Source organism: Zalophus californianus, chromosome 6, assembly GCF_009762305.2.
Source record: "Zalophus californianus isolate mZalCal1 chromosome 6, mZalCal1.pri.v2, whole genome shotgun sequence".
In the NCBI taxonomy this organism is placed as follows: Eukaryota; Metazoa; Chordata; class Mammalia; order Carnivora; family Otariidae; genus Zalophus; species Zalophus californianus.
Window position 1 is genome coordinate 131,008,589 of NC_045600.1, and position 72,089 is coordinate 131,080,677.

Below are 72,089 nucleotides of genomic sequence, written 5' to 3' on the forward strand. Positions count from 1 at the left end.
AACATCTCCAAAAAGCACATGAACAATACATACAGCATGATTCTGGTTAGTTAAAAAAAAAAAAAAACCTGGGAGGAAAAAAACAAGATGAAACCAGAGAGGGAGACAAACCATAAGAGACTTCTTAAGCATAGGAAAGAAACAGGCTTGCTGGAGGGGAGGTGGGGGGGGATGGGGTGACTGGGTGGTGGGCATGAAGGAGGGCACGTGATGGAATGAGCACGGGTGTTGTATGCAAGTGATGCATCACTGAACTCTAATAATACACTATATTATTAATTAATTGAACTTAAAAAAGGAAACCCCCCAAAAAAAGAAAACACAAGAAAAATATTAAAGTTTTGAAATAAAATTAACTGAGGATATTCTAAATAATGAAAAATCTTAGAGACCAATAACTTAACATGTGACTTTTTTATTTCACATGATGCTTAGGTCTTAGTATTATACATAATAAAAATGTATACTTTGGTATGGTTTTACTAAATAATGAAAGAACACCTTAAAATACATAAATGATCATCTTTTATTTTTTATTTTTTTAAGATTTTATTATTCATTTGACAAAGAGAGCACAAGCAGAGGGAGAGAGAGGGAGAAGCAGGCTCCCTGCTGAGCAAGGAGCCCGATGTGGGACTTGATCCCAGGACCCCGGGGATCATGACCCAAGCAGAAGGCAGATGCTTAACTGACTGAGCCACCCAGGCGTCCCAAATGATTATCTTTTAAAAGAAACAAAATAGAGATGCTGTATAAGCGTAAACAGAAAAAAAAAGGTCTGGTTTAGATAAAACCTTTAAATTCTGCTTTCTGAGGGAAATATTATGCATAATTATATCTCATCATGAGATTTCATTTGTTTTCAAAGGACCATTTCTAAAATTTGAATTTGCATACCAGCAAGCTAAATTTTACAAACCTTACACTGAAATTCAAGTCCCTTGTTCTACCAGAGAAGCAATTAAGGACCAATCATTTTTAATGCATCATAAATAATCTTCACACTTGCTGTTAAGTTAATTAATATAATCAGTAAAGCCAAATGCATCAAAATGAAGCTTATTTTGCAAACATGCAAAACGTTCTGCCTCATTGCCCCACCAAGATTAAATGACATTTTACTAACAACTTTTTCCAAGTTGAGTCCAAATTTCATCTTTTGAAAAAGATCACCTGAAACAACACAATGTATGTTCCAAATGATTAGCCATTGGAAGCAGTGCTTTGTGTCTAGCTACCTATCAAATGCACTGATACTAACCCAAAGTTAGAGGATTTGATTCCTAAAAATATATTCTAAACAATAACATCATTAAGACATTATAATGCATGTTCATTTATACCTCACTTCTGCCAGTGAGGATTTGAGGCTGTTTACAAACACTCATCTAGCAAATATATATATGTATATATAAATATATATGTGTATATATATGTGTGTGTGTATATATTATATATACATATAAAGTTAGAAAATATATATATTAAAACTTTATATATAGAAAGAATATTTTTATGGATATAGTTTTTTATAGAACTTTATTTATAGAAAATATATATATAAAGTTAGAAAATCAGAAGTTGGAAAAAGTCCCACCACAGCCAGGCTTATTAAACATCTGCAGACCAACTGACACATTAGAATTTGGGGCTTCAATATGATGTCACCCAACCTGGAAGCATTTACACCAATCATCTTCCTAATAGTTGTGTTCTTAGGCCCATTCACTTTTTAGTGCTTGCCCAACTACTGGTGCTTACAGAGGGAGATAAACAACCTGAAACATTTTGGTTTCATAAGGCATCTATCCCATCCCATCCTTTAAAGTGCCTGTCCCCTCCCTCATCATACTAGGCTCTCCTTTCTGATGTCCCAGACCCACATCCTGGCCTCAATGCGTGTCATTCTCAGGACTATTTGTTGTAAATCATGATGAATTCTTGGGTAGTGAGTCTTTTCCCAGGGTATATCTTATTCACATAATTTGACCAGAGAAACCAATATATTACCCCAGAACTGTTGGGCTAGTCTATACTTCATTCTTCAGTTTTATCCATCCATTTGTGTGGTATCTGCAAATTAGTAACCAAGGAACCATTTTACAGTAATCACAGATGCTTCCATTGTCTCCAACTCTGAGACATGTTGAAACATGCCTTCCAACAAGATCAATTTCCTTTCCATTGAGTAAATGCAGAGAAAGAATTTCCAAGAACAGACAGCAACATGAAAAGGGCTGACTGCAGTTCTTTTCCTCTTAATACCTAAACAACAACAACAACAATAATAATAATAATAATAATATTTACCAAAAGCAACCAAACCAGGAAAGGAGCATATATTGATATCAAAATCTCAAGAGGTGAAGTGTTAAGAAGCAGGAGATTCTAGTGCAATCTGAGAAAGATGGGTGTGCTATCAACCTCCAACCTGTCTCTCAGAAGTGCTACCAAAATATAGTATTTTTGACTTCAGTAATTTTGGACTTAAATTAAAATCAAAGAGATTATGGACTGTGGACATGTCTTTCCCCACCCATTTTATTTGCCTGCAAAGAGGAAACAGATCCTTTGGAGAGATGAGTCAACAGCAAGTGAACAGCTAGGACTAACAAATCCACAGATGTGGGGCTCTACCCTGTCCTGGGGGAGGGACCTGGGTCCTGACTGTAGCTCAGCCCACCTTCCCTGACACAGGAAGAGCAAGAAAATTGAGAGGGGAGTGCAGAACATCTTTCCAAAAATAAAGCCAGGACTCAGCTTTAGTTAAGGGGTGTAGTTTCTCCATCTCCCTGAGCCCAACTTCTATTACTCTCTGGAAAAATTAACTGAGAGAAAATAACATGACTCAGAGAAGGTTAGGTATGAGTCAAGGAGAATTCACCCACACTATATCAGAGCAAGCAGAAGTCCAGACAGAGACTCATCCAAGGATGTGATAAAAGAAATCCCATGGAAAATGTGCAAGCTTTCTGTCTGAAAAAAAGAAAAGAAAATTATACTTAGCAAATAAGTGAAGAACTTAGTCTATAAAAAAAGTTGGCAGAAGGCACCATGGACAATTCTCCATTCCTGCTTCATGCAATAGGAAATGACAATAATAAAAATTCAATCAAATTAGAGCTCAAATTTTAAATAATAAAAAAACCTTAATAACAAAAAATAGTATATTTACCAAAAGTAACTAAGACTAAAGTCACACCATTAATGAACTAATAAGTATGTTTTAGAAATGAAGGTGGAGAACAGACAATGTTGAATGAGGGGCATAACGGAATGGTTGAGGAAACAAACAATAGTGAAGGCAGAAATGTACAAAGATACAAAGAAAGGGGTCACACGGGTGGCTCAGTCAGTTAAGAATCCGACTCTTGATTTTGGCTCAGGTTATGATCTCAGGGTTATGAGACTGAGCCCCAGGTCGGCTCTGCGCTGGGCGTGGAGCCTCCTCAAGATTCTTTCTCTCTCCCTCTCCCTCTGCCCCCCACCCCATTCGTGCACTCTCTCTTTCTCTCCCCCAAAATAAAATAAAATAAAATAAAATAAAATAATAATAACAATAATAATAATAATTAAAAATACATTTTTAAAAAGATACAAGGAGGGGCGCCTGGGTGGCTCAGTCGGTTAAGTGTCTGCCTTCAGTTCAGGTCATGATCCCAGGGTCCTGGGATCAAGCCCCATGTCAGGCTCCCTACTCAGTAGGGAGTCTGCTTCTCCCTCTCCCTCTGCCCTCCCTCTGACTTGTTCTCTCCCTCTCATTCTCTCTCTCGCTCTCAAATAAAGAAAAATTTTTAATTATAAAAATAGGTACAAAGAAAGAAGACAATCATTATGGAAGATGGGGAAAATGTGGTCTAACATAGGTTGATCATGGTCTTCAGGCTAGGAGAAGAAAAACAATAAAATGGAACATAAAAATTATACAGTCATAAGCCAAGAATCACAACTGGGAAGATGTGTTTTTTTTAGAAGATGTATTTTTTGACTTGTGCTTTCTTTTTAAAAATTATATCTAGATGTTTTAATACAGATCATCCATGATTTGGTTCCCCATGGACATCAGCACTCCCTCTTGAAGTAACCCTGCCCACTTTATGTATTCCTGCTATGCACCAGCTCTTTGTAAGCCTATAAGGGTATGACTCCTGACATAAAATAAGATTTCTGGGAACCTAAGGAAAAAATTAGTTGCATATTTGAATGGTACAAAATTGTTAGCTCAGAAACAGAGCCTGATTAAATATTGAACTTGAAGGATTAAGAAAGAAATATTCAAACACCCAGGTGAAGAAAGCAAATCACTTACAAAGGGAAAGAACAGAGCTCAGAATAGTTCCAAATATTTTATACACATACTTATGCCAATTATGTATCCATATATGTGAATTTATATATATACTTGATACATGTGCACATACATGTACACGTATATATATGCATATATATTCAATGACAGCTAGTAATGGCACAATGTCTACAAAGTCTTGAAAGAGGGAAAGTTTGGTGCCCAAATATTATACCCAAGAATGAATTTTATTTTAAAAAATATAAAATATAAATAAAATTTTCTTTCAAAAGTAAAAGTATCAAGTGAACTAGCTATAAAAAATTGCATCATAAATTCTTCTTTAAAAAATTACTCGACATTGAAAACCAAGGAATAAATGGAAAAGCACTGATAGCTGTGATCAAGGGACTGATGCCATTCTCAGGCCCAGAGATAGTGGAATAATGCCTAGAAGAATCCTGATGGAAGGAAAATTACCTTTAAAAAATATATCCAGCTAAATTGCCCTCTGAGCATAAGAACATGTGCAATTATGTAAAACCTCGAGTAAGCAGCCCCTATGAGACATCAGTAACACCAAAACCAAACCTACACAGTGATAAAACCCAGCTAAGCACGACATGAAATTGGTGATCCTAAGTGAGCTTGAATCCATACAATTATAGAATTAAGATTAAATAACTGTGAATAGTATGGCTATAATACAGAATCTACATGTTCTATATCCTGAAAATAGAAGAACAATACTTTCACTGATAAAAGTGAGAGATGAAAGATGAGAAATTATTTTAAGAATGTTGTGGTACATTTTTTCCTTCTTTCAAAGCAGGGAGTCAATTGCCTTCATCTAAAATTGAAACATGTTATCAAAAGATGGCTTCAACCTCTTTATGTTTCCTTCTCTGTTATGTTTTTCTTTTCATGTTTTATGTTTTCTTTTCTCTAAATGTTTCTTTTCTCTCCTTAAAGATTTCGTATAGGAAGTAATGAAGAAATGGAATATGTTTATACATATAAAGTCCAGCAATGTCTCTATTTTTTCTTATTCTGTTAAATTTAAGAAAAAAAATGAAGTCTATCATAATGTTATACAAGTAGTGTGAACTCATTTTTATAAAATGATTTCCATCTATATGTTATTGTATTTGAGTGTTGACATAAAAGTGTATATGAAATAATATTCATCAAATTATAGTAGTTTCTAAAAGATGGGATTCGGAGTAATTTTCTTTCTTTTTTAACTTCTTTGGTACTTTGAAATATTATTTAAATCATTAAAATGAGCTTGGGGTGCTTTTTTAAAAAAAGCTATGGAATGACTTTAAAAAAAAATCAAGGCAAAACCGTTTGGGGCTTTTGCATTATGCCTTTAGGCTGTTGGTATTTAGAGTTAAAAAAAAAAAAAAAAACACCTGAATTTCAGCTATAGCATATCCAAATATCCAAAGCTTCAGGATCTTTTTATACAGCCTCAAAGTAATAATATTTGGTAGAGAAAAGTTTCAGGCGGGGACCACTGTTTTCTCAGACATGATCACACACACACAAATAAAGGACAGACTCCAGCTGTCAAAATAAGCCACTGCAATTAGTTTCTCATGTTTTGATTCTTCCGTGTATTAAAATCCCCCACCTCTTTGTTTTCTGGCATCTTGATATTAGCTGGTAATCTCCATCTTCTCAACCATTATTCTGTCATCTAACCCCCCCCCCCCCCAACCCGCCCCGGTTCTCCCATGACTTCCTCACCCAGTGATTCCTTATCTTCCCCTCTTCTTGGCTAGGTGTCTCTTAACAGTTAACCTCACCAGCTAAGTCCTGCTTTTTGTTCCAAGCGTTGGTTCTTCCTAAATGCTTTTGCTGAGACTACGAAGGTATAAAGTATACCGACGCTGCAAAGCAATCCCACCCTTTATGGTGCTGGATAAGTTAACTCATTAGCAGCGAGTTCTGAGCCTCTGGAAAGAAGATATACACAAAGGGAACACACATTTCCCACATACATGCTTTTAACTTGGCGGTCATTGAAAATGTATATATTCTAAGCAGAATTGTTTCATGTATTACACACACACACACACACGCACACAATGGGGAGCCATTATGGTATTACAGAGAAATATTTATTTGACTTCTAATTCTCCAAGTGATCTTCATAGGACAATAGGATCAGTAATCCCCATGTCTAGGCAATAAAGGGATACATTGTCAATACGGAATTTAAAATTAATCATAAAACCAACCAAAAAATCAGCCTGCCTTTTTATCATCCCCATATATCAGCAGTTCAGTGGTACATCAGTAATATAATTCTCATCCCTCCTGAGACAGACCACTCATGTCTTCCCTTTTATACCATTAGTATGAAGGTGAGGGTAAAGTAAGAAAGCAAATCAGTATGTCAAGTTAGAGAACCCTGTCTGTAATCAAATAGACAAGAGCACTAAGTTTTGAGTTGTGCTGGTTGAGAACCAACAGGTCGGGGATAAAAGAACCTGTGACTGTTTGAGACAGTCCTCAGTCAAGAATTGAACGGTGAGGAACTCCACTTACAAAGGTTCTCAGTCCCCAAGAAGGACATATTTCCTAACACCCACTTTGGACGTGGCCGAAGGAAGTAATAGTCAAGGAAGAATCTTCCGGAGGGCAAAACATCTGCCAAATAAAGAGAAGTATGCTTACATTACCAAAAGGAGAAATATGAGGTCATAGAATGTGCCTGTACTGTTGAAAATGATAAGATTTTAGGTTTAATGTTCTATACAGCTATTGGATGCAATGGTTAGGCTTATATAGAATATATAATAGATATTGTATATGTTATATTAACACATAATAAATATGTAAATTGGCCACATTTGTTAATTGTACTATAGATATTCTATGGCTTTATTCATTTTTTGTCCACTTGTTCTATCAGATATTGAAGTGTGTTAAATTCTGTTATTACCATGGATATGTGTATTTCTCATAATTGTCAATTTTGCTTTATGTATTTTGAGGCTATGTTATTGTATGTACATATATTTTAAATTATTATTTTTTCTTTTCTTAGATTTTGTTTATTTATTTGAGAGAGAGAGCATGAGTGGGGGAAGAGGGAGAGAGAAGCAGACTCCCTGCTGAGCAGGGATAGAGCTATGTGGGGCTCTATCCCAGGACCCCAGGATCATGACCTGAACTGAAGGCAGACACTTAACCAAATGAGCCACCCAGGCTCCCCTAAAGTTATTATATTTTTTTGACTCTGTTTTCATTATAAAAACTTCCTCTTTGTTTCTAGTAATGCTTCCTGCCTTAGAATCTACTTGGTCTGGTAGTAGCATAACTATAACTTTCAATTAATGTGCGTATGGCCCATATTTTTCTATTCCTTTGCTTTCACTTTTTATGTGTCCTTATATTTAAGGTGCTTTTCTTAGAAGTTGCATCTATGTGGCCTTTGGTTTTTATGTCTTTCAGTAGGAGTATGTAGTCTATTTACATTTAATGTAATTGGTGTTATATTTGGATTTGTATCTATCAACTTACTACTTCTTTTCTATTTGACCTGCTTCTTTTCTTTTCTCTCTCTTTTTTTGGGGAATTAATCATATTATTATTATTAATTATTATTATTATTCCCTTCCTTCACCTCTCTTCGCTTACGAGTTATACATTATTTTATTCCTCTTCCGGTAATTATTCAAATCTTACCATATAAGTCTTTGACTCATTTGAATCAAATAGAAATTATTTATTGTATCACTTCTCTTGTGATTCTAGAACCTTAGAACACTTTAACTGGGAACCTACAAATAAACTGGTAGACTAGTGGGATTGGCTAAGGAGCTTTGCAGACAGAAACTGACCATTCCAATACAGCCAAGAAGGGATGACAAAGAAGAAACTGCTGTTTCCTTCTTCTACCAGGACATGCTAATTGTATCCTCCTGTACCAAAAGAAAAAATGACTTGTGAATGACCCCTCCCAGGCCACTGTTATGCCTCAATATCCACCGGGGCCTCCAAGCACCACTCTCTGTGTAGTGCATTGACACTTAGCCCACTGAAGAACACAACAGGCAGGAAAAGTAATTGGGACCTATTCGTGGGAGTTAAGAACTTTGGCAGTATAAGCCCATTGTCTTCATGCATTAGTGTCTGTGTGATAACTGCAGTATTAAGCTTTCTATATGAAGGATTATTGTTGCTTGAAAGTATCAACTACCACATAAGTTGCAAGTAGAAATAACAAATTAAAGTAAATGGTTTCAAATTGTGTTTTCAAAATTGTATTCTGAGTATGAAATCATCTTTGAGAAAAACTGCATCAAAATGGATAAAATTTTCAGTGTTTCCTACTTTGGTGCATCTCAAGCAAAAACTGTTTAAAATATTTTAAAGGTCCCAACTCAGTTTCAAATACACACCGAAGATATTTTTTAAAAATAGGGGGAATTCAATGTCTTACAATGCTTTATCCTAATATGATCAGTCATATTAGCCATTTTCCTATTCAGTCTAGAATAACAATACTGACTGGAGAAAATAGTTCCATCATCTGAACTATTTAACTTGTCACTAGTGAAAGCCTTTGAAAAACTGTAATATAGCATTTGTAAGTACAACCAGTAAAATTAGCACATGACTGTTTACTAAATTCTGAGAGCATAGCAGCAACTTTCTACCACAGAGCAATGTAATATCATGAAAGACCTTAATATTTATCTGTCTACAATTCTGCAAACTTTAGATGTAAAGGGCTACATAATAACCATCTTAGGCTTTGCAGTCTCTGTCACTATCCCTAAACTCTTATTGTTTTGGCACAAAAGCAATGACAGACATGTAAATGAATGGGCATGGCTATAATCCAATAAAACTTTATTAACAAAAACTTTATTATGGGCAACATATGGGATGTGTTTCCTTGTTTGCCAATCCCTGATCTAGTTCAGACTCCTCACTGAGTCACAAAGCCATCATGACTTATCTAAGAACACCCAAACACCAAGTTGCCCTATTATTCCCCCCTCATTAGAGAAACTTTCTCATCCTTAAAAAAAAATTAATTTCAGAAAATCTCTCTCTAATTTCTTCATTCAAAAATGAAAATAATGATAATAATAGAAACTACCTTGCCTTTCATAGGATATTTGACCCACTGGAAATTCTCAATGAATGTACATCAAGTGCTCTAGGCAGAGTACTGTTGTGGCATCTATGTAGGGACAAACCAAGCACAACCATGGTTGTGCTACAGAACCAGAGACATGAGTGTATACACGTCAGCATGGTTGTTCATGGAAACCTGGATCAGTGGTACTTGGACACACAGTGCCTTAGTGAAAAGGGCAGAGAGATCCTGGAGCTGTACTTTTGTTTTGTTGATAGCTACTAACTGCTTTACCTTTACATATTTTGACCAGAACATATCAAACTGAAGTTATATTAGAATAAAAAGAATAAAAACTCAAGGGACCATTCAATAGACAAATCTAAAATGTCAAACTTTCCTGCACAGGTTTGTTGACAAACCCAACAGCTCCCAGATGGAGACCCCTTGCATGATATCTTCATCCACGATGGCTGAGGTTTCTGGGTCCCTACTGTGGACCAAACACCACTGTAAGAACTTCATGTGCACGAGCTCACTTAATGCTCACACCACACCAGGAGGTCTTCATTCAGGTCTTAAACCCTTTCCTAGGCACCAGATTGCAGCAGGAACAAAGTGACAAGGTTCTCATTCTTGGGCATTACATTCTTACACGATTCATATATAATTCTGGGTGAGGTAAGTGTTACTAAGAAAAATAAAGTAAGGTAAGGAGACAGAGAGTGATAGGAGGATCTTTGGAAGGATGACCAGGGAAGTTGTCCCCTTCAAGCAGAAGTCTGAATGAAATGGGCGAGCAAGCTAGGGGCACTCCTGGAGAAGCACTTTCTAGGCTGTGGGAGGAACATGGACAGAGACCTTAGGTTGGGAGATGTTTGGCATATGTGAAGAACCACAGAAAGGGCAGGGATGCTTGAGACCTGGGAGAGCAAGCGAGGCTCAGATGGTGCCCACACTGGGAGGCCGGAGTGTCCTCTGTCTGAGCTGCACCTGGGGTGCCCTCTCCAACTCCTAAAGCAATTTTCCTTGCCAGAGTCTCTCCACATTGGTTGTTGTCTCTGCTGGTAACTTATCTGTTATGGTAAAGTTTCCCCTCAAGGAAAACAACATTCCTCGGTTGTCATAGAACACCACTCTCCCTTACCCTCAAGACTTCCTTCTCTGGAGATTTGTCCATAGGGATATCTCTCCTGTCTCAGGAAGGGGGTTCTCATGGTTTGCTGGGTTGCCATAGCAAGTACCACAGGCGGGGGTTAGAGTAAGACATTTATTCCCTCCCAGAACGGGAAATCCAAGACCATGGTGTCAGCAGGGTTGGTTTCTCCTGAGGCCTCTTTCCTCAGCAGTTCTCACTGTATCCTCACGTGGTCTTTCCACTGCGCGCGCATGCCCATTCTTGGCATCTCTCCATGTGTCCAAGTTTCTTTTTATAACACCAGTCAGGTTGAGTTGGGGCCCACCTTAACAGCCACATTTTAACTTCATCACCTCTGTAAAGGCCTTATCTCCGAATAAAAATCACATTCTGAGGCATGGGGGATTAGGACTTCACCATGTGAATTTTGAAGGGACTCAGGGGCTTCCTGGTTCATGACCCAGACTTTCCAGAGTAGAGCTTGGCTGCTCTTTTCTGATGATTGGATACACCTTTGTTGTGTGGAGGATGAACAAACCCCCTGATTTCCCACACATCTGGAACAGAGTCCCATCCTCAGCCTGTGTAACAAGGGACAGCCAGCCCCCTTCCAAGGAAAGTCAATCGAACTACACTTTTCCCAAAGGAAAGGACCAAGGAGATCTGATGAACAGAGCCATCTGCTGGACTCTGTACTTCAGGAGGGGTCCGTGTTCTCCGGGCTCTGTCCCCTGTACTGAGTTGTAACCGCTGACTTCTAGCAGGTCCTCGATGCATCATTATCAAATGAAAGGAAGCTCTCAACTCTGTTCGGAGAGGAAACTGGGCACGTCACTGCTCCTAATTTATTTCGGCACCCTAGAAGAACGTGTATTTTGTCCCATGTATATCAACTTGCATCCATGGTTAAGGTTGGATCAGAGAACCTGCTTAGACCTCTAATGCTACTTGACAAGTTATTTATGTTCTGAGATGCACTTGCCCCAGTTAGAAACGGGGTGATAGTGGTTTGTCAGATTGAAGGAGGAAGGTGGAACAGATTCTGTTCTGGGGTGTAGTCTTTTTGAGTGTCAATTCTGAGATGTATGGTTTGAACAGAAACTGTGGCGTGTCCTTTCGATTAAAAAAAAAAAATCAGACCCCCATTGACATTCTGATAGCACTCCTACTCCTCATGAGGAAAGCCACACAGTTATCTGAGCAGAAAATAGCAAATTATCACAAAGGAAAAAATTCATATTTTAGAGAGAGTTTTTTAATGAGAGCATGGCGTCCATTTTACAGAATTCAATTCAAACATCAGGCAATACATCTCCCAACTGGAACATTAGTTCTGTGTTCCAGCTGCCTTATCATTATGTGTTTATTATGCCTCATCCTAAAGTTGCTTCCACCACGTCGGAAATAATTTACCCCTAGCCAGGTTTTAAAACAAGGATATCCATCAACTCACACTGGTTTCCAGAGACGATGTTATTTTAAATACAGGGGACCAGAAATAAATGAGTTGAAAATGTTAAATGCAGTTCAACTTCTTGTCACACCACAAGGAGAACATATTCCAAACCAAATTAATTTAGGAAGTAAGACATTCCGAAGCATCCTCCAGTCAACGGTGGTTTGCCGTATAGTGATTGTCTTGATGAATAATGCAGCAGGCTGACAACTTCTCCAGTACATTCTCCAGTGAACAGGAGAAAGAGAAGATGATGTTCGAAGCCCGTATCTCTGCAGACTTTACCAAAAGGGACACTGCTTGCGACAAGTTACCAAAGGGACAGTGGGTCTGAGCCAAGCCATGGGGGGAGACTCTTGTGGGTCATTCCATGTGTAACGTAGGTTCGAGTCCACTGATGCGGGCAGCCAGAGCCCAGGCCCTGACTGGAACTCTTCTGTACCCCAGCTCTCCTTTTGTTCCGATGGCACTTCTCCCAACAGTGTTTGACAATGAATGATGCTCTAAAACCCTGCTCTTTCACACCCTGTGGGTGACCTATAACTTTTCATGGGTCACCTTTGACCTGCGAACTGACAGTTTGATTTATTGTCCGGTGTTATGATTTATGAGTATCTTCTCAGAATAATTAACAGACAACAGGTGGCGGCATAATAATTTTGATTACCCAGCGGTTCATGAAACCACCACAAAGGTGACTTCATTTTCTGAATAAGAGAGGGACAACAATTAGAAATTAAACAAAGAAATGCTTTTATGCCGCAGTTTTTCAGTCTTTTGTCCCACACAGAAGACTTATTTAAGGGGCCTGCATTCCTCTCAGACACCAGGAAAAAATAAGGAACTTGTACTCCGTGAATATAAGAAGACACTTTTCATCGCCGTATGGGTAGAATTATTTTTCTTTCTTCCGTGAAGTCTTGATTAATTGAGTTATGTCAAACCTGTCAACCAGATCATCTTTTAACATCCCGTTTTTGACAATGGTCGTAGCCCAGGGAAGAATTGGTGGTCAAAGAAAGTTTGGGAACGCATTTAACTTTTTGTAAGGCTTCCTAATCTAAGTCCACCAACTGTGCTTCTAAATATTTCTTCCCAAGTACGCAAGCAAAAACCAAGAATCCTCCCCGGCACAAAGCTGATTTGTTTTTTCCTCTCTCTTTTAAAGCATACGAATGGGAATCTATTTTTTTAAGTACTACTTTATTATAGTCTATATTAACTTTAACTTCCTTCCCCCTCTTTCAGATTTGTGTGCTATTTTTCTCCGGCAGACATCACATCACTTTTATTCAAGCCAAGGGTGGCATCCTCATTAGAGATTTTATATTATAGGCACCTCACTCTCCTAGGGATTGACATTTATTTCCAAATGAATCCGCAGTGCATTTAGGTAAACACCTACCTTTAAGAAGGCCTAATGCTGTTTTTTTGTAATACTAAATAAAAATCAAGTCAGGTAAGATTTATCCCTCATAGCTCTCCATTTAATCTCTGCCGAAAATGGACCTAAGTGTTACTAATGTAATTGAAGTACACAGGCTTCTGAATATGTAACAGTCCTGCCTCCCACCCAAATGCTAGGTGGTTGAGGACCTCCCGTGCATATGAAACGCAGTTTTGTACAGTGCCACAATGGCGATATTACGGGCTTATCATTTTAATTGACTTTTTGACATATAAAAATATTCCTACAATCCTGCTTTACATTATAGTTTAATAACAGCTTAACATACATCTATGAAATATTCATTCCCGTTACACTCAAATTTTAAAATATCTGATGGAGAGCCTGGTTAATAGATAAAGGAGAGTCCCTGGAATATTAAAGACACTTAGGTGCGCAGGTAGTGTCCTCCGCTGAAAAGGAAAACACGATTACCACGAGGATCGTAGATTTTTATTTATATTTTTAATTCAGAAAGATGCTCCTGAACCAAAATACGGCCAAGGTAAGGGCGATTTGGTGGCAGGTTTTTGGTTTTTTTGTTTTTTCCTTCTACTGTAGATACAAGTCTCCATGTTTCTGTTCCATGAGTCTCACTGAACACAGCCCTATTCTGAAGAAAAATATCAGAAATACCAGATTTGTATATTTATGTGTAAAGGAATGGTCGTGATGAAGCCTGCAGATTCGGCTCCCACCTCAGCAAATGAAGTGCCACAGAAATGCCCACTGTGGTTGATGTGTGTCTCCGATCTCCACCCACCCGTCTGCTTTGAAGAGCAAGTTGGGGAGAGAGTTTACTTTGAAAACCTGATACATGTGCGAATCATGAGGTAATTTTGTACTTTGTTCCCCATCAATTTTTAAATTAATTATCTGGAAGCAAGCAGCGGTTAATTTTGGCCATAGACATTTTGATTAGAAGCTTTGACCCCTTTTGCCTTTTGGCATCTCCTATACAATCCCGGTGACATGCAGGGTAACCCTTGACACCTGATTCAACACAAAGTCACACCCCGGCCAGTCCGATCTTCCATATTCAGCAATCCTTTTGTTACAATGGGACAATTTCACCCACTTGCATCCTCCGCTGAGAAACGCGGCCGTCCCCTTAAGCCAGCCTGCCTCTGCATAAAACTTATTTCCCAGGGAAAAGACTCCCCCCGCCACACACACACACTTGGTGCCATTACTTCTGTTTTACAAACTTTACACCACAGCATCGTCCCATATGTTTGTGCAGAGTACAAGAAGGTTTCTTTAGAAAGCGCTGATGCTAATTATAAATTTAATTTGCATTTTAATTAGAATGGTAGCAAATTAAAAGCGTGGCAGCTGGAGAATTTTGAACGCTTTGCAGAGATTTGGTGTCAGTATCTCCCCGTTTTTGACTTTGCAGCCTTTCTCTTTTTCTCCCTCACTATCTTTCATTCACACAAGCATATTGGCAATGTTTCTCCCCTCATTCCTCACATTTGTATATTTTCCTATTCCTCCATTCTCCCCACTTCGCACCGCCACCCGCCCCCCCCCACCCCCAGGGATCAAGTTGTGAATTATTTCCTCTTTGTGCTGATAAGCGGTGTGCACTTGTCCCGTGCACAAGAATGACAGAGTGGCTATTTAGAGGGCTTTTTGAAACCCCTCCTTGTATCAATCCGTGTTGCTCTCTGCGCCTGTCATACAGGTAAGAATCTAATTTTCCCTCTCCTTGAAGAAAGGGGGCTGTTTGGACTCTTGTTGGCCTCTGTTTACCACAAATTTGGGTCTGCACAATGGCATCTTTAAATTACTCAAAATCTTGGCCAAAGGTCTTTGGCAAGTTAATAAAATATTCAGCAGGCATTCCTCCTCGCTCCTGCACATCCAAGAAAAGGCATTGTTCTGGCTATACCTTTGGGCAAAAGCCCTGTGCTGTCAGCCCTTGAGCCTTTGGAGTAGCAGAGACGGTAGTCCTTGCGTTTCTCAGAGCTGTCTCTCACTTGGGATGTGAGCATGTCTGTTTCCAGCACTCACGTGAGCGCGTTTAGTCAGTTCTGTCGTTTTCCCTATGGTGTGTCTCCATGGTCATTTTCCTTCCTTCTGTTCACTTCCCCCACAGTGTCCTTGCTCAATAATTTTCATTAATTGATTGACAGCTCTGATAGACCCAACTAACCTCTATCTCACTCTCGTGTCTGTTTTTAAATAAGTACTTGTGCGTCCAATGACCTTGTCGCCTCATCAGCGATCAGAAAATGAGCATGCAGATATGGAAGGAGCTGATTAGCAAAATAAGCAATAGATCTCATTTCTGGCTGAAGTCCACAGTAAGCAGTGACAACGAAACTTTGCCATTTTACATTTATTTCTAAGAGCATCTCAAAATAAAGAAAAAGCAATAAATAGGCGATGCTGAATCTCCTGAGTATCCGTTCAAGTGTATTAGAAACGAGCCCCTGCCTATCATTTTGTCACCCCAACGGAAGAGGAATAAGAAGGTGTGGGGTGTGTCCCTCAACAACTTGGGAGATGAGGATGCCTTACCATCACCCACATCACTGGCCTCATTAAACCTCAAAAGCCAACAGTTAACTTTGGGGAAATTATTCGTCCTAATAGGAAGACATGGACAGCTTGTTTCTATCGCATTCTGCGTGTGTGTGTTTGTGTGTGTGTGTGTGTGTGTGTGTGTGTGTTTACCTTTTATTTCCCCTGCGTATTCTTCATTTAGAGGTATGCTGGATATATCAGCTTTTAAGACCTACTGTTACTATGTAACTGGCTCTATACTCATCCACATAATGAGCAGGAAAATGTACTTCAACATCATCTAAATCCAACATGTTAGTTGTTATAGTTAGTTAGTAATAACTAAAATAAGATAAAGGAAGGAAATCCATGTGTATTAGTAAAATACACATATTGGTCTGTTGTAAAGATGCTGATTACTACCTAAACCAATAATCATATCTTATGAATGAGAATGAATTGGAAAGTTACTAATTAACTAATAAGAAATCACATTTTACACACTGTAAAAAAAAGACACACACAAATAATTAAATTCATAGGTTAATTCCAAATAATATTCAGTTGATGTTACAACTCACTTTATGTAATTTAACAAACATTAATTTTACACCTTTCATTTGAAGGGCTTTGATGATGATTTAAAAGTGACATGTCAGGGATGTTGATAAAGGTGGAATTTCCTGAAGGAGAAAACATTATATAAATACCATCTATACTTTATGCCAAGTTTTGGAAGCTGGAGAGAGCTATATCACTGAATAAACTATTTTATTCATTATTATAAGCTCAATTAAGATAACTTCAGAGATAAGAAAAGGGTACCACGAAACTAAGTACTTTAAATTTGGATCCCAAGAGAGTTAGAAAAGGAGATAGAATTAATACAGTTTAAGCAGAAGGGGGAATTGATAAGGTATGCCAGAAGTAACATTTTAAGGATGGCAAAGGTGTCTGAGATTTTCACAGTTTGGTTTTCTGATAATTTAAACCTCATTGTAAAGAAGGTATTATATATCTAAGTTAAACAGCTTTGATTAAAAGTAAATTTGCTTCTTTAACTTGTAATTCTCATTTGTCTGAGAATTCAATCTCCAACTTTAAAAAAACAGGAGTATCTGTGTGATACTGGCATTTAAAAAATGTTAATAAGCATATTGCCATCAAAGAGTAATTGTCTAAAATAGTAGATAATGGTATGCAAAACGCTGGCCATGACTTACCCTAATTAAGTAACACGATTACAAGACAAAATAGTGAAAATAAAAGTTCTAATTTCCCTGCCACTGTAGCACCCACCACTTGCCTTATTGTAAGCCCAAATGTACCCACTGTGGCTTAAAACTGTCCATGTCAATTCCACAGCTGTCAAAGGAAGCACACATTTTTGGTGGCATTTTGAAATGGACAATACACTTTTCCAAGATAAATCTTTTTCATTGCCACTTTGGAAAGGTTTAGTTTTTCTTCATGTAATTTTTTGCAGCTGTACAAAACACTTTCATTAACCCAAGAATGGATTATTTGGAGTGCTAATTAATTGATTCTTCAAAATGCCAATTGACACACTCCCAGGGAAAACCTGATCTAAGCAACTATGTTAATCAAGCTATTGTACTTATGGTTCTGCCTGAATATCAGACCATCTGAAATGAGGGGAACTTTGCCATTACTCGCCTGGCCCTCTCGTGGGCAGCTAATTAATATGAGCTGAATATGACAGTTGTACTTCTCCGTTCACCGTACCGCCTGACAATGACTCTATAAAATTACATTTCAGCTAAAGAATGGAAACAGTGTTAAATACCATTATTTGCCTTCCTTTGATGTCTCAGAGTCATTATGAAAGCAATTACAGCAGTTTCTCTGTCTGTATGTCTACGGGGTATTTATTATCTGTATCTGTCTGAATCCTTTGCCAGGTGGAGAATATATGGCATATTAAAGACAAGGGAATTCAGCCACAATTATCAGGATGGGAACAGAGAAAGAAACAAAATCAGAGTTTTGCAGATGATCCTGCCAGAAAACAGTAATTTAATATTAAAGCCTGGTGGTCTGGGGAAAACTTGCAGTCTCTTTTTATTTATTTAAATTAAAAAAAAAATTCTCCAGGTTCACAAAGCTCATGAATCTAGGGCAGAATTAATTAAAACCAATAGGGAAATGGAAAACACAAAAACAAAAGGAAAGAAAAAAAAAAAACAATTCAAGGCAGCAGTAGAAAACATATTTTGTTTCTTAATTATAAGTGGATATTCTCCCTTTCAACCAGTCCTTTCCTAACCAACTGGTACAATCCACAAGACAGACTTTCCGCCCCAGATAAAATTACCTGTGGTGTTTCTCACACATGGGAGTGACAGACGCAAAGAAAGCCTCAGTTTTCCAAGACTTTCCCCACGCTGTTGGAATCCGGTATGATTCAGACACATCCATGTGTATCAGGAGTCCTAGCTCCTCCCTACCAAACATGCCTCTGAATTCAAAGGACACTTCTGACTGACAAGCAAGGTGTGGATGCTGACTGCCCCATGGAGGAGTTTTTTCTCCAGGACACTGTCTGTGGACTGGCCTCTATATGATTCAACTCAAAGAATATTGATTGTGCGCTCCCTATATGATCAGTTCCGTGGACATTGGGGAGAAAGAGTGATGAAAAAGACATATGGGAAGAGGTCTCTGTCTTCATGGGACTGTGGGAGGGAGAGAGAGCCCCACTGATCTTGAGCCCAGCTTGGGCATTACGACGTTTCCTCTGTGTAACAACCATACAAGATAGAATCTATCATCTCCATTTGTAGATGAACAAGTCACAGTGCGGGAAGGTGAAACAATTTGTCTGAAGTCACACTTGTGTGGCAGAGCAGGGCTTTTAACTCCGCTTCTGTCTGGCTCCGAAGTCTGTCTCTCTCCATGAGCCCACACTCTTCCAAATGCCCAAGAAAACACTGGTGGGCAGAAGGGGTGAAGAAGGCACCGAGTGCTGTCAGCTGGGAGGAGTAAAGGGTAATTTAGAGGAAGATGCTGGAGAGAAGATTCTGGGAGGACTTTTGACTTGCACTGGGTCTTGCAGATGTGAAAGCATTTTAGTGAGGAAGGGGTGGGTGTCCCAAATTTCCTCTCCTCCAGGATTCTCAGTTAAGACACAGAAATGGTCTCTTGTATGATGATAATGAAGGACAGACTTTGTGATTTGGAAAATATCACATAGAGATAAGTGCTGATTAATATTACTGATTTGAGCAAGAATGACTTTGAGACAGGTGGAGACAGAAGAACCAAGATATACTGAGAGGTCATTGAAGAGATTGGCAGCTTAGAAGGAAGGGTTGGTTTCCTTGATGTACTGTGTCCATAAAGTTTTGGCCGTGCATAGCCCGGAGAGAGCAGGATGTCTTTGGGTGGAGATGAGCTGATGCAAGGTTCCCAGGCAAAGAGAATCAAAAGCACTCCCTGTACTAAAATGAAGAGTTTCCTCACTCAGCTACAATGAGTGATTCTCTTTTTCTCCTTCTCGTCCCTCTGCCGCTTCTTTTCTGGCAGTACACTGGAGAAGTTAAACCACCATTCAGAGTAGGCAGGATGCTCTAACCATGCTGCTTCCAAGAGCGCATTCCCCATCCCGACTGCTATCTCTGCTTGCAAATATAATATTGTTTTGACTATTGCAAAAAAAAAAAAAAAAAAGTCAGTCCCTGAGACCTTTAACAAAGGGGCTTAACTGGACACGGGGCTGAATATAAAGTTGAGATGATATCACCTGGAGTCAGAGAAAATACATTTATTTACAGAGAAGGTCTTTGGAAACATTTCATTTTTATGCCATGTAATTTCATCTCAAAAAAGATCATGGTGTTGGCCATCCCAATACATATAAAGACTCTGGATACGAATTGAACCAGGTTTCTCTTTTGTCTCCAGAACAACACCAAAAAAGTTTATATATTGTTCAAATACGTAATGGACTACTTTGTACATCTGTGTTAATATATAAACAATTAAAGTAGAAAACCATTTGCATGGAGAGAAAATGGCAAAGAGCAGCAGGGTGAGAGCAAGCTGGGTTCAAAGTCAGATCTTTCGATCTCTGCACATCTCCATTTCCCCTCCTTAAATAGAAATGTCATTTGCCTTCTATGGTTTCTATGCTGCTCTAAGTAAAATAAAACAGATCCCTTACCTAGCACTGTATCGGGCACATAGCGGGTGCTCAATACACGTTACCACTCTTTCTCTTTCACTTTTTAATTGGTGTACCAAATTTTATTTCGGGTAGAAGAAGAGATTGGCATAAAAGCTGCTAGTAACAGTAAAAGCTGGGAACTGCTTCAACAATTTCAGCTTTGAAAGACGCTTTTTATGTTTCTTTCATCAAATATTCAATTCTTCCTATAATCAATGACAACTTTTATTTTTATAAGGCTTATAGTCATCATTAAATCATTAGGAGAAAAATCCTTCAACATAGATAAGTCAGGATGGGCTATGTTATGCTACAGTAAAAACCATTATTTTTTTAAAGATTTTATTTATTTATTTGAGAGAGAGAGCATGAGCGCACAAGCTGGGAGAGGGGCAGAGGGAGAGGGAGAAACAGGCTCCCCGCTGAGTGGGAGCCCGACACGGGGCCCTATCCCAGGACGCTGGACGCTGGGATCATGACCTGAGCCGAAGGCAGATGCTTAACTGACTGAGTCACCCAGCTGCCCCAGTAACAAACCATTATTAAAAGCAATTACCCCAAAATCTCAGTGTCTCAAAGCAATACCAGTTGGTTTCTGATCTCTGTCTGCAGGCTCTGTTCCATGTTGTCTCCCGTTGAGGACTTGCAGTGCTCCTTGTCCCTGTGGGAGAGGGGAAGAAAGCTGGAGGGTCACTTGAGTCAGCCTGAGGGTGACTCATGTCACCTTTTCTCATAGCGAATGGGCCAGTGGTCACACAGCCCATCCAACCCCAGGACCCCAAGTTCAATCCTACCATTTTCCCAGAAGAAGACCTGAACATATGTGGTGAATTGCATTACTGGTGACTACAGTGGTCTTAGAGGACATGTGTTTCCAATCCGTTCTAATAAATGTCGTTTGTTGCACTTAAAATTGAACAGAACAGACTGAAAAATCAAACCACTCCTCCTCTAGGACTGCAAACAGGTCTTATAATACTTTCCTTTAATTCACTCAGTACCAGGTGGTCCTGATTTTCCAGCTGAGTTTTTCCTTTGAGACCAGGTTTACCCCAGACCCCTTCGGCACTGACTGTAAGCTCAGGTAAAAGTTCCTCTCCTGGCTACGGCTCGCACTTCCTTTTGCTCCCCTGATCAATAATTCTAGCTACAAAAAGCATCAAACATCTCTAAGACATCCCAAAGCATGGGTCGCCAAAGGGAATAAAAAGCAAACGCCGCATAGATTAATGTTCTCCTTAGGCTGCCCAGATACCCTTGTAGGGCCTGGGGCCTACAAGAGGCCAGTGGTGATTGGGATGCTTAAAATTATAGAGCTTGAACAACATTTCTTTACGAAATATCTTTTTGAGTCTCTAGAGATAGGAATTCTAGTTCAAAGAGTGACAGTTTCCAGTTTCACAACCTGCATTTTCTCACCAAGTAGGTGCGAAAGGACAAAAGAAAAAAAAGAAAAAAGAAAAACAAAGGAGAATGCTACCAGGGATCCTGAAAAATCTGTAATAATAACAACAATGTCTTATTAAGATTGAAATAAAGCAAATACCTGGTGTTGACAAGGGTGTGGAGGGGGCTGGCACTCTCTCATCCAGTGCTGGTGATAGCGTAAATTGGAAAAATCTTTCTTGAGGGCAATTTGGAAATATGTAGTAAAATCCTAAAAAAAAAACGAGAGAGAGAGAGAAAAGAAAATCCATGCCCTTTCTCTCAGCAATTTCACTTTTAGGACTTTATCTTAAGGAAATAATCAGAGAGATGTGTCTAAAGATATCTTTACATAGATTATCACTGTATCATTACTTATACAGTGAAATTAACTGGGTATATAATAGAGATTCAATTCAGCAAGTTTGAAACGTGAATTATAAACCATTGAAAGCCACACATCTGAGTATATTTCTATATGAGCAGGGAGAACAGACTGGAGGGAAACCAAAAATGCTAAAGATAACTGGATATAAGACAAGATACAACATTAAGACAGGACTAATTTGCACTTTTTGCTCATTTTTTCTTGTTTCTCTCTCTTTTTTTTTTTTGCACATGTACATTATTTGGAAAAAAGATACAAACTAAACAAACAAAAATAAACCTTCAATACTAAAGGTATAAATACTAATACTTTGGTAACCCCTTAGAGTTACCAAAGTAGCTCTGAGTACACATGCTTTCTCATCTGCTGTGTCCAAGAACATACATGGGGTGGATAAGGAAAGTTCTCATTTTCCCAAAGATAAAGATTAGATCCAGAGATTTTACACAATATCTTGAAATAGTTCTGTAACCACAGCTGGTCTGTATAAAAACCTGCAATTAGAATCAGTGTCTAATGATACAATCTAGGTAAACGGATAGTCTGTAAATTAATGACAATGTACATTTAAAAGTGAGCTGAAGCAGTAAGATACTTCAATTTCTTGTGTATTAGGTTACACATACTTTAATTTTAAAACATCAAATTTTAGTTAGCATAAATCATGTGAAGATGTAAAATATGACTTTTTTTCTTTAAGGGTTAAGATGTTGCTAGACCCAGGAGATAGGAACAAATTGTTAATATATCACTTTTTTAGAAGAAACACATTCTGACATTTGTTAATTAAACTTTTCTGAAGGTTTAATGCATTGTCAAGATAAGACATATTTTCAGGAAAGCCTTGTGATCTTACCAAGCTTTAAAATAATCCAAAACCTAGTTTTGACATTCTACCTAATGTAGATAAAAGAGTATTTTAAGCTCATGCAAATCTAAAGAAACAGGGAAATTTGATTCATCCTATTAATTAGTAGGTAACAACATAACGAGAGAGAAATCTTGCTTATTTTCTTCTAAAAGGATGATTAATGCAGGTTTAAAAGCCTTTTTGGTTTTGCAAAATTAATACTGTTTAATTATATGAGATTAAACTTATACCACACCATATATTTTATTTGGTGGAGATGGGGTCAAGAAAATTGCAATGTTTTACGAAGATCACCTTTTGCACTTTTCTGATATTGAATAAACATGACAATTATAAATTATAAATGCTGGCAATATTTAAGAGGTTCCTTGTGTCTTTTAATTTTATCTTAAGAATTTCTCCCTGGAGACCACTCATTTTCTTGGGGTCATCCTTCTGTTCAATGAAATGAACTGAGACCAAAGCTAAGGATAAAACCCATGCACTGGACATTATCGGATTACAGTAAAGGTGTTATCAGAACAAAAGCTTCCTACAGTTTGCGTAAATGTAATTAATGTGAGTTTGGTGGAGAATTGGATAAAGCACTTATTTGCTCAGGCTTATGAAGAATCCGGGAAGCCCCGGCCTGTGGTCATTTTCCAGAAGGCAGCATGTAGGGTGGACAGTGAGCTATGGCTTCTGACCCTGCGACCTTCAGCCAGAGTATCAGACTCCCTGTCCCGCTTTCCTCATCTATACAACAGGCCATAGTGCAGGCTGCACCAGATCTTTGCATTGAGTGAAGGTGATAATGCACATAAAGGGGATGGCACATTAAAGGCATTTCATAAATGTAAGTGTCCTTCCCTCTTCCTGCCCCCTTAGCAAAATATTAGGCCGTCAATATTCTGGTATCAAACACAGTGCCTCTAATCATCCAAAGATAAAGCACATCTTAAAACTGGCTAAATTGGAATTAAATATTGGTCTGAACTGATCATTATAAATAAATGGAGCAAATGTTACAAAATATCTAGACATTTTGTGTAATGACGGCTTTTTTACAGAGGAGAATGGAAATTGGGTGGGGAGAAGGCACAAACTAATAATGAATATCTATGTAAACTACTAATTGGAGCTCTGATTTGGGGTCAGTCCCTCCAAAAAGTTACAGAAATAAAACAAGGTTTATTAGTTCTCTGGATTCAAACCTGATTTTACAACATCAGAAAACGTAAAAAAGGAGTATGGCCTCCAGATCCTAAATGAAATGAAAATACCCAGTTTAAATCTTCGTTTTGTGATTAGGTAAATGCTGCACGGTGCTGTCCACATTATTGAAGGAAGTGACTTCTAATCCTGGAGTCTCTCATGGGAAATTGTCTTGCTGGCAGATTCAAGATGTCTAGTCGTTCAGCCACCAAAGTGACTTCACCACTGGAGATGAAATGACAGAGGACGCTTGAACTTCACCTTCAACTCTCTACATAAAACTTAGAACAGTAGGCGTGCCTGGGTGGCTCAGTCAGTTAAGCATCTGCCTTCAGCTCAGGTGATGAGGTCATGATCCCAGGGTCCTGGGATCGAGCCCCGCATTGGGCTTCCTGCTTAGTGGGGAGTCTGCTTCTTCCTCTGCCCCTCCCCTTGCTCATGCTCTCTCTTGCTCTTTCTTTCTCTCACATAAATAAATAAACAAAATCTTAAAAAAAAATAGAATAGTAGCTGCTCACACTTCCTTCACAGTGTCTAAAACACTTACATGTGTTTTCTATTTGTCAACAAGACTGTACAACAGTTATTAAGTGTCATGAATTTCCATTTTAAGAAATATGGGACCAAGGCTCAAAGATCTAAGGCTATTTGTTCAAGGACTACTTACCGATCCATGGAACTCCATATATAGGCAATTTGTGATCCTGGATTGGAATCTGGATCTAAAGCAAAGGCAAACATGCTGAGAAAAAAAAATGAGAACATAGGGAGTTTTGCTGCCGATGGATTATGAGTTCCAGAGGCAGGGTGAAAGGGTTCAGGCAGTTGGTAATGGCCGGGGAAGGGTCAGGGGAGGGGATTTGTGGGGATTCATGACAATCAGACTGTGAACAATGAGGAGTGGGGGATTTAAGGCCAGGGACATCTGGGGCAGGAGGGCAGCATTGAGGATAAAGAGCTGAGCGAGACAGTTCCACACGGACTCAAGGCAGACATGGTGGGTAGCCTACAAACACAAAATAATGACATTATTGGGATATTTGGGGGCATGAGAACATGGAGTATGTAGTAGACTTTATATAGAAAGAGAGCACATACAAATTAAGTAAAATGTTAATAATCCAGAAATCTCAGTGAAGCCTATATAGGTATTCATTGTTCTATTCTTGTAACTTTCATGTTGGCTTGAATATTTTTAAAATAAAAACTCAGGGGACAAAGAGAGAACCTTATGGAACCAAGCAAGAGGTCTGCATAAAGCAGAGCCCATATTCAGTACCAGAATTTATCAGCAGTAAACCTCTCTAAGCTCCTTTACTTCCCAAAGCTGCCTCTTTCTCTCACAGGATGTGATAAAACAAAACAAAACAAAACAAAAACCATGGTCTTGCCTGAAGGCTGGGCTGCTCTGAATTCCAGCCCTCCCTCTGACGATCCTCTCCAGGAGAGACATCTGTGGGGTTTGATGCCCTCCGTCTAAGCCTCAAACAGTTCTCAACGTTGATTCTTGGACTCTACCCCTTTGACATCTGTGAAAACCATGCACCTTTCTCTGCATGAGCTTCTAAGTACCAAAATAATAATAATAATAATAATAATAATAATAATAATAAATAGATGGGATTATAGAGGAAACTGATTATATTCAAATATAGTTTTATAAATATAATTCTAAAGTATAGTAGAGCAAGTGTGAGTTTCTTTATTGAGGCATTAAATAATAAGAGTTAGCCATGGGTTTAATAACTACCATGATTCAAAATAGCGACTAGTGTAAACTGTATGTGGAGAGATCTACAACTATAAAGAGGTATAAAAATATCAGTGGTTCTTATTGATGACAAAGTGCAGCTAAGTGCTAATACTATCATTCAGAGTTGAAAGTGATGATATATTTCTGGTTGTCATTAGTGCCTGTCTAAAATGACAGACAGACCTCAGGCTAAGAATCCTGGTAAGGAGATAAGATACACATGAGCCAAGCTCTGTGTTGGATTTACTAGGACCTCCTACAATTATTTTCTGTGACTCTGAGAGTTTTGCTAACTGTAAACCAATAATTAAGTGGTTGTTATGGTCCCCTGCTGTCTTGTGTCCACTGCTGAAGACTATTATATGACATCATGGTGTATTTTCATGACCTTCTCCAAAAGCCGTAAGAGTGGGGCTGTGTAACTATCTATCTTTGGAGCACCTATTATCTGGTCCTCAACATATCACTTATAAAGTTTTTGCAGATAAATGCTATATTTTTAGGTCTTATCTGTATTTCATGTTTAAATTAAGAGCTCCATTAGTATCTGCTCTCCAAAACCTGTTTCAACTAAACCAACTAAACAAATCAGGCTTAATTTCGAACGCACTTTGATGATTTTTTCCAAAATATTATAAATTAAATTTTAGAAGTCTTTCTATTAAGACTTCTCATTTATAAAAAGAACAGGTAAATACAGAACATTCACCTAGCTTATTCAATGGACAGTGAGAGGTTCAGGAATTAAGTTCTATCATGTGTTGACTTATCAAGCTAAGCCTTGAGATTGAAGGCTATCCAAACTCTGCCCACTTTATTTAGATTCCACCTCATTTGGGTGGCTTCCAATAAGAACATAAGGAATGACGTAACTAGAAAAAAAAATAAAGTGCATAAGAAAAAAGTAGTCCAGGTAAGGAAACAAATAGGAAAAAAAAATTATAAGAGATAGTTATTACAGGTAAGCCTCCAAGAGATCACATGAAAAGGGATCGATTGTCATTAATTTTAGAAGAAAAATTGAAACTTCCAGTTTACACAGGAAGTCAGGTTTTTCTAAGAAGTGAATGTCAAAGTAGGAACCTTAGAAAGGAGCATTGAATGGTGACGAGGACAATATTTTCAGCAACATTCTCATAGCAGAGAATGGAAATGGGGTAAATATAGCTGATCTTGTCATATCCTGATGACTTGGCTGTGATAAGAGTGTGAGTTCTAATGGACTCTTTTTTACCATATGTGAATTTCAAATCAATCCCCAGCACTGGGGCTGGTAAGGTCTTAGATAGTTTCCAATGATCCCACCTCATAGCATGCATGTTCTTGTGTGATCTTCACCCCTTGAGTGTGGACAGGATCTGTGACTTGTTTCTAACCAATAGAATAGAGTGCACTTGATGAGATGTTAACTCCCTGATAATGCTACATAGGATTGTAACTTCCATCCTGCTTACAAACTTTTGACTCTCTCCCTTGCCGGTTTTTATGGAGTAAGTCTTCTTATGGAGGGGTCCATTGGGCGAGAAACTGAAAGCAGCCTCCAGCCAACAGTACTGAGCAAGGAACTGAATCCTTCCAATAGCACATGAGCTTGGAGGTGGATCTTTTTAGAGGAGAGCCTCAAAAGGTATCCCAACTCTGGCCAACATCTTTAGCAGTAGCCATGCCTTGGCCAACACCATTACTATAACCCTGTGAGACCTTGAGCCATGCTCAGATTCCAGACCCACGGAGACTGTGAGGTAATAAATAGATGTTGTCTTAATCTGGTAAGATTGTAGTAACTTCTTATGCAACAATAAATAATATGCAATACACAGTAAACAAGACACGTCTTCAAGATATGTAAAGCAGAGTATGTGCTTATGCTCGGCTAAATGTGCCACTCAGGCAATGCTTTGGAATATCAGGTAGTGGTTTGTTTTAAGGTTGTGTTCACCTTTCAAGCTTTTGATTTTGACATCTCTGTCTCTCATTAGTACAGATGTCAAATCACAAGCACATGGTTTATATGTGAATAACTTTTCCATGGACTCAGAATTAGAGAGATAAAATGTGTGTGTTCAGGTAATTAGAAAGTCGTAAAAACATAAAAAACAAAAGGGAAACGTGTGTATTGTTGGGCTCATGACAGGTGGCATGGGAAAATTCCACTAGCTTCTTCAAGCCTCTCCATGTAGTTTGACACACGATCCAGGAAGAACCAGTGTGTTTAAAAGAAATATGCATACATACTCACAGGGGAGATGGGGTTGTGAGGATGTTCAGTACAGAGAATGATCTGTTTTGGAATAAGAGCTCTAGAGACTGAGAAGTGGGAGAAATAAATTCTTCATTTGGTTATTCATTCAACAAATAACTTTTGGCTTGGCTTCCAAGAACCAGGCCCTTCTAGATGGTGGAGATAAAGAAGGGGGGAATCTAGCCTTACCAACAAACTCACAATCTAGCATGGATAAGAGCTCTGATGCAGTCTTGTAGAAACAGATTCTAGCAGATACTTTACGTGCATTGGCTTATTTGATTCAGAAAACAAAAGTCTAATTGAAGTTTGGGAGTCATAGAGCAAGCAAAGTGCAAAGCTGGAATTTGATCCTGAGTCTTCTGACTTTAGAAATTGCTTTTGGCCCTGTTCCTGTCTTCTGGCTTAAAAAGAGTCTCTCACTTTACAAAAGTTATCATGTTATTATAAAACATTTAGAAAATATGAGAAAATAAGTGGACAAAAACATTCACTTGATCTCACTGCCATTTCTGTACAGCTATCATTCTGGAAAGTTATAGGTATTTTAGTGGACAGATGGACAGATAATTATCTATGTGAGTCTAGTTGGATAAGCAAGTTGTGTTTGATTTTCCAAGCCCTTTGAGGTTTCTTGCTTTGAGGGATTTTTGCTGGACGCTACTTAAAATCAGCAGCTCTTCTGACTCTCCTAAAAGCCTAACCTCATAGAAAAGATGATGTTTCCTTATCCCATAGAAAGAAAGAGAGGGGTTCTCTTAACTGATCAAAAGGAGAAAGAAGCACTTTCTAGACAGTTAAGAGATTAAAAAAAAAAAAAAGCAATGGATCCTACTTAGGGGGGTGAGACACGGTGGTGGAGGTGGGGAGCCCTCAGAGAAGGGAAGCTGTGGAGTTCACCAGAAAGGGTAGACCCCAGGGACAAGGCCAACCCCAAACATGGCACAAAAACTAGCAGCACCTCTGCATCTAAAGGACCACAGGGTCATGTGCCTTGGCATACAGCATGGAAGAAATAGCATTTACCTGAGCTAATGACCTGTGACAAATGACCTGAGGGATCCTTCCAATAATTTGGGTCTCCTTAAGACCCAGGGATTCCTGCACAACTCTGAAAAGGAGAAAACTCCAGTTATGGGTGAGAGAAAATATTCTAAAAAAATATTCTGCATTCTTGCACCAGGGGTGCTGGGAGGCAGATGGAAAGAAAACATAACACTTCTGACACCCCTGACTTTATGGACTAATAGCCACAAAATCCATGCTTGCTCTGCCAGCTCTGTAAATATTAATTTAGAGAGTATGACCTAGCGGACACTTTTAAGGGATACTAAGACAGATAAGGCAGGATCTCTTCACTTGTAGTCTATTGAAAAAAAATAAAAATAAATAAGCCTTTTAAGAATTGTATATATCAAGTGTCCAGTGGATCCAGATGATGCCTTTCTCAATTTTGCAAGTGATAGTCAATCAGTTAGGCTTCTCCAGAGAAATAGAACCAGTAAGACAGACAGACAGATAGATGATTAGATAGATAAATAGATAGATAGATAGATAGATAGATAGATAGATAGATAGATAGAGAATTATCTCAGGGAATTGGCTGATGTGATTGTGGAATCTGGCTGGGCAAATCCTAAATTTTAGGGCAAGCCAGCAGGCAGGAAACTCTCAGGCAGAAGTAGATGCTACAGACTTGAGGCAGAATTTTCCTTCCCCTAGAAGACCTCAATTTTACTTGTAAGGCCATTGAATTGATTAAGGTACACCCAGATTATCAAAGATAAACTTTATTTAAAATCAACCAATGGGACAGCGGTTAACCACATCTCTAAAATACCATCACAGAAATACGTGGATTAGTGTTTAAGTGAATAAGTGGGTACTGTAGCTTACCAAGTTGATACATAAAACTAGCCAAGTTGATACAGAAGCCTAACCATTCTACACAGGAACTGGGAGACCAGAAGCAGAACTGGCAGCTGACCAGGAGCTCACCAGGTGCAGGAGGAAGGCAAGGCAAGGTGCGATCGAGGCAGGAAAGCACAAGGTAGGCTTTGGGGAAGGCTGAATGGTCCTATGCAGCTGGGACCAAAGAGGAGGGAGATGAGCTGAGAGCAAACTGGGACTTGCGGGCCCATGAGCCGGTCAATGGAAGGTCCCCTGTGGCTTTTTGCTTATAACTTGATCATATTCAAGTTCTAGAAAGACTAGTCTGGGGTCAGCGTGGGCAATAGTGGAGGAGCAGGTTTGGAAGGTTTAGAGGAGAGGTGACGGTCTGAATCCCAGGACCAGCAATGAGGACAGAGGGGAGGACAGGATTGGGAAGATACGGAAGAGCTGACTCCATGGGCCTCGCGGGCCTCCGTGCCGGTCACCATTCATCCCCCGCTGCGCTACTGGGCAATCTCCAGTAGTGGAGACAACATACGTGACAATATCATGGCTACGCTTGCCTAGAGAGCACTGAACCCGACACAGGGACGCATACCGACAAAAACCACGTGTGTGCGCGCGCGCGCACACACACGCACACACGTGATCTTTCAGGGCGGACACTATTTCCCCCCACATGTAATCTCACCCAGGAACTTGTGCAGTTGGGAGGCCCAGAAACAGTTTCAGATTCTAGCTTTCAAAGTCACAGCTAGAAACCCCGCCTATACTCTCTTCACAAAATGGAATAGTAGAGCATGAGGGTGCATAGCGAGAGTGGGTTGATAAATATCTTAAATCCCAGGTTCGATTTCCACTACAATTCCTTGAGCCTTATGTAGGAAGAGCAGGGAATTCCTGTTTGATCAGAGTCCGTTGGGATTTATCTTTTTCCAGTGTTTTGGCAACAACCACTACTCACACTGAGTAGGTTGCCTTGGCATCTATAGAATAGTCCCTGAATCTGAAATCCAAGAAGTGCCCTCAAGATCGGCCTCGTGTGGAACTGAGTCTCAACACCACCACCACCCCCATAGGCAAATCTGGCCCCTAAGTCCCGACCTGAATGCACACCTGCTTGCCCACTGTCTCCTCAACCCCTTCATCTTTCCCCCTGAGCACATCAGATTATTCCAGACTTTCTTCCACCTCCCTTATCTCTGCCTTCAGGGAAGAAATTCAACATTTGTATACACCATTTTGAAATAATTTATTCAAAATAGCATGTGCTGAGCATGCGTGCCACGTTCTGAGCTAAGCACCAGGGATCCAGAAATGCATGAGAAACAGTGTCTTGCCCTCCAGGAGCACAAGAGAAAGAAATTATCAAGACAATGAAGGGAATGTAGCCTTCACCTGGGATTGGAAGGCAAGTAAATATGGAATGGGGTTGGCCATGAACACACATGATGGAGAAAATGTTTCAGGGCTAACATTACACACCAAGAGTCTGGGGACAAAGGGGCTCTCTTGGGACTAGCTCAAAAGTGGGGGAGGAGGTTGGACTGAAACCTCTTCCAGGGGACCAAGTGATGGTGTCCCATCTGGAGACTCCTGGTCATTTCCAATTGAAGAGCAGGTGGCAAAAGAGAAAGGAAATGGGATTGGTGTCCTACACTATTCGCCTCCTTTGTGATGACCAATGGAGGGACTTTGGTGTGGGAGCGCTATCAGGTCGGGATTCCTGACAGTCAGGGACCGTGGTATGGGGGAAGCAAGGTGTTTCTCCGCAGTGTCACCTGAGTGAGGGGGCTATGCCCTTGTGTGGAGTCAGATGGTGCCCTCCCCTTTGAGTCTTTTGGCTCTTTCCCCGACCTGGGGTCCAATCTTTCTCTGTGAACAAAAGAAAAAGAGGAGGATAAGAAGCAGAAAAGTACACAAAGACATCCATGTTGGAGGGGAAGAAAATGAGTCAGTGGAACAGTGATTCCTGAACTTTCTCACTTCGTGGCACACATGGAAAAGAGTATGTGAAGAGCACATTGGGGTACCGAGATGTTTGGCCTAGGCCCACCCAGATGCCCTGGGGACAATGTGCACCATGATCTTCACACCCCTATAGCCCACACTGATGGAAAAGCTCAAGAGAGGTGGCTTCTACCAAAAGAGACAAAGGAACAGGAGAAATATTCAGAGGCAGAAACAGAAACCGAAGTCAAGATCACCTAGGACAAGGGGTGCCCAGGGCAAGCTCCCAGAAGGCAGAGGCTGGAGAGAGGGAGCAGGTCAAGCAGGGAGCGGCTGACCACACCCTGTGGCCTCACTCACAAAGGCTCCTCTGGTTTTCAGTTCCTAAGAGCAGCAGGAAAAGGGAGGGACAAGTGAGGCTGTTCCTCTGGCCCCACTCTGTTCCTCCCACCACCTCAGGCAGCAGGCCTCCAGATTCAGGCAATGGAGAGGAGAGGAAGAAAAGAAACTCAGGGTTGGCTTTTGGGATGCTGATTCAGCTCTGCTACCTACCTTCCTTCCTCCGTAGGCAACACTGGACCCAGGAGGCCTCTAGGGCCCTCCCTGGAAGGCCTCCAGCTGCAGGGACATGTCATGGCTTCTGGGAACTGTTGCTTGGAAGGTCTATGGGGGAGAAAACAGAGGCATCAGGATGTCCCTACAGTATATGGAGCCTGCCTGGAGCCAGGGCCCTGTGGGCCAACCTCACGTCCCGGGACTCCTACCCTTAAAAGAGGCTCTTTGCCAGTCTGGAGAGGTATGGGCTGGGATCCCACCAAGCCCATTTAGGAAACCTGGGGTGTGTTTTCAGATGCTTTCTCCTGTGCTCCCAACTTGCTCAGGTGCCCTGGGCATATTCTTCTGCCTTTACCACCACCACCGCACCCCCACAACCGCATGTCCAACTTTACCCCAGCTGCTGGTCTGAAGGGGGTCTTGACAACTCACATTAAAGGACAAAAGAATGCTGGCAGCTTGAAGTGCGTCTTTCCCACAAAGGAGTGGTAGTTCAATAGAAGCCCGTCCTTCATCCAGGGAAGGAATCTTTAATGGTGGGGCATCACATATCTGAACTAGGGCAGCATCTGGAAGGAGAAAGGAGTGTCTTGGCAAAGGCAGGATCTTCCCCAGGCCCCTGAAATCCCAGCCAGAAGAGCTCATCAGGCCCTTCCTTCGCCGATACCCAGGCTGCCCCAAGGAGCCGGTGATCCAGGAAGTTTCAGATGTGGTTCCCTGGGCTCAGAGGGAGCAGAGTAGCCTGGGCTGAACACAAGGTCTGGGTTGAGCCATTTTAGAAGTCCCTGCTTCCAGAGAGTTCTAAACCCAGGAGCTACATGGGAGAAGTGGATGCTGTACTGGCCAACGGCCACAGCACACTTAGAGCCCTGCGGGGCAGCCCTGGAAACTCCAATGGGAGCAACTGCCCCCGGGGGTGGGGGAGGGGCTGGCAGCCTGAGAGGCCACCGGTCCCCTCCACCGGCTCACTCACTCTCCTGCCCTCCTGAGGCTCTTAGCCCTGAAGGGAGGACACTCATTGTTCCCATGTCTCTTAGGGGAAAACCGGGGTTCAGAGATACAACCAGACAGCTTGGGAACCAGCACAGATACCCTTCCTCAATTAATAAGGTCCTGAAAAAAATTGTTCCTATACACAAAAAAAATATATACAGTTATATAGAGATACTGTACCAGGTGGCTGCCATCTACCAGAAGCAGGTTTGCTAGCACTAGGAGGTGGGTGAGGATGATGTCCCCAGAGCTGACACTGAGCTCAGGCTTTAAGCATAGCGAAGGTAAAAGGAAGCAGGGCTGGGGCAGCAAGGCCATCTGGGCTGTGTCTGCGGAGTCATGCTTGCCTGCTGACCCTACCACCCCTGACCCATTTGAGCCCCGGTTCTTGTGAAAGAGAGCCATCGAGAGATGACTATGCAGGAGGAAAGGAAGAATCTCAACGGCAAAGTGTCCAGGGTGGGTTGGGGGTACAGAGAAAGTTAGAGATAAAGCAGAAACCCTTGTCAAGATGGCAGTGCCACTAAAAGGGAGGGGGAATGGCGGGAAGTCAAAAAGAGCAGGGTGGGTGGGTGAGGGAGAAAAAGCGGGGGAGAAGGGTAGAGGCCTGGGGAAGGCCAAGTCCAGGGGCATCGTAGGGGGGCTGAAGCACAGAAGCAGTGCACTGACCAGGGCTGGTGGGCATGGCCCTGGGACCTGTGGGGTGTCTTCTTCCTTCCCAGGTCATTGCTGAGAGAGGCAGGCAGAGGCAGGGAGCAAGGGGGCCAGCTGGAGAAAGACAGGAGGGGACAGAAAGCCCGACAGTGGTCTTGTCTTGTCTATGTCCCCTTGTCCCTTCTTCCCAACTCTCTCTCACCGAAGCCCAGCCCCAGAAACAAGGGAAAGGAAGGGGGGAACCAGGGGAGGCGGGGTGGGAAGGTGGGAACTGGGAATCCTTTTCAGAAAGAAATGAACAGCTTAACAGGATTGAGTTCAGTGACCAGGAAACACCCCTCTAATGGTGGACAGTTAAGCATCCAGTATGGAACCCTGTGGGGTGGGGAGGGGCAGTCGAAGCCGCCTTCTGAACCCCTCACACCCCAGCCTGAGTCACCCCTTCAGGGCACACGAGGGGAAGCCAGGCCTGAGAGAGACCTGGAAGTAGCTCCTAGGCTGAGGAGGACGTTGAGCTGCCTCCTCCAGGAAGGCTGCCTGAAGAATTATAGGTCCAGACATGTTAGGGAATAGATAAGAGAGAGGGGTGCCAAGGCATGTTCCCTCCCCCAAGAGCCCCTGCCAGGCTGTTCAGGGAAACCCCAGCAGGAGCAACTGACACTTTTTCTTCCCTCCACCCTAGCAGTGGGGGAGCTATTTCTGGGCTCCTCAAGGGGTGCTCCGTCCACCAGCTCTGTTGCCGGCCCAGTGCCCTGGGTGGAGACAGGCCATGAACAGGAATGGAAACTGGACTTAGAAGTCTAGGGAAAGTAGTCTCAAGGAAGATAATCAATGGCTTTCCACATAGCTCAGTGAGCACCAGCCGAGAAGGAAGATTTGGAGTCGGATTTCTCTTCAGGCAAGGGCTCGGGGACATCTAACTCTGGTGTTGCTGTTGGAGCATGCTCATATGTGCTCCCCAGCAGACCTGGACAGAGGATTTTGTGGGAGAGTCCCTTCAGAAGACTGTTCCAGTAAACCAACTTCCCAATGGCTCAACTACCACGCATCTTGGCAAGGGACTTGGCAGTCCTGGCCGGGGTGTCTCTCTCACTTCCTTTTTGATTTTCCTTTTGTCAGTATCCTCCGGAATTTGTCGAGGGTTTCACCCATGCATAAAGTCATTGCTTTATCAAATCTTTGTTTGAGCTTTACTAGGCAGTGGGGATACAAAGATGAATGAGACAAAGTTCCTGTATTCAAGTATCTTTGTCCATAGTGAGAAACGGCACACTGGCATGCTGGGAATGGAAATAGAAATGCGAGGCCTGGGCTGATGGCTTGGGTCTATACGCCCTGTGGTCATGGCCTGCACACATACACGCATCCAGAGAAAATGAACATTCGGGAAATGCCAGGAAATATAGATGGTTCACTGTGACCAGCCAGGAAGTTAGAAGCTAGAATGTTCTTTGCCCACTCAGAAGTTGAATCTAAAACAAAACAAAACAAAACACCCCAAAAACAAACAAACAAAAAAAACCCCACAGAAACAAACCCACATACTCACCCATGTTATCAGGGTCCTGATCTTGAGAAACACTGATGTTAGGGAAAGGAAACCACTCAGGACCTTGATAGTCCTGTGGGAGTGGTGACCAAGGAAGCCATTGGATATGCCCCAATTTGTAAGGACTTCTGAGGGTGGCATGGGTTTATCATGGACAAGGGTCAGATGCTTCCTGAAACCAGTGCAGGACTGAGAAAGGGAAATCCCCAACATCCAGGCTTTGTGGATGTGAGTGCTCACAGGGCCTGGGATTGTGTCTGGAAGCTGCCTCCTTGGCATCTTCAGTCAAAGGTTAGAAGCCGTGGGCTGGTCCTAAAAAGTGGTAATAGCCCAGGTGATGGCCAATGGGAAGTCTTAGAGACTCATGGAAGGGACTAGGGAAAGGTGGGGTGACACTGGAGCATCACCAAGATGGCACTTTCTTGCCATCAGAAACAGGGCCTGGCAGGAAAGGAAGTTGCCCCCCCCCTCGCCACCCACCCCGCCAGCCACCCAGCTGGGAGGAGAGGAGGAGGGACCAGAGCCAGCTGGGCCCACTCCCTCCCTGCTGCTCCTGCCTTCATCCATCCCTTCCAAGAAAGAGGTCCAAACAAAGGGCTGTTTGACCAATCTCAAACCCTGGAGAAGCTGGGACTCTGGACAGAATGGGGCAAGAAAAGGAGCTAGAACTGCTGAGGTCTTATCTGCAGAAAGAAATTGAAGGAGAGAGTGCACAGCTGGGAGATGGACCGAAGAGAAAAGAATCATACTTGAAATGTCATTACACACAAAAGAGGAGACAAGAGAGGGAGAAGGGAGTGTTGCTTAGGGGGACCAGAGTCAGAGTGAAATGAGGTCAAGGAGAGAGGTGACCAAGGAACCAACTGACTGGAACTTGCCCAGGGAAGGGAGCCGTGGGGGTGCAGAGCCTTCGAGATGGATGCAGCAGCTGGGAGGAGGCTAGGGTGGCCAAGTGGACCAGACACTGAGTTGGCAAGAAAAGCTTTCCTACTGGGAGCAGAAATGTAGCCATGTTCCATGCTATGTGTACAGAAATGTGGTTCGCCCTTGCCCCCTCTGCTCCTAACTCGGGACCAGCTTCTCCTGGAATAAACACTGATGAACAAAAAGAGAGGAGGCTGAAGTGAGCAGTCCATGAACTGAAGGTGGCATTGTGCAGGTGTTCCTTGGTGAGAAGCTCATCTCCAGGCTATAAGCAGCCCCTCTGGGACCTGCTGGGACCCCTGTTCTGGGCCGGCCCCAAGGAAAGCAGCAAGTGTCTTTCCAGAGCCTGCCTCCCTCCCAACCCTGTCCAGGTGCCCTTGATGAGGATAGCTGAGTTTCCCATCCCATAGTCAGAGGCCCCAGCCTCTTAGCCCAAGCGGTGGCCGCCAACTCTGAGAAGAAAAAGGCTGGCAGCCCCCATGCCTTTCTGTTTCAACCCAGAAAGATCCCATCTTGACGATAGCCTGTTTCCCACTGATGGGAACATAACTGGATAGTCCGAGGAGAGAGGCACATCTGGGCCTGGGCAAAGGGGGACATAGGGTGATTTCCACAGAAGCAAGGTCTTAGATCCCTCCACCCTTCTAGAAGTTTCCCTCTCTCCTCCCCTTAAGCCCAGGAAGCCCTGAGAATCCAAGGCCTGAGGGGGTTCAAATGGAGGTTGGCTCACAGCCTGGGGCCAGCAATTGGAGAAAAAAGCTATCTTCCCCTGCGGGAAGTGTTGGAGGTTGTGTGCCCAGGAACTGTGTGGAATAAGCAGTTGCAGTGTATGCATTTGAGGCTGGGCCCTGGGAGCCCCAGGAGCCCCTGCACAGAGTCATTGCTCCTGGCTGGCCCTGTCTGCCTTCCGGCACACTTTCCCCAAGAGGAGAGCTGCTGTGGGCTCAGGAGACCCTACAGGTGGGATGAGGCTGGCTCCCCTATTCCTCATGCCATGGAGCTTGCTGACTCCAGGGCACTCGGTAGAGACCAGAACTGGGAGAAGGCCTAAGCTGCTCCATGGCACGGTGGCTGGGAAGGACGGGGCACTTGGAAAATGGTGAAATCACAATTCGGTTCAAGAAGTGAGCAGCAGCCTGGGTCGGGGGTTAGGTTTAGGAGTTCTCTTCAACCAGGTTCCCTAGGCGATTTTCTCTGGATCAGTTACTTTGACTATTCGACCTGCCATGTTGGGGTCTCCATGATTTCTACTTCGTTGGCATGGAAGCCATAGATACATTGCCCTTGGCTTGGACTCCCAAGACAGGGTCCCCCAGAAAGTCCCCACATGACCCTACTGAGTAGGTGGTAGTGAAACAAGCCCTCTTATCTGCTCTCTTTTCTGTGCTCATTCCACCATACCCCTCTGTTATTTCTTCATGTGTTTGTCACCAAACAGCTCTGAACTTGAACTTGGTGTCAGGGATACGACAATGAGTGGACCACGTAGTCCTTGCTCTCAAGTTGCTCACCACATTCCAGGGAAAGCTATTGTTCTAAACATCAGGGCAGAGGACGATGGTCACAAATGTTCACCACGGCCTTTGTTAGACCTCCGATGTCAATGTGCCATAATCTTTCTCTTACCTCACACCTCACTGAGGGCTAAAGCCACTTTAGATCAAGATAGTGAAGATGTCAGCAGAAAACCACTTCTACTTTGGGAGTGGCAAGTAATGCGCTAGGGCCTGTGCTCATCAAGATCTCATCATCTTGAAGGAGCTGCTACTTTGGGTGTCCAAATTCCTAGAATGTCCCTGTATGCTCTACTAACATTTTAGGGACCAGGAAAAATCTTGGAGGCTACATGTCCAATGTGGGGAACCTTTAAAATGTTAGAGACTCCAGGTTTGTGAGGGGTTCTGAAGGGTCAGGTGCTTCTTGAGACCAGCACAGGACTGGGGAAGGGAGAGCAGGGAGCACCAAGATCCAGGCCCTGGGGTGCTCATAAGGGCTGGGATTGTCTGGAAGCTGCCTCCTTGGTATGCCCAGTCAAAGGGCAGGGGACCAAGGGTTGGTCCCAAGAAGAAGGTGACAACACAGAAGATGGTCAATGAGGATGTCTGGGGGGCTCATGGAGTGGGCCAGGAAGAGGCGGGACAATGTTAGAGTATCACCAAGACGATGCTTCCTCAAAATCAGAAACAGAGCCTGGGAAATGGTTTAATGGAACAACTTATGTACATTTTAACATAATTTAAAAAAAAAAAGAAACAAGGTATTGAGAGGAAAAAAGAAAAATGCCCCCCACCCCAGCTTGGAGAATGGACAGAAGGGAGGCAGGGCTCATGCCTTTCCTGCAGCCTCTGACTTTACTGGCCTCTGGTCCAGTCATGACTGAGGAGGAGAGCAAAAGGAAGTGAACTGGATCCATCTCAAACGCCTAGAGGACCCAGAACACTGGAGAGACAGTAAGAAATTCTGGGGTTGCATCTGCTGACAGAGAGGGAGAAAGAAACAGAAGGAGCATGGGCAGGGTGGGAAGTCCACAGAGACAAGAGTAAGAGAGTGCAGGTGTGAACACAGCCCTCCAAGTGCCAGAGCACCCCAGTTCCAGAGGGAGAAAAGAGAGGGACAGGCACAGAGAGAGGAAGCAGCTGGCCACACTCTGCCCCAGGCTGAGAAGAATCATATTCTTTTGGATTTCATGGTTCAAAAAGATACCAAATAAGAAAGCAGAAATTTTCAGAGGCAGAGAAAATTGCTGGGGAAAATGTTCCCAAGATGGGATGGGCAAGATGCTGTGTGATTCAGAAGGCACTTGCGTTCTGTGTAGGGACTCCTCTCCTCAGCGATGGATTGCCCAGCTACTTTCTGGTGATGGAGGGCCCAGATGAATTAAGGAGGATTGAAGAGGAGAAGGAAAACAATGCAGGACTGGATGCCTGGCTGGACAGGAAACTGCCACTTGCCTTTCTGAGTCAAGCCATGCATCAATCTCTAGATCAGCTGACCATGTACCCACCTGCAGGGATCCTTTGCAGGGCAAGCATGCAGAGGGAAGCTGCACGCAGAGTATATGAGACATGCCCTTGGCCTTAGGAGGCCTGGCCCTTGCTGTTGCTCTCAGAAGCTGCCCCTCTGGAACCAGGAACCCACAGCCCTGACCCCAGGCTCTGCACAGCCTCTGGTAAAGCTCATCTCCAACTTGGACGTGCCTGCTGCCACCTCCAGGTCCTGCCAAGATCCGTGGCCCAGGTCGTCCTAAGCCATCTGGGAAATTTCTCTCCTCCCTTCCCTTCCATCCTTCCTCATGGGCTCTCCTTTCCAAAAAGCCCAAAGGAAGTATGTTTGCTTTCTTCCTCCATCCACAAACTCTTATCTCAGTATTCCTGCACAAAGCGTGATAAGCATTCTCCTCCTCAGAAGAAGAAAAATGGCAATACTTGGCTAGGTGTCTTCCTCAGAGAAATCTTGTTAGCTTAACACAGAAGGGGGGAGTACAGGGTCAGGGACCAGATACTTTTCAATAAGTGTCGGGGGTGGGGGGCGGCTGTTGCAAAGGAGTCAGGGGCTCTTCTGGTTTCTGTAAAAGCCCAAACCAGGAAATTTCTTTTACTCCCTCTTGAAACCTAGGCAGCCTTGAGAAGCCAAGAGCCAACAAAGCCTTCAAAGTGTGCCTGGCACAGCTCTCCCTAGAGGGAAGCAGTGGATTGTTCAGGAAATGACCAAATTGCAATTGAATTAAATAAGCAAGATATTCAGATCTGAGGTCTTAGCCCTAGGACTGCTCCTTGGGCTGATTCTAATGGGCTTTTTCTTAATCTGTGACCTTTGAATACAGCTAAATTTGAGCCCCGTTCCTCTAGAATATTCTGTCAACCCCATCAATATACCTGCTGAAAATGAGAAAGGGATCCAAGTCCTTACCTTACAAGAGCTTCCTGCCTTCAATCAGCTCACAGTCTGAGTGGGGGAGGGAGACAGACCGTCAAGTGTATAATCTTACGACAATATGTTAAGTGCAAAATAGTGTCCCAAGGGCCCTAACACCCAGAGAACCCTGGAATCATTCAGTCAACCATAGTAAAAGATTGCATGGCCTGGCAACTCCTTCAATGGAAATGCTTTTGGAGGTCATTGGTCTATCTTTAGACCAGCACAGGGACAATGAGACAGATAGGCTCTCACTTCATGGAGTGGGAAGGGTTTTCCTAGGGTCCAGGCTTAGGGGATTGAAGTACGGTGGTTAGATCAGGAACTCTTTGCTATTTCCAGTTGAAGCGGGAAATGGAGTGGGATGGGTAAGGGGCGTGTCCCTTATGGACTGCCACTCTCCAGACAGTGGACACTTGAGGCATCCAAGGTGGAAGGAAAGGGGAAATGGGAACCACCTGGCTCAAGAATCTCAACACTCAAGAAGGAGACCAGGAAAGGAAGGTGGTTTTGTCCTTCCTGGAGGGTCCATGTCTCTTCCTTGCCTCATGGTCCTTATTTTGTCTCCCCAGACATAGTCCTCTTATTATTTTTCTTTTAAGGAGACCAATACAGGTACACAATATACACTCAGAAACAAGGGAAAGTAGAAAAAGAAATAGCAAAGAAGAGTAGCAGGAAGGGTGGAGACATAAATCCTCAGAGTCAAGATACAGAGCAGAACCCTGGAGAGAGAACTGAGGATGTTGTAGAGATGCAGGCTCTGAGGGAGGGCGCCCAGCCAGAGAAGGCAGAGCTGACTGGGCACTAGGGCAATGGGGAGCCAAGGTTCTTCTTAAAACCAATACATACCATGTTCCCATCATGCTTTGGAAAGAACTCTGACAGAAATGAAAGGTGGCGATGGCCAGGCACTCAGGAGCAAATTGCTCTCTGACTTGCCCATCCCTCCTCGTGACTCTCAGCATAAATTTCTAAGGAAGAGGAAGAAATACGTAAAGCATAAGGCTTGTAAGTTTTCCAGACAGGGGAAAAATAGAAACAAGGAATTTCACCGAAGGATGGGGCTGAGGCTGGCTCCTGTCTGGCCCTTACCCTGCCCATGCTGGGGAATGTGTGTAGGTTGGAGGGGAGGGTGTGGCACAGAGAGGGAAGACTGTGGTCAGGGAGAAGTTAATGGAGTACTTCAAGTTCTTGTGAATCCCTCTGCTAGGCCCCCTTCCTCTGGACTGTCCCCTTGGTCCTTCATCCTGCCTTGGTTCTCAGCCGGGCCGTAATTCAGATGGGGGTATAAAAGAGAATTAAATTGACTGAGACCGCAGATTCTCCCTTCAAAATAGGCATTCCCAAAGCAGACTTGGGCCTGGGGTGACTATGACCCCCAGGAAGAACTACAGTAACTAGGGTCAGCCTTGATTTCCCTTTACCTCCTGGAAGGGACGTATATCCAGCCAGGAAGTAGGGTGAGCTGCCTGCTCCAGGTGGGACAAAGAATGGCTTTCCAATCATAGTTTGGGCCTACTCCAGTTTGGTATAGCCCCTTTAAGGAAGACAAGGCAAAGGTGGGTTGTTGAAAAGAATGCATTGCTCCGATCCCTCTTTCACCTCATCCTTCTCTTTGCTTGGGATTGCTTCCCCCCATCCTTGGCCTCAATCATCCCTGGCTGACTCCTTTGGATTGGCTCTTCTGGCAGGCCTTTGCTCCCACTGAACCCTGGGGCACCATCCCATTGCTCTGTGGGCCCCTGGGAATCTTGCATCTTTGACAGATGTGACCTTGTGCTGCAAAGGAGAGAGGATGTCTATTTTGAAGGGAGCATTTGTGGACTCTGTTCTTTTTCACAATCATTTATTAAGCCTCTAAATTTAATGCATACTTTTTTTTTTTTTTTTTTTTTTTTTTTTTTTTTAGTCAAGGGCTGAAAGGGGTTGTCTTGATCTGTAGTTTTGGTTACACCTGCTTGGGAAGGCAAGATCTTCTGGGAGCTCTGCCATCCCTAAGTCACTGACTGACTGCAGGTTGCCTGGGATCTATTAGGATTCTTCAGTTGCAAGTACTCTGACACAGAGAAGCTATGCCTTACCTGACAATCCTTTCTAAAACCCATGGATTCATATTCCTGCCTTCTCCTCCTGGCTACTTTGCCATTTCTTCCTCCTAAACTGCTGCATATTTCCTTATCTCTGGTATACATAAAAGTTAGCTTTGGGAATTGGCCGTTAATATTCTGATGTTATTCAAAACATATCATTAGTCAGATACTCTAACAAGTCAGTCTTGGGGCCACAACAATGAACGAGAAACAGTGTCTTTTCCTCTAAAAGCACTTAATCTTGTAAAATAACCTCCAGTACCTTACAGGACACTAAAGATGAAGTTGAGTTTGTAAGTTAACATAGGGACTCAGTCTCTTGGATGGCAAACGGAAGAAACCCATGAAGATCCTAGTCCATGAATGGCTGGATTGGGTAGAAGGAGCCCCTGGGCAGTGGCTTGCTGATAAAGTAGAGAATCTCCAAACTTATAGGAATCACAGACGTCTCAAAGGATTTAGCCTTTCTGGATGTGGGACCTCTGTTGAAGCAGGGAGCTGTCTTATCAGAGTTCCTAGCTGGAAGGCAGAGAGCCAGGTAGGCAGAAGGTGAGATGTGGTTTCATGAAGATGTCATTTCACCAAGTGATGGCTGTTGGAAGAAAGAAGAATGGTCAAGGAAAAGGCAAGCCCAGAAGGGGATGAGGGGGATGGAACATGACCTGAAGGCAGAAAGTTGTTCCCCACTCTTCTAGTTCTAAACTGGTTTGCTGGAGCATACCCCAGGAATAGTCAGATGGTTTCTCCTTCCACTTCTGCCACCCCTGTGCCCTGCCTTCCTATGAGAAAAAAAAAAAAAAAAAGTACAAATGAGTAAACTAGAATGTCCCAATCAGAGGAGGAGAATCTCGTAGGTACAGAAAAGGGAGAGCTACACATATACAAAGAGATGCAGAAAAAGAACAAAATGCAGAGATAAAATAACAGAGTTATAACAGAAGAAATATAGCAAAAGAATTGGAAGCCTCCCCTGGAAGAAAATCCAGGACAAAGAGCAGTGAGTTGGTAGATAGATAGATAGATAGATAGATAGATAGATAGATAGATAGATAGATAGACAGATAAACTGATAAAGAATGCCAGCAGAAGGCAGAAACAAAGGTATCTCTATATAACCAAACGCTGGCAAGATTCAGGGAAGGCAAAAGAGCAGAAGCTGAGTTCTCATCTATAATACCCTGTCCCACTGAGGCCAGTACACCTACCACCCTGGACTCCTCCCACACACTCAAAGCTTCAACACGAAGGTGTAGGACAGAGAAATGCAGAGATATAATGGCAAAAACATGGATACTTGGAGGAAGACAACTAAATAGGGAGCAGGGGGGGAAATGCATTACAGGGGAATCTGATCAGATGGGGACACACAAGAAGGGAGAATCCTAGGTAGATGGAAGAGGAAGGACAGAGAGCAGAGGCTGTAGGAGCTCTCAGTCATAACAGGGCACTCTCTTCCCCCCACCTGGGCTGTGGCCTGAGCAGCTTTGCTTCTTGGTTCCCGAAATCGGGGTGAAAGAGATGCGGTTTCAGGGAAGCAGCACAACTGGAGACCATGTAGGGAGCAGCTGAGGAAGCTGTGTCAAGAACATGGAAGAGTCTCAGGGCCAAAAAAATGCCCATTCCTCCCTAATTACCCTATCTATTCAACACATACTCACCCCAGCTGTGGGTCAAGTGTCTGATCCAATTTAGCCTAAGGGAATAAAGAGAATAAAGAAATTGGGTAGAGTGGAGCATCCAGGCTTTGGGCATTCTGTGTGGCAGTCTCCACCTACCTGACTTATATGACTCTAATTTGAATCAAATAACACTCCCCCCTTATTCTTGGGCAGCCTTTGAGGAATCTGACAACTGGAAACCATCCATCCTTTTTTCTTAAGGGTGGTTGCTGTGCAAGACTGTGGAGTGGGGAGAAGCAGATGGTATCAAGGAAAAGCCTTTTGGATGTCAGGATTCATGTCCTTGGTACCACATTTAGGGCTATTAAACAAATCTAAGGATCCCTCCCTTACCAAGATAAAGTACAAACTCTTTATATAACGAGGTGTTAAAACAGGGCTCTTGTTTAGTTTTCACTGAGATTCTACAAGGCCAAGAGAAAACTAGGTGGAAAATTGTGGCTTTTGGGGGGGGCACCTGGGTGGCTCAGTCGTTAAGCATCTGCCTTCAGCTCAGGTCATGATCCTAGAGTCTTGGGATCAAGCCCCGCATCGGGCTCCCTGCTCAGCGGGAAGCCTGCTTCTCCCTCTCCCACTCCCCCTGCTTGTGTTCCCTTTCTCACTGTGTCTCTCTCTGTCAAATAAATAAATAAAATCTTTAAAAAATTTTTAAAAAAAGATGCTAGAGCAGAAGTATGCTTGTGTGGTCTTCTCAAAATTTGTAAAGAATTAATAATGTAAAACCTCAGGGTCATAGTCTATCACTCTGACAGTGACCCAGAGTAGTAGCAAACCTCATGGGATGGCTTCAGGATGTACCTTAAGAAAGCGTCTCCCAGAGGCTCAAGCTCCTATGCCTGTAAAAGCTGTTAGAATATTTGCTTACACTGTGACCCAAAGACGGAAGTTTCTTAAGAATATTCCCTGGAACATTTGCATGGAGGGGGGGAGTGAGGAAAAAAAGAAGGAGCCCAAAAATAAGTGATGAAAAAATGTTAAAGAGATGGGAACTTGGAGGCAGCTTTCATTAAAACAGGAAAAAAGAAGTAAACAAGGTAGCATTACTTGAAACCAAATAATTGGATAGAGTAAAAAATTACAACTGCTAAAATCATACCTGTAATATCTTTAAGTAGTAATTGCACTGGGGATTTTAGAAACAGTTATAGAAAATGCCTATTTAGCTCTACTGAGGAGATTAAATGCAAATCAAAGCTCTGTCCAATTCAGGGATCTTGAAAATCCTCTGTGACTGGTTATTGAGTTGGAACCATGGAGGAATAGTGAGTAGGAGGAAATCAAATCAGAGATGGAAAAATATAGGCTATGAAAATTTGGATGGGGGACTTGACACAGAATAAAAAGATGACTTTAGTAGGTGTATCATCTGCAAAAAAAAAAAAAAAAAAAAAAAATGCAGTCATCAGCAAGCATCTCCTTGAAGCTAGAATGTAGTAGGCTCAGAAAAGTTTCAAGTAAGCCAAATATGGCTCATGGATGACATTTGAAGGAAACGATAGTAATTATGGTCATTATTAGACTTCCAAACAGTGAGACACTAGCTGAACTCAACATAAGCCAAAGTCCCCTAGGGCACGAGTAGCAAGAAAAGGGTTCCATAGTGTCTTCCAAAAAAACTGCAAAGCCAAGAGTGTAGTCCTGTATATGCAAGGCCTATAATAGAGGTGGTGATAACATATTCAAGGGGAAATGGGCCAGAAGTGTTGGACAGTGTTAAGAATATTCTATTCATCTGCTTTGGAATGGCTTTTCAAAGCTGTATCCTAGCCAGTTGTGTGGCTGCATTTGATCATAAGTAATTATACCCTTTTGATGAAATATTTTAGCTCCTTTTCATTTCATTACAGTTTCCAGGGTGTTCCTACTATGAACCCAGAAGACAAGCCAGGAGAAGGTTGCACAAAGGTTTCCTTCTCGCTGTCTGATGGCCACCATCAAAACTGTCAGATTTCCACAGTAAACTTCACTCAGTCATGTTCAAATTTTCATTTGTAAAATTTTAATTTGGAGATGTTCTTAAGTGATGAACTCAGGAAAAGCTACACATCAAAATAGACATTTAACAGATGGCCAAAACAGTAGTTTTGTTAAAATTTGATAAAAATGCAGGAATGATTTTTACACTACATTACTTAAATGCAAAAGAGAACCAAATTAAAACCCAACATTTGTATATTTCAAATTCTCATTACCGTCCTTAAAACTGTTCGACATAATCAATTCTCTGAAGTTTCAGAAATTTTTAGACATTTTTATTCTATACAAAACCCTTAAATCACAAATATTTTTCAAAATACAATAGGAAATAAATTGATACCAGTTATGGTTTATGTCAGTCGTTCAAAATTTGACATATATACCTCATAAATAATACAATAAAAAATACACTAAGTGCAGCCAAAGTGAATGTTTAACTGGTCTTCTGCAAAATTTAAACAAGAGAAAGACTAAGAGTCTAAAATTCCAAGGGAATGACTGAATTTTGAATTCGTCAGATTCCTTGTAATCCTCCAGAACCTTGTTCAAATTTTGTTTCCCATTTTTGTCAGGAACATCTGGACAACAAAACGTAGATGATCCATCCTTCAATTAATGATAAATATTGTCTTAAATAGTAAAAGGTGGATGAATTTTACAGGAGTCAGTTTCTTATTCAAAATGGTCTGTTTGTCTGTCCTAAGTGAACAAACCCTTTCTCCACGTGTTGCAAGAAAACTCCTCAAGTGCAGATTTGTGTCTGATGAATATCTCTCTCCAGCACCCAGCAAAGGGCCAGGAGCGTAGTCAAGAGCCAGAATTGGCTTCTCTTGCAAAGTCCAGAGGGTCTGAACGTGGGTCCATGCTGGTAGCTTCTTATCGCTTCAACAATTAAAAATGTATCATGATCAGTAATCAAGACCTTATGTCTCTTGTACCTCTGATTTTGGGAAACATGTTTGGGCAGGGTCAAAACCTAAAATATCCTTTGCTCATCTTAATGTTCGAACAGGCCCTAATAACACTGTACTGGACAACACAGAAGATAATCTGCAGTCACTAAGCTAAGCTACTAGAGACTGCATGCCCTCAAGCTGTCCCCAGGCACAGGGAAAGCCTGGAGGGACTCTGGTCAGAAGTTTCACTGGGACACCAACCTTGAGACGAGAAATACAGCAGGACATGTAGGAAATCCAGTGGGCCACAGCAGAATTCGGAAAAGTTGTGCTTCTGGACTGACACTGTAATGATTTGAAGAGAAGAAATGGGGATGTCCAATTTTGACGTCTTTCCTAACAGCACAATAAGTGTGATGTTTAGGTTATATCAAGATGAAAATAACTAAAGAGAGTAGGATTAAAACCTAATTTTAATCATAGCCTTTGTGTCCCCAAATAACTTTGGATAACATAGAAGTCCTTTCCTTTTTTTTTTTCTCATTATCTATTTTATATCTAGCTTCCTTGCTAGACAGTGAATATCTTAAGAGTAAGCACTGTGTCTTATTTATCTTTGCCATTTTTGTATCACCTCCTAAGTTTCGTTTTTAGGATAGCCACAGAGCAGGAACTTAAGTAGATTTGTATTGAATTAACATATAGTCAAATCTGAGCTTGCCATAATGTCAGATATTGACTCGTTATTTGCATATCCAATAATCTTTGCCATCATCCTCATTGACAGCAGCTTATCAATTGCACAGTAGATCAATTAGGACCTAGGGTCAACCATAGATGTCTGTATAAATGTCTGAAGTAGCGAAAGTTGCCGCTAATAAAGTTTGGATTAGTGTGGTGGTGGAAAAGTTAGAATATTTTTAAAAAGAAAACTTCCAATTTTTTTAATTGGATGGAATACCTAAAAAGCATTCAGTATTTTTTTTAAAAAACATAGAATACAAAGGAAATACAGGTAGCTATTTGACCTCAACGTGGTGGAGTCTGTTCCATACACAAAGCAGTTGAGGACATCATAAAGAAAAATCTTGACAAATTTGATTACACAAAACTATTAGTATTAAAAAAACTAAGTATTAATATCAAAAAACAAAAATATTTCTATCATCAATCAACACTGTTCTATTGAGGGAATTGGAACAAATGGGATTTTGAAAGTTTTTTTAAGCAACTTCTAAGAGCATAAAATCATAAACTGATTAACTAAGAATGGATTTGACAGAGAAATTTATATCCATGGTACAATTTTAGAATGAGCATGTGAATGACCTCTTGAATGTATGTTTCCTAAAGATGAATCTCACTGAAGTTTAAGAGAGTGAAATAATAATCTTTTAGACAGTGTTTAATTAAAACTAGTATTTACTGTTCTGTTGCATTTAAGAAAGACTGTTGCTAGATGTTTTTTAATGTATATTTGTATTTTGTAACCAACTTAAAATAACTAGATAACTGACTTTCTTACCAAGGATGAAGATGAACCCTTATATGAATAGAAATTTCGTCAGGGCTTCACTTTAGAAAATTTGAAAAAGTGATTTCTGCCATAACTCTGTGATCATCTCTACATATAAAATTTATTTTCTCACATATAAACCCCAAGCTCTTTTATATAGTAAGGGTAATAAACTTGAAAAGTAAATACTAGTTCTGCCTAAAATGCCCCTTGGGAGATGTTGATTGTGTTTCAGAGGACAGTTCTGTTTCACTGAGTGGGGGATTCACTCACTGGACTGTGAGCTTTCTTTTCCCGTGAGATACAAAACTGCATACTTTGAAAATCATCCCTGTAAAATGTCTGGTTCATACATGAGCCTTATCCAGAGGCAAAAGATTCCTGGTCAGAACACTTCATTATAAAATATGGAAAAAAAAAAAAAAGACTAGTCATTTCCACTAGTTTCATCTTTGCCTCTTACTTGGCTATCTCGGCTTACCAGGTATAGCAGAAAATACCCCGACTTTGTTCTTACAGGATAGTCAGGATGGGAAAGGTCTTGGAAATCATCAAACATAATCCCTTTATTCTACCAACAAAAAAGGCTCAGAGTAATTGACCTGATACAGAGAAACTGATGAAAGTTTTAGTTCTGTTACTTATTTGCTATTTTGAAATAGACATCATATCTTATTTAAATCACTCTGGATTTCAGACATAACCATTCTATGATAAGCTCATCTGTATCTTGGGGGGTGGGGTGAGGTGGGGAGAGCTCACTCAAAATAATGCAGGTGTTCCTATTAGGCTAGTCCAAAACAAAGGCTGTTAACACTAACCGATACTCATTGCGTGCCTTCTGTCCAACACTAAATTAATTAGCATGGTACAGAAAAAAAAAAAAAGAATACAAGCTTTGAAGCTAGACAAATGAGAATTTAAGGCTTGGTTCTATAGCTTACTAAACTGCTATCTTGGGTGATTTTGTTATTTCTTGTCTTTTTGATAGTAGTCATTCTGAATGGTGTGAGGTGATCTTTCATTCTACGTCACCACCCAGCCATACACATTTCCCAAATATAGGACAAAATTTGTTGCATATAACAAAAATTTCCCAAAAGAACATTCAGCCCTACCTACTAGATGCAACGTCACCTGTGTTTGTTGGTATTTTGAATGCATTTCCCAAGCCAGGGACTAAATTGACAATCAGAGTCTTGAAAAGCAATCCGTAAATCACCATTCTACAGCAATGTTTACCAGTTGCAAGTGGAGAAAGCAGAAGTCAGGTTTATTTAGAAATGAAGATGAGCAGGGTAGTCATTGGAAAGTCCCAGAAAGAAGAAACTTGGACATGCCAGCAAGAACGTAATTGAAACTCCTGAATGTGGGGAGGGAGGCACATGAATAAGAAATGGGACTATGAATTAAAAAAAAAAAAACATTGATAAAAGATTTGTATTTGAAGTTATAGAAACTGGGTTCAAATCCCAGCTCCATCCATGTCTGAAGTACAGAGGATAGGGTTGTTAAGATGGTGCCATAGATAAGTTTGCAAACAGCATAGACCAGCCTCTGGCATATAGGAAGCACTGATGAATTAAATGCTAGCTGCTGTTAAGTTGATTTCAAAAAAAAAAAAGAAAGAAAGAAAGAAAGAAAAGAAAAAAGAGAAGTCTCCATTGGTAGAAGACAACAGGAAAAGTGACATATAAAAATTTGGTCAGAAAGGGAAAGCTCTGCATTTCAGTTCTAGAAGCTTGAAAAATTCTTGGCAACTTAAAAGCTGGGTCTAACCAGATACACATGCAACAGAGGGCAGTTGCAGAGAGTTGAGGAAGTTGAGGCTCTCAGATGAAGCAGGGGTAAATAGCATGGATGTGGAATAACCAAGAAGGGAGGCACCATGCGGAGGGAGGGCTGGGAGCCAATACGAAAGTAACCAAAGAAAAGTAGAATGGCTTGAAGAGAGGTCAGTAATGGTAACGACCTTAAGAGGAGAATGGATATAGAGGAGTCCTGTAAAAAACTCTTAATAAATAAATAAATATGGGAATAAAAATTGTCCTCCAAATTAGCTTCAGCAAATTACTTGATCCGAACCACATTTTCTTCTGCCCGACGCATATATCAGGATAAACTATCTTGACACACAATTAAATGCATATAATTTGTATATATAAAACTTGATGAAACAGGAACATAATATATCACAGTGTCCAAATATCCACATCCTTAGTGCTAGGCATTCAAAAATGTTTGTTGAATAAATGAAAACTCCTGGCTTTGCCACTTAGCCACAAACTAAAGGAGCCTCGGTAATGTCATTAGTAAAATGGATATGGTAAGACCCACTTCATGAGATAATGTGTATAAAGTACCTGGCACATATAAGGCACTTATTGAGCGATAACTATTATTGTTATTTTTAGTGTGTGTCAAATACGGATTTTTATTTATTTTATTATTATTATTTCTAGAAAATGCCTTGGCATGATCAAATGAAGTTGCTATATACTTCATACACTCCCATCAATTTTATACATATACCTTACAATGTTTTAGAAATCCTGATAAGCACTGGTTTTTAAATGCTTTATAAGCATTGGTCTAAAACTATATCATATGAAACATTTTCTATTTCATGTGGGAAATGTCTCATTTTTTAAAGAGGAAAATATTTAAAACCTGTTAAGTATCTAATGTACAAGTCATCTTGAGTGCATATTATATTACTTAATCTATAATTAATTAATACATTATTTATCCCCAAGACTAATGCACATGACTGTGATTCCTTGGCATCAGGTATGCACGAACGTATGGGTCTTGGGTAATGTCAGAAATATTGGGAAGATATGAGATTCTGATGCTATTTTTCTCGAAGAGTGAAAAAAAAATGTATGAACCAAGAAATGAGCAAGAAATATAGTTTTCTTTTTGACAACCTATCAAAAAATTGCAACCGTGTCAGTCATTTTGTGTGATTTTAAACTGTTCAGAGGTCTCACAGAGAGAATTTACAACACGTGAGATTGTGGAGTTCTCAGGGGGAGGGGTCAGGAGTCAAACCTCAGAGTCTCATTCCAATGTCCCAGAAGGGCACTGTTGGAGAGAGTGGCACATTGATGACCTTCCAGCCTTTGGGACCCAACACACTGCTCTCTCCAAGCTTTGCGTTCTTTTCTATTAAAGGGAAAGACTAGAGTGCGCTACACGAAGTGGAGCCTAAGGGTGTATATTTTATTCTTCTACACTAGAAATTTCAGGACATTAGACTCTGTTTTCCTTTCTTTCTCCACCTCTTTTTTTTTTTTTTTTTTTCAGAACGGAAGAGTGACACCACCAGAGCTTCAGAAATCAGAACTAGAGCAAATCTCAACTCTACCTTTTGGTGACTTGTGTGATATTCACATTTGTTGACTTTGGGGACTTCCATTTTATCATTCATAAAATAGGATGAGTGCTACCTTTCTGATTAAAATTAAATAATATGAATACAACTGAGAGCATTAGGGATGCTCCACTGATATTAATTCCCACTCTTTTTCCTCTTCATTCTTCTCTGGTTTCTTTGAAGGAAAGGGGAAGAAATAGAAAGTGTTATCAGCTAGGTGCACAGCAGGGAAAACTGATGTAAATTTTGTATGCTTGGAGAACTTAAAATACTGACAGTCTGGTCAAGATGCAAAATTTCATCTTTACTCTGGCAAATCTCACAAAGGTATTTAAGGAAAGTGTACCCAGAGAGGCATGAGTAGTCTAATCTCACAAAACTCATGAAGATGTTGACATTTTCAAATTGTTGTATCTCAAAACTCACTATAATCGTAAGTATGCTGACTGTTGATGACCCCACTTGAGATGCTCAGGTGGGAAGTGCACGTGCTGAGAGTGCAAGAATGGTGGTCCCCCAAAGACCCCTAGAAAGATCCTGACATGGGGACTCTGGGGATTGCGTCACACTATGTAATATGTTTATATTTACCATAGAACCGGATTAGCACTAAATTGCAAGGTCAGGTTGTGCCTGTGCTAATCAAAAGCACAACACTGCCATTCCTGTTTCCTCGCTTTGTGCATTACTAAATACAGGGTCAGATTTACATAATGTTGGTGCCAAAAAGGTGAAAACATTAACACCAAAATAGAAAATTCTAATAAAACCCATAAAGCATAAGGAACCCAATAATCCTTAACAAAATAATATTTTGTGGAAACCTCCTATTATTCCTTAACAACAGGAACATGCAAGCTCATGAGATTTCCCCTTGTGATTTTACTTTGGAGGACACTGAATTGATATGCTTAACTCTTTATTATATGTAGATAGTAGATCTAAAGTTAATAAACTCTGTATAAATAATAAGCTTCATTTTCAGGGAGTACCTATAATTTTATTCCATTAATTGAAATACCAACAGTTACAGTTCTCTATTTTTGTAAAAAAAAAAAAAAAACACTTAAAGACAAGGAACCCTTAAATTAGGAACTTTAGAGGCAACTCCCATTTGAGAATCTTAATCTGAATCAATGATAATTTGTTTTCTCTTCATAGTCAAAGAATTATGCTAAGGTTTCATCTGTATCAAGAATTAGAAGATGCGGGCGCCTGGGTGGCTCAGTTGGTTAAGCGACTGCCTTCGGCTCAGGTCATGATCCTGGAGTCCCGGGATCAAGTCCCGCATCGGGCTCCCTGCTCGGCAGGGAGTCTGCTTCTCCCTCTGACCCTCTTCCCTCTCGTGCTCTCTATCTCTCATTCTCTCTCTCTCTGTAAAAAAAAAAAAAAAAAAAAAAAGAATTAGAAGATGGATTTTCATTTGCCAGATCTTTTTTAGTATATGTACCTTTTGGTTAAGAAGGAGGTCCAAGAATATATTTTAAAAAAGATAAATCTATAGCTGAGATGGCTTTTATCCACATAGGGATGCATGTCCTTTCTGAAGAAAATAAAAGTTGACAATTACACAGTCATGCTCCTTACTAAGAATATTCATCGCCTATTTTTTCTTGCAATAAATAAAACTACTTGTCCTTGTTTCCTTATTTTCTCCATAGAATGAGCCAAAGACTCTGAGTTTCCAACCCCACATGGAAAAAGTTTAAGTCCAGAAAGGAAGCAAGAATAATAATGATTAGGTCCACAGCCTTGGTGTTTGGAGAATTAGTAACTACACAAGGGCTCTTAAGCACCCTCCAACTCAATCAAACACTGTTCTTGAATATTCTGTCTTATATACTTAATATATCACATTCCATACCTCCTTTATTATATTCATATTCTTGAGGAAAAGGTACGTTGCATGCTCGTGAAATCATATAAATAGCATTCTCATATATATTTTTTTCTATTTCCGACTTTTCCATGCAATTACATTTTTGAAATCTATCCATGTTGCTACATGTCAATATCCTTCCTTCTGCAGAATACTACTGCCTCATATGCATATCCTACATTTTACATATCTTTTATTAATGAACACTGGGATTACTTCCAACTCTTCCCCTTATAAAAATAAATACTAGGAGGATATCCCCATACACGTTGCCCTGTGCACACTTGAGAGTTCTCGAAGAGTGTATAACCAAAATGAGACCAGTGAATCATAAAAATATATCCACATTCCATTTCACTAAATACGGTTGTTTGCCCTCTCAAATGACTACATCAAATGCATACTCCCACTAGCAGCATTACTTAGCCCTTCTCCACCAAAGATCAAGAATATTCAACTTTTTAACAATATCCACTTTTAATAAGTAGTATCTCAAAGTAGCCTTGAGTCCATTTCTCTGGTTACTACTAAGTTTAGGTATGTCCCTCACACACTCATTACTTGGATTTCCATTTCTGTAAACTGTCCATCACGCTGACTGATTTCCCTTCATGAGTTATAAGTACATATGCTTACATATAATAGATATTAATCATTTGACAAATGTAGACATAGAATATTATTTCTAGTCTTTAACCCTTATTTTCATCTGTGATGGCCTTCATTGAATAAAAGTCTTTGTGATACAGTGAAATTCACTACTTTGGTTTATACTTTGTTTGAATCTTGTTTAAAAGCTGGAATAATAGGGGCACCTCGTGGCTCAGTAGGTTAAGCATCCAACTCTTCATTTCGGCTAGGTCATGATCTCAGGGTTGTGAGATGGAGCCCCGTGTGGGGCTTGTGACGGGCTTGCATTGGGCATGGAACCTGCTTAAGAATATCTCTGTCCCTCTGCCACTCCCCCTTCCCTCTCTAAAAAAAAATTAAAAATAAACCTGGAATAATAGAAAATTACTCTACATTTCTATCAGTCACATAGTCTTAGCTTTCACTTTTTAGGTCTTTAATCCATCTGGATTCATTTCTGTATATAGATGCAGTGTAGTTACCTATAATAAACTGATCTTCCCAGCATCATTTATGAAGTGCTCCATTTCCTCACTGATTCCACTGATCTGCGGAATCTGACAACTCTATCATACATCAAAATCCCATGCACTTGGATTTTTTTTCCTACTTTAAACTGTCCCACTACTTAATTTTGTATACCTGCATCTTTTCACACTTTCTTAATTACTATGGCTTTGTTCTATGCTGTAATATCCAATACAGCTAACTCCACCCTGCACGCCAGCCCCCCCACCTTGCTTTTTTTCCCTAAATTTCTTTTATATTTTCATATTTTTTTATTTTGTATAAATCATATATAAATAATCAAGTTTTTCTAAAAATTCCTTTCTGGGCTGTATTGAATTTATAGGTTAATTTTGGAAAAAAATTAATACCTTTATAACACTGTTAATCTCTCCCCAGGCATAGTATCTCCATTTATATGGTGTTTTTTCCAAAGTCCTCTGATACAGTGTTAAATTTTTGTCTGTGAAAGTTCTGTGCATGATTTGTAAAATTAACTCCTAAATCATTTGTGAATTTTCTTTTGCCCTTTCAGATGGTATCTTATTTACTATTACTTATTCTAGTCTATTATTTCTAGGATAATGGACAAATGTTGGGTATTGTATACAGATCTTGAATCAAGCTATCTAGTTAAATGCCAATTTGTTTCAATACTCTATCAGTTGATTCTCTTGGATTTTATATGTAATGGACACTGTAACAATAAAATTTTTGTACCTTATACAGCTTCATTTCTGTTATTTCCCTATCTAGAACCTCTAGTACTAAGGTGAAAAATAACGGTGAGAATGGGAACTTGGGGAATATTTCTAAAGTTTCTAAAATACAGTGTTTTCTAAAGGTTTTTGTGAAATAGATTTTGGTATGGACTTTTTCTGCATTTTTGAGTTAATCATATCCTGTTTCTTCTTTAGGCTATTAATAATGAATTACCCTGCGAGTTATTTTAAGTTCAACTACCCTCAAGTTTCTGGAATAAATCCTACTGTTGAAGTACATGGAGACAGTACCCCATTGGGCCTGGAATTTCTTTGTCTAGTACTGACCTTCTCCAGCTCTAGTTCCACCAGCTTCACAATAATGAGCTAGACAGATCATTCACTTTTTCTCTTATTTAAGGACATGTATAAGATAAGGTTATCAATTTCCTGGAAACATCTAAGCCTAGTTTAAGTGATCTTTTATTCTTCTGTTACTTATCATTAAGATATTAAAACCCATGGGATGGCTGGGTCACTCAGTCGGTCAAGCTTCTGACTCTGGATTTCAGCTCAGGTCATGATCTCAGGGTCGTGTGATTGAGCCCCTTGTCGGGCTCAGCACTGGATGTAGAACCTGCTTAAGATTCTCTCTCTCCCTTTCCCTCTGTCCCTCCCCAACTAAAAAAAAAAAAAAAAATTAAAAAAAAAGACAAATTAGTACCCACACTGACATTTTTCCCCTATTGTTTTTTAAAATCGTATCAATATGTTTTCCTCCATTAACTGAAAAGAAGGGGAAAAAAGACTTTTTCTATTTTCATCGTTCTCCAATCCCTCCACTCAACCCTCGTCTTCCAGACTGGAAACTTTTGGACTTTTAGTTCCACATCATGAAGAACAAATCATTTCATTTATTGTTTAGACAAAGGTATAATTCATTACATCCCTTACTCTAGTTCCGGGTGCGGGGGCTGGGGTGTCAATGCTTCTTTCTAATCTGTCTCTTCCTGCAGACTGCATCCCTGAGAATTCTTATAAAAAAAGTTGATGTGTGACAAACTTTACAAAACATTTTATTTCTTAAAATATGTTCATTTCATCCTCACGTATAAATGTCACAAATGGATATAAAAACTGAATTTCAAATTCAGAGTTTCAATCTTTTGATATTGTTTTCTTATGCGCTTGCCTCCAAGATGGCCATTGAGGTGTCCCATAGAAACCTGTTCTTTATTCCTTTGTGGACATTCCACTTTTCTCTCTTTGGGTGATTTTACAATTTTCTCTGTCTTTGAAATCATTAAATTTTAATATATGTAAATCTAGACATGTTTAGTTTGATATCTCTGTCTCTTGTTAAATCTTGTTCATTATTTCTAAATACATCTATCCACATTCTCTCTAAACATTTCTTTTTCTGTAAACTTATCTCTGTCCAGTGCATTTTAGGAGAGGTCCTTGACCAACTCATTCAGATCTTGACTTGATTTTTGACTGTGTCTATTTTGTTAACTCAAACAATTAACCTTTCTCTACAAAATTATTTTTTTATAACTACTATTCCCAACTGGTTCTTCCATGTTGTCATCTCTCAGACATCCTACTTCTAAGAACACTCCTGTATCCATCTGAGGGTGTTTACCGTGGCCGTGAGGGAAAAACAGGAGGAACTATACAGATTGCAGTAACAGAACTTTTCTGCTTTCATGAAGCCCTTACTTACTCCACTCCTGGTCACGCATGGTCCTCAAGGTATAAAAATGAGTTTATAGGAAACAATTATGGGACACAAGAAGAGTGAAAATCCCAAGAGACGAAGATAACAGATAGAGGCATTCTTTCTGCTGCCTTAGCTCTTGGGTAGGAATTGTGAATCAACAATCTCTCATCTACACACGGGTGTTAGAGGCTCAAACCAAGGCAGAAACATGATTGGTCCTGGCCAACCAGGTGGTACTGTATGGTTTCTTTATAGAAGATTATTTTATATATTCTGGATATAAAAAAATATTGGTCAAAGAATAAAATTTTAATCCACATGGACATATGTGTTTTTTTTAACTGAGTAATACTAGGATTTAAAATTTATTTTGTTTCAGACTTTAAAACAATCTTCCATCTTATCCCCACTCATTGCTAGTTGTATCAAATGTATTCCCTTGCCAATAATTCTAATAGTATGTCCTAATTAACTAATTTTATTTTTTGGTATAAATCAATTACAATTAAAATAGAGTTTGTTGAATCTCAGTAGAGTCTTGTTTCATGTTAAAAACATTTTTACTCAAGAGATCAAGTGTGATTAACTTTAGTTAGAGGCTAAAAGTTCAAGTTGTTCTGAGTAGAGGGAAATAGTCACAGTGTCTTTCTTTATGGAATATTTTATTCTATTTCTAAATGCAGGATGATAAATCTCCATTAGTCTTATTAATTTTCTCCAAAATAAATGTTAAGCGTTTTTCTCAGGTATCATGAATGAATATGAGGGTAAATCCAAGGGGGTTGCCTAGGGGCTGTCAAACAGGACCCCCACATCACATTCCCCTGAAAGAGGTATGAATGATATCCTCCTGTACCTGCCACTTTGCCTTCTCAGTCTGATTTTTACTCATCACAGTGTTTTTGAGACTGATCCATGTTGTTTCATGGCCTCCCTTATTGCTGAATAGTATCCCATCACATGCATTTACGTGCCACAATTACTTGCTCATTATTAGGTATCTGGGCTCTTTCTAGGTTTGGTGACTATTAATAAATTTGCTGTAACCATTCAGGTATAGGTTGTTGTATGTACCTATACATGCTTTCATATCGTATACTCTAGAGCAAATCCCATGAATGGGATTGCTAATCATATATTTAACTTTCTAAGAAATTGCCTTTTCCACCATCATTTCTGGTAGAAAGCAAGGCTTGTGGAAAAGGCATTCTCTTATAAAGCTGCATTGCAAATATATCATAAATGAAACACTTATGAGAGTTTCATTATTCAGTTTCTTGTCAGCACTTGATATTGTCAGGATTTTTGTTGTTGTTTTAATTTTAGTCACTATAATACATGTGAAGTGGTATCCCACCATGATTTTAATTTGCTTTTCAGTAACTAATGGTGTTGGGCAACTTTTCATATGCTTATATGCCATCCACATCTCTTCTTTGGTGAAGAAAAGACACTAGTGAAGTGTCCATTCAAATCTTTAATCCAATTTTCATTAGAGATTTTGTTCTTATTATCGAATTTTAAGAGATTTTTTTTTTTTACAAAGTCTGGCTAGAAGTCTTTTATCAGGTAGTTTGCAAATACATTTTTCCCACCAGGTGGTTTGTCTTTTCCATTTTCATAACAGCATATTTCAAAGAATAAAAATTTAAAATTTAATAAAGTACAATTTATTATTTTATCTTTTATGATTCGTGCTTTTGGTGTAACATTTAAGAATTCTGCCTAAGGGATTACAAAGATTTTATTCCATATTTGTACACCAGGTTTCATAGTTTTTGATTTTACATTTGAGGATGTGACCCATTTAGAGCTAATCTCTGTGTGTGGAGGATATGAAGTATGAGTTAAAGTTCATATATTTATGTATGGATGTCCAGTGTTCTCGTACCTTTCTTGAAAAGACTGTCCTTTCTCCTTGAAATTGTCTTGGTTTGTTGGCTGACCAGAGCTGTATTTCTCTTACTGGACTCTCCATTCTGTTCCCTTGATGATTACATCAATCCTTCACCTCCCCACACTCTCTTGACGATTGTAGCTTTATAGTAAATCTTGAAATCAGGCAGTGTGAGTTCTCCAACTTTAATCTCCTCTTTCAAAAACATTTTGACACTCTAGGTTTGCCTTTGCTTTTCCATATAAATTTTGAGAATCAGTTCATCAATTTCTACAAAAATGCTTGCTGAGGTTTTGATGGAGATATCTTCAGGTTGAGGAAGCTCCCCTTCTAATAGTAGTTTGTTAAGAGTTTTTATAATGAAAGAATGCTGAGTTTTTTCAAATGCTTTTTTTGCATCTTTTAAAATGATTATATAATTCTCTTTTAATCTATTGATAAATTGCATTGGTCTATTTTTTAAGAGACCGTGCATTGCTGGTATAGGTCCAGTTTTGTTGTGATGCATTATACTTTTTATATGTTGCTGGATTCAGTATGCTAATAATGACAACATTTCCTCTACTTTCCTACTTTCTTAAGATAAAAGCTTAGATTGTTGATTTGAATTCTTGCTTTCTAATATAAGCAATCAATTCTATAAATTTACCTATAAAAATTACTTTATTATATATGATTTTTTTCAAGAATGAAACAAATTTTATTTAAAACCCAAAATGTATAATGCCATAAAAAATGTCAAATGAAAAAATTAAGTTTAAAATACCAAACAGAAACAATATAGGGGGATGGGAAGAAAATTCTAGTGGGGCAGCAGGTGGTTCAGGAGCTGGTGCTGAGGATGAGTCTAGAGATGGCTCTCACTGCAGGGGTGATAGGTCCCGAGCTGGTTCTGGGTCTCTTATAGGAGCAGGAGCAGATACAGGTGCTGGCTGTCCCTGCAGGGGTGCTGGGTCCTGTGGTGGCTTCAGGTCAACTGCGGGTGTGGGTGCAGGTCCAGGTACAGGCACAGGCTCTCCTTACAGTGGTGCTAGATTCTGAGCTGGCTCCTAGTCTCCCGGAGGAGTAGGAGTAGGTGATGGCTCTCCCTGTAGCGGTGCTGGATCCTGAGCAGGCTCCAGGTCTTTTGCAGGAGCAGGAGCAGGAGCAGGTGCAGGTGCAGGTGCAGGTGCAGGTGCAGGTGCAGGTGATGGCTCTATCTGCTGAAGCGCTGGGTCCTGTATCGGATCCTTGTCTCCTACAGGTGCAGTTACAGGTGTGCTCTCCTGGCAGGGGTGCTGAGTCCTGATCTGGCTTTGGATCTCCTGCAGGAGCAGGTGAAGGTGCAGGTGCTAGCTCTCCCTGAAGGGATGCTGGATCCTGAGCTGGCTCCAGGACTCCTGGAGGAGAAGGTGCCCGTGATAGCTCTTCCTGCAGGGATGCCTTAGCTGGCCTGGGACTCCTGCAGAAGTATGAGCAGATGGTGGGTCTCTCTTTAGGGGTGATAGGACCTGCGAAGACCCCAGGTCACTTGAAGGAGCAGGAGCAGATGACAGGTCTCCCTGCAGAGGTGCTGAGTTCTGCAGCAGTGCTGAGTCCTGATCTAGCTCCAAGATGGCATGAGATCTGGTGCCTAAGGAACTGGCTCTTCTATTTTGGAGCAGGGTGAACCCTAGTGGACCCATTGCCTTTTTTCCCAGCACAGGTCCCTGCTGTGGCCCCATGTATCCCTACAAGTCCCTGATCCTGGGACCAATCACAGAGAGCTTGGCTGTGAGGTCAGAGGGGCCCATGTTTGCTCACTTTGCTTCTCATGAAACTTTCTGCCCTCAGGTTTCCAGGACCTCTAGGCCTGTATGAATAAGTCCTGCCCCAACCCATCAACTCATCCTCATGACCCAGGAGTAACTCCCACTGCACTCTTGATGACCAGAAGGGCAGGAGGTTTGAGGCAGACCTCTTGTGGCCCTGTGCCTGGGAATAGAGACCAAGAGCGTCTGTGGTGATGACATTTCCCAGGTGTTTCATCTGGAACTTGTGGGTAGTACCAGGGAAGGCAGGGCTGAGGAGTTCCTGTTACACTTGGCTTCAGGGGAAATGGTAACTCGGTTTTAGAACAGGGTGGCCCTGGGCATTCCTGTGAGCCCCACAGAAATCATGACTGGGGACCCTGTCCATCCCCCCAATTCCCAGACCCACTAATGGGTCCCATCACAGCAGCTCCACATACCATACTTTTATAAATTAGTAGGAAATTTTTGAACAATTTGGGGTTTACCGAAAAATGAGAAAGTACAGAGTTTCCATATACTCCCCTCAGTTTCCCCTGTATTTAAAATACTGGATTAGTGAGGATCATTTGTTATGAATGATGAGCCAATATTAATACATTATTATGAACAAAATTTCATAGTGTACATTAGGGTTCACTCTGTGCTGTAGATTCTATGGGCTTGAACAAAAGTGTAAAGACATGTATCCATTATAGTATCATACAAAATAGTTTCACTACCCTAAAAATAAACTGTGCTCCACCTATTCATCCCTCCATCTCTCCCCCTGAACATCTGGCAACAACTGATCTTTTTTGGTGTCACCAGTGTTTGGAGCTTTAACCATTCATCTCCCCCCGAACCTTTGGCAACCACTGATCTTTTTTGGTGTCACCAGTGTTTGGAGCTTTAACCATTCTAACAAGTGTAGATGGTATCTTACAATTGTTTTTGGTTTTTTTAATTTGTAATTCCTTAATAACATATGATGTCTTCAGTGTCAGTTCAGATATTTTGTCTACTTTATAACTTGGTGGTTTTCTTATTGTTGAATTTGTGACTTCATTTTCAGCCACAGTATTTTCTATTTTTCCTTGCTACTTTCTCTTTCACCCATGTGTGGTTTATAAGCATGTTGTTTACTTTCCTATTATTGGGAGATTTTCCTGACATCATTCTATTATTGATTTCTAGTTTAATTATATTGTGGCCAGAGAAAACAGTTTGTATGATTTCAATGACTTCCAATTTGTGGAAGTTTGTTTTATGGCCCAGAATATGGTATATTTCTCCTCTTAGTTCTATCAGTTTTTGCTTTACATATTTTATTTATTTTTTTTTTGAGAAAGAGTGTGTGTGACTGGGGGTGGGTGCAGAGGGGCAGAGGGGGAGGGACAGAAAGAATCGTAAGCAGGCTCCACGCCCAGTGCAAAGCCTGATGCAGGGCTCCATCTCAGGACCCTGAGATCATGACCAGAGGTGAAATCAAGAGTTGGACACTCAACTGACTGAGCCTCTCAGGCCCCCCTTTGTTTTACATATTTTAAAGGTCTGTTAGGATTGCTATGCCTGGGGCACCTGGGTGGCTCAGTGGTTAAGCGGCTGCCTTCGGCTCAGGTCATGATCCCAGCGTCCTGGGATCGAGTCCCGCATTGGGCTCTCTGCTCAGCGGGAAGCCTGCTTCTCCCTCTCCCTCTCCCTCTGCTTGTGTTCCGGCTCTCGCTGTCTCTGTCATATAAATAAATAAAAAATCTTTAAAAAAAAAAAAAGATTGCTATGCCTTCTTAATAAATTGATCCATTATTATGCAAATTATTCCTTCATCCCTGGTAATATTCCCTTATATAAAATTTATTTTGTCTAATATTAACATAGCCTCTTCAGCTTTCTTTTAATTAGTGTTTGTATACTCTATCTTCCCCAGCCCTTTGTTACTTATGTCTCTATATTTAAAGTGGGTTTTCTGCACATAGCATAGAGTTATGTCTTGCTTCTTTATACAGACAGTGTCACAACCTCTTCCTTTTAATTGGGATGTCTAAACCATTTATATTTCATGTAATTAATGAATGGCTGGTTTTAGATGGATGGTTTTAAATCTACCTAACATTTTTAATTGTTTTCTGCTTCTTTGCTCTTCATTCTTCTTTTCCCGTTTTCTGCCTTATCTTGAGTAACAATTTTTACTTGATTTTTCTTCCATTACTGCCTTTTTTAGTGGTTGCTCTAGGATTTATAATGTGCATTTTTAATTCATAACAGTTTACCTTTCAATGAAATTATATCATAAGAATCAATAATATACTTCCAATTCCTCTGTGCCATTCCTTTCCATTCTGACAATCTATGTCTTTTAATTTATATAATTTATAGACAATGTAATTATTGATGTGTTAGACCTTAAGTATGCCATATTGTTTGGTTCTTTATTTTCTCTGCCTTCCTGCATCACTCTACATAGCTATTCTAGTAATTTTGTAGGTATTTTGTTATATGTACAGAGCATCACTGTCTACTGGTGTCCTCATTTTACCAGTTTGAGCAAAATACAGAAATCTTATCTCCCCTTACATGTCTTTATTCTTCTTGCTTAAAAGGGCAGTTGTCTTAATTCCTCTATACACATTTAAAGCCACATCAGAGAGTGTTATCATTTTTACTTTAACTGTAAAACATAATTCAGAAAACTCATGTGTTATTTTTTTCCTACCTGACGTTGCCACGATCTTTCCTTTATCATCTCGTCTGTGCATATAGAACCTATTTTAGCTTCTTTTTTAGAGTAAGTCTGCTGGAGACAAGTTCTCTTACTTTTTCTTCATTTGGGAATGTCCTGATTTCCCCTTCATTCCTGAAGAATATTTTTGCTGGATACAGGATTTTAGATCAACGATTCTTTTCATTTAGCAATTGAAAAATTTGTGCAATTTCCTTATGGCATCCTGGTTTATGATGAGAAAAAGATAGCTAGATATAGATAGAAATAGTATTTGTTGAAAATATCATTATTATTTAAAGTTATCTTTAACTTTATGAGGTGTATATTCATATGTGCATATATAAATAAATGAATATTTATAAATATATGTATATTATATATGTAATAAAGACAGAGAAATTTATACTTTTAAGTGTAGTCAAACTATGGTTTCTTCTTTTACTTTTATGCTTGAAGACTTATTCTTGACCTACAATCAAATATTCAGGCATATTTTTCTCTATTTCCTTTTACATTTTATAATAATTTAGAAAGTTTTGCTCTAGTAGTTTTTATTTCTATAAGTGATATATTTGTGTTTAGACTATAAACAAAAACACAGTATCTAATTCAAAGGATAATGTCATGCCTAAATATTTTGGTGTATTCCAAAGAACAATTTATATTGTTATACATAATATAGAAATAGTCAAAGGAATAGCAGGAGAAAAAAGAATTGGCTAATATAGCCTACAAAAAAAAAATAGGTGTGTGTGCACATGTGTGTATGCTAGTGTACTATAATATCCATAAGCTTTATCTCTAATCTTACTACATACTGAAGAGCTGCTTAGACCCATGCCTATTCTTTGAATAATTTATTTATCAGTGCATTTCACATCTATTCTTTCATACAACAAATATTGTCTGAGTGGCTACTTTGTTCCATGCTCAGGGGATATAGCAATGAACCCAAAGACACTGACCTTGCTCTTGTGTGGTTATCATGTTGATAAAGCCTCAAGTTCCTCCTTAGTGTTTGTGGTTTATAAATTTCAGATGTGCAAAATGCTGACATAAGCTGCAGTTTCTACTATGATGTCACTCGAAGCTGTTAATAACGAACACATCTCACTAGAAGTGGGGTGTAATTAGCAGAAGAGCATCTAGTTCAGTTTTTTCTCTCTGGTTTCTTCAATAGACTAGGAATATCAGACTTTCCTAAGGTAGGGAATATTTGCATTGGATATTGAAGAGTAACTGGAATTGTAATAGGTAGACACTGAAATAAAGTTCTTCTCAGACACAGGAAAGAATATGAAAGGCACAAACTTCCACAGAACAGAGAACAGCATAGCGAGAGCAGGGTGGGGAACAAGAGCTGGAGCAGAGAAGATGGGCACCTGGAAAAGCAACGTGCCTGGAAGGAACAAAATAAGCAGAAGGGCCTTGGCCAAAATTATGAATAACTTTCTGATATAACAGTAACAATCTTCCTAAGAATAATGAGATTTCCAATACTCTTCCAAACCTGGAAAAGGAAAAAGTTGCTAATAGCATTTTATGAATCTAGAATAGCCTTGATTCAGTTAACAGACAAGCTGGCTGAGAAAAGCAAATTAAGGACCAATCTCACAAATAATGATAAAATAATTTTAAAATGTAATGACAATTTTTTATTTTTTTTTAAAGATTTTATTTATGTATTTGAGAGAGAGAGAGAATGAGAGATAGAAAGCATGAGAGGGAAGAGGGTCAGAGGGAGAAGCAGACTCCCCGCTGAGCAGGAAGCCCGATGTGGGACTCGATCCCAGGACTCCAGGATCATGACCTGAGCCGAAGGCAGTCGCTTAACCAACTGAGCCACTCAGGCGCCCCGTAATGACAATTTTTTAAAGAATCATCCAGCAATTAAGTCTGGAATGCAAACCTCAGGAGTCCATTAAGAGATCATAGGATAGGGGCACCTGGGTGGATCTGTAGATTAAGCGATCTACTCTTGATTTTGACTGAGGTCATGATCTCAAGGTCAGGAGATCAAGTCCCATGTAGGCAGAGCAAGACTGCGCTGAGCATGGATCCTGCTTAAGATTCTCCCTTTCCCTCTTCCTCTGCCCCTCCCCACCCCACTCTTGCAAGCTCTCTCCCTCTAAAGAAATTTTTTTAAGAGATCAAAGGATAAAAACTACATAAAGACCTAAATAAATGCCCAAGAAGTAACTTAAAAATTCAGATCCTTTCCTGATTTAAAGAAATAAAACTTGGTAGAAAAAGAGTAGGCAGATAATCCATGGCATTCTGTTAGACGAGTCTAAGTCAAGATGGTGTTACACATCAACAGAGAATACACTTTCAGATTACAGAATAATTATGGAAATTTATCTTAAAAACGTTTCATTTGTTGTATGTAATCATAAGTACCCTCCTTGATGGCCATTCCTCATTTAGCCCATATCCCCCACCTCCTTCCATCAACCCTCAGAAAAGTCATTTCTTAGGACTGTCAGCAGCCAGACCATATTGGTCACTATGCTGCACATTTGCAATACTGGACGGGCTCTTTACTTGAGCTCATTAGAAGTACCTGGGGCAGCATCTTTATTTCTCTGAACTTTTTTATACCCTACAGTCTTTATGTCTGAAATGAAGATATGGTTCATTGTGACTATTATTGTATGTGCTTTTGAAATTTTTCTTTCCTAAGAAATTTTGAGTTGATAACTTTGATTTTTCAATTCATCCTCACAAGATGTGACAATTTTGAAGGATGCATTGTAAATGGAACTAAATAGCTAAAGATAAGTGCAGTTCCTAAAGATGGTATTTAATCATGTTTTGAAATATTTTATTTATTTGAGAGAGAGAGAGAGAGAGAGGGAGCACAAGCAGGGGGAGTGGCAGAGGGAGAGGGAGAAGCAGGTTGCCCGCTGAGCAGGTAGCCCAAGACAGGGCTCAATCCCAGGACCCTGTGATCATGACCAGAGCAGAAGGCAGACACTTAACAAACTGAGCCACCCAGGTGCCCCAAGATTATGTTTAATGATATGAATCCTAGCCCCAAAGAAGTCTTTGAAGTTTGGAATTATGACATGATCTTACCCCTATTGTTCTTATTTCTATTGTATTTTTAATAAAATTTCAAAAATAGCTGTTGGCTCTAAAATGTTCTAATCTACATATCTAATTAATCGTATCTATATCCACAATCCATCTTTTTTTTTAATAACTGGCAAACTTTTAATAATTCTTTTGTTCATAAAAGAAACAAGTTTCACAATTATTGTTGAAACATTTAAACTATTTTGTACTTGACTAATAGCACCTCAGCATATTAAATAGAAAATATATAAAAGATAAAATTTATATTTGCATACAGAACACTTACCCTTACAAAAAGTGAATATTAGTATTCCAGTATGTTCAAAAATATACCTTGTTTGTATTACTTACATTTACTTACATTGTATTACACTGTATTACTTAACACTTACTAGATATGATAGTAATCATATCTAATAGATACCATTTGATCACCAATTACACACTGAGGCCAGAAAATTCCATTTCAAAGACTTCAGCCTTCCAAAGGCCAAGCTCAAAGCAAAATCAAATCATTTTGTGGCAGAATATTAGAACCATGGTTGAACTTTTGTGTAACCCGAGTGTGTATATATATATATATATATATGTGTGTGTGCATGACTGTGTACATATGGTAACAGATAAATGATGGGTATGTTGCAAAGACAGATTATATAGTTTATAAAAGCTAATTGTCTTTTAATGTTGTCACCGTCTTCGAACATCTTACTTCAATGTTTAATTAGATCTATTATGTCTAAACAAAAGCCAACATCATATTCAAAACTAACACACTAGAACTCCCAATGAAGTCAAGACTTTATTCAAAGATCTACTCACCATTGTTGTTTAGAACTAGTCGTGTTATTTAACCAAACAGGAGAGTGATGTCTGGCCAAACTCAAGGTAGCCAAGGGCCTGCTTGGGTGAGTCAGTGCTCCAGACACCGCTTGGAAACCAACAGTGTTTGTCCCATTACAGCAATCAGGACAGCCTCGCCATGCTAAGCTTATGGAAACCAATTTCAAAAAAGAAAATATGATTCTTCATAAATTTCCTTCTACCATTTTTCTATGTTTATTGTTTGGGGTGTTCTATTTTTTCAATTATTTTTGTTATGCAAGGATAGTGTTTGCAGGTTTGCATGAACTGTGAAACACAGGGTGAAGAATTTGAACTGCCCCCATTTTATAAAGTAATAACCAATATTTGTACCAAGCACTCCTCTGATGTCCTCACAGGAAAATCATATACACCATGAATTAGTAGGCCCATTTTGTACATAAGACAATGGAAGCTATAACTTGCCTGACATATCACAGTGGTAAGATGCAAGACCATCGGGCACCTGGGTGGCTCATTCGGTTAAGTGGCTGCCTTTGGCTCAGGTCATGATCCCAGGGTCCTGGAATCGAGTCCCGCATTGGGCTCCCTGCTCAGCGGACAGCCTGCTTCTCCCTCTCCCTCTGCCTGCTGCTCACCCTGATTGTGCTCTCTCTCTCATTATCTCTCTCTCTGTGTCAAATAAATCAACAAAATCTTTAAAAAAAAAAAAAGATGCAAGACCATGACACTTCCAGCCCAGCATTTACTCTACCCTAATGTGCATTGGTCATGTTAGCACCTGTTTTCCTTGGCATCAGATCTGAATAGCTTAATACAGAGCAGTGAGATCACTGAAAGTCAGAGGGTTTGCTGGGGTTTATGCCAGAGCAAAGTTCCATGCATTTCCCAAGACACTCACTCAGCACAGCACCTGACTTTATCCTGGAGCAGGGGGCTGTGGCTCCTGGCAGCCAGGCAACCCCACACTAAGATCAGCCTCTGCACAGCACTGGATTTCTGCCACCCTCTCTCTATTTCTGTAATTACCTCTAAATTTAACACACGGTCATTAATGATAGTGCTATGAGAATGTGATAATATTTCCCTTCCTTTATTGAATAAGTGCATCTGCTCGTCTTGCCCCACATTTTTAACAAGTGCAGCCTTAGATTAGCAAACCACGTTTTTTTTTTTTCCTGACCCCTGCTTCCATGCAAAGCTTCTAGCTTTCTCTATTCTAAAGTTCACTGAAGTATTTTTCTGCTTTCCTGCAGTTTTTAAGTAGATAATAAGTTCCAAAATTCACCAGCCTTTCGCTGAAAGAAGCTTGTCACGGTGGTTGGTAGCTAATGAAGGCCCCTTTAGTTTATCTTCATCAATTGTCAAATATTTGAGTCCGTGAAGTGGTGTGATGAGGTACAAAGACAGATATTTGAAGGGATTTTAACTCATTTGAGCAATTACATGCTTAACTGCCCTGCGATAATCTGCCAGTCTGAGTCTTTTCTACACAGCACAAGTGGGGAGCGTTAGAATAGCTGGATTTAGAACATAAAGGCTTAGTCTGAATGGAAGAAAGGCACCAGAGAGATTAATGGCCAGTAACAAACAGCAGGGCTGCTTGCAAGTTATATATCACATAGTTACCTACCAGCAGTGATGGGGGCCAGCTCAGAGAGCCCGGGTGGGGACATAACAGGCACTGCACAGAACCCTGAGTACCAACCACCACTAATCTATCAGGAGGTGGAGAATTCATTTTTTGAAAAAAGAATACACATGCATACAATATATACCCATATACAATATACACGTACACTCATGAATGCAATATATACATTCATGTATGCAATATATACATACGTTCACACATGCAATCTAGGCATACTATTGAAAAAATAGCAGCTTTTGTCAACAAGCCCATGAATTTAGAGGGTCCTTCCAGGGCCACTCTGCTAATAGTGAGCTGAGTCTACTAACCCATCATTCCTCTCCTCTAAAAGCGTAATGTCCTTGAGTATTAGAAATTAAAATAAAAGTAACACTCTACAGAGCCGAAATAATTTTGAAAAAGATGAACAAATCAAATTACCTGATTTAAAAATGTGCTACAAAGCCAGAGCAATCAAGATAGTGTGGTATTGTGTAGAGACATATATACAGATTGATGGAATGGAATAAAATCTTGACATAAAGGAAATAATTTCATGAATGAATATCCTGTCATTAAAAACATAATTCTAAGAGAGCAAATGTCAGGAGAATGGATTTCATTATAGGTGTTGCTGTGGTTACTGAATGTTGGTTTTCTGCTGTCTTTCCTGGATTGTTTGATATTTTGTTTTTCAAGCAGGAGACATCTATAGTGATACCATGTTGATTACATTCAAAGGCTGTGATGTATGATGAGTTATTCTTCCACTTACTTGTGTACTCACTGATTCATTTTTAATTCATTTACCTAATGCTTTCTGAGCACCCCTTGAAGTACATTCAGAGGAGAGAGAGCATGCACAGGAGTGGGGATCAGGGGAGGTTGTGCAGACTGAGTGACACTTCAGGTGGCTTTGAAGACTAGAAGGATGCCCAAAGAAGTGCAGAGTGGCAGGCACTTCATGTGCATGAGCAAAAACATGGAGAAGGGACACAGCGGGTTGGAACTAAGGGGTATTTACCCTGGGAAGCCAAATGGGGAAACATGGTTGGAAAGGCATGGATGCCTTTAATGCCACATCAACAAGACTGGACATAACTTGTGAGCGAGGATATACTAGCAGAGAATCTGGGGGCAAGAGCTATGCTCCAAGAAGGTTAACCTGATAAAATTGTGCCAGGAGAATAAGCTAAGAGTGGGGAGGCCAGCAGGATGGCTTTAGCAATAATCCATAATCCAAGCCAACCCATAATAATAAGGAGTTGTGTGTTGTGAAGAGATTAGGGGTGGAGAGAAGGAAAGATAGGTGGAATTAATATTTATCCTGTGACTTGATGTAGTGGATGGCAAAGAGGAAGGCACAGAAGGTGGCTCTAAGCCTTGAGCTTGGGTGCTAGCAAAAGGCACTGGTGCCATGACAAAAGGGGCTTGTGGGGTGAGGGAATGAAGACAAATTTGCCAAAGAAGATAACTGTTTTCCTTCAGACAGGTAATGTTGATAGTACTGGCTCTGGTCCACAGCTGATCAAAGAGGGAATAAAAACACTAAAGAGTAGTCATAATAGAGGACACAGATCTTGAGTTGTCTGCTTCAGCATAGACGTTGAAAATTGGCCCCCTTTGTTTGACCATCTCACCCAGGCTCCAAGATCAATTCCATGGGGGACACCAGGCCTGATGTTCATTGACTATTTCTTCTGTGCAAGCATGGAGCTGAGAGCTTGCACATGCATTCGTTCATCTCCTTCAAATCCACAGTAACCCAGTAAGACTTAATTCTTATTCCTACATGGCCAGTAAGTGTCATACTTAGGTCTAGTCTGACTTCTAAGTAGGAAGAGGCAGATAAGAGGGGAAAGAGAGAGGGAAAACAAAAAGAAACCTCTGTAAGAAAACTGGTGGCATTTAGAACATGAAGGGGTTCTCCTTCCCTGTACCTCAGTTTCCTTCCCATCAAAACAGGTGGCAATCTTGCTCTACCTCACAGATGAGAATGTATGAATGAAAGAATCCCACATTCACCAATAAGAAGCTACTTAGCCCTTCTCTTCAGAATAACACAAAAATAGATGTGCAAAATGAGGAAATAGTCAATCATAGTGATGCATAGTTTTTACTTATATTCTTGAATCATCTGCATTCTCAAGATGCTATTTGTGTAACTAATGGTTAAAAAATTATAGTACTCAAGGGGCCCCTGAGTGGTGCAGTCGGTTAAGCGACCAACTCTTAGTTTCAGCTCAGTCATGATCTCATAATCATGAGATCAAGCCCCACGTCAAGCCCCATGTTGGGCTCCAAGCTCAGCGTGGAGTCTGCTTGAGATTCTCTCTCCCTCTCCCTCTGCCCTACTGGTGCTGTCTCTCTCTCTCTCTCAAAAAAAAAAAAAAATAGTAGTACTTAATAAATCGTTACAGAATGCGTGGGTTGACAAACAAAAAACCAACAATCACATCTATATACTTCTGGGATTAAAGTATGGATTCAGATGGGAAAGAAATTAAGGTTAGTAATTAGTGTGCAGTGGACAGTTTCTTAACGTTACAGTGCCACCTACTATCAGTCTCCATGGGAGAGGACAGGTTAAGCGGTAAGCAGGTGGCCATGGATATGTTGCTTCTAGGGGACAGATGGAAAATCTACATTAGAAGAGAAAGATTAGTAGTGAGGAACTAAATAGTGTGAGAAGGTAGAGGAGCATCTGTATTTAGCCCAAGAGTGTGCATAATGGGTCCCAAGGTTTTCACCTAACGGAATCTGATACCCTTTA

General features: G+C 40.5%; 1 protein-coding gene across 5 annotated transcripts; it reads right to left on the reverse strand.

Moving 5' to 3' along the window:
* Nucleotides 1-20,568: 20,568 nt before the first annotated feature.
* Nucleotides 20,569-34,226, reverse strand: LOC113909858. Of its 5 annotated transcripts, none has more exons than XM_027571477.2 (7): nt 34,061-34,226; nt 32,831-32,967; nt 32,396-32,506; nt 31,675-31,768; nt 24,673-24,727; nt 21,674-21,784; nt 20,569-20,788 (listed from the first exon to the last, which is right to left on the reverse strand). In XM_027571477.2, the coding sequence occupies exons 2-7, from the start codon at nt 32,911-32,913 to the stop codon at nt 20,670-20,672; spliced, it is 573 nt and encodes a 190-aa protein (XP_027427278.1). In that variant the 5' UTR covers nt 32,914-32,967; nt 34,061-34,226; the 3' UTR covers nt 20,569-20,669. The 5 variants fall into 5 exon arrangements, with proteins under 5 accessions (XP_027427278.1, XP_027427279.1, XP_027427277.1 ...); XM_027571478.2 differs by lacking the exon at nt 34,061-34,226 and adding an exon at nt 33,572-33,605; XM_027571476.2 differs by lacking the exon at nt 34,061-34,226 and adding an exon at nt 33,066-33,220.
* Between the last annotated feature and the right edge of the window lie 37,863 nt (nt 34,227-72,089).

Bases quoted from the DNA above. Each gene is read 5' to 3' on its own strand.
- LOC113909858 (XM_027571477.2), bottom strand. From the start codon at position 32,913: ATGAAGGACGGGCTTCTATTGAACTACCACTCCTTTGTGGGAAAGACG. The intron at 24,728-31,674 runs GTGACACTGCGG...CCTTTGCTTTAG, and splicing joins GGCATAGCCCCCTCACTCAG to ATCCAGATTCCAATCCAGGA. The intron at 21,785-24,672 runs GTAAGTAGTCCT...TTTTTTTTTTAG, and splicing joins ATATGGAGTTCCATGGATCG to GATTTTACTACATATTTCCA.